The following is a 69,909-nucleotide window of genomic DNA, read 5'->3' on the forward strand; positions in this document are numbered from 1 at the left end:
GCGCTTGGAGGCCACGCTGCCTGTCACTTTGGCGACGCGCAGCTGGGACAGCTCCACCTTCAGGTCGTCCAGCTGTTTCAGCAGCTCCTCCTCCTTCCCGAGAAGGTCTTGGGCCTTGATCTTGGCCGTTGCTGCACAGGCCGCCGCCGCCGCTCGCTCCGAGGGAAAGAGCTGTTGCTACGGTTTTTATTTTATTTTTTGACACAAGGCCCTTCTCTCTCGCCTAGGCTGGAGTGCAGTGGTGCAATGATGGCTTTACTGCAGCCTTGAGCTCCTGGGTTCAAGCAATCTTCCCACCTTAGCCTTCCGAGTACTGTGCACCACCACCATCTAATTTTTTTTTTTTTTTTTTTTTGAGACAGAGTCTCACTCTGTCGCCTAGGTTAGAGTGCAATGGCACGATCTCAGCTCACTGCAACCTCTGCCTCCCAGGTTCAAGCAATTCTCCTGCCTCATCCTTCGGATTGAGCTGGGATTTCAGGCGTGAGCCGCCATGCCCGGCTAATTTTTGTATTTTTAGCAGAGACAAGCTTTCGTCCTGTTGGCCAGGCTGGTCTTGAACTCCTGGCCTCAAGTGATCCACCTGCCTCAGCCTCCCAAAATGCTGGGATTACAGGCGCGAGCCACCACACCTGGTCCAGAAAGTAGCTTCTGAGACTGGCTTCAGTTAGCATTCGCGATTCCTCTGTGTTGCTGAGTGGATCAGGAGTTCGTTGCTTTGGATGGTCCAGTGATATTCCCCTGTGTGGGTGCATTCCCGTTTATCCAAACGTGAGGGGCATTTGGTTGCTTCCAGTTTGAGGTGATCATGAACAGAGCTGCTATATACATTTGTGTACATATTTTTTCTTTTTTTCTTTTTTTTTTTCCGAGACAGTGTTTTGCTCTTGTTGCCCAGGCTAGAGTGTAATGGTGTGATCTTGGATCATTGCAACCTCCCCCTTCCAGGTTCAAGTGATTCTCCTGCCTCAGCCTCCCGAGTAGCTGGAATTACAGGCGTGTGCCACCACACCCAGCAAATTTTTGTATTTTTAGTAGAGATGGGGGTTTCAGCATGGTGGCCAGGCTGGTCTTGAACTCCTGACCTCAGGTGATCCACCCACCTCAGCCTCCCAAAGTGCTGGGATTACAGGCGTGAGACACCACGCCCGGCCAATAGTATTTTTGTTGCTGTTGTTTAGCTGTGGTTTGTGATAGATGCCCTTTATCAGGTTGAGGAAGTTCCTTTCTACTCCTAGTTTGCTTAGAATTTTTATCATGAATGAATGTTGAAATGTATCAAATGCATTTTCTTTATCTATTGATATGATCATATGGTTTTTCTTTAGTCTGTTAATATGGCAAGTTATATTGACTGGTTTTCCGATGTTGAGCCCGTCTTGTATTCCTGGGATAAATGCCACCTGGTGGTGAGGTGGTTTTCTTTCTATACATGGCTGGATTTCATTGTTTCACTTGCTAACATTTTGTTAAGGATTTTAGTGTCTATGTTTTTGAGTATACTGATCTGTAATTTCCTTGTACTGTCTTTACTTTTGGTATCAGGATAATACTGGCCTCATAAAATGAGTTGGGAAGTATTCCATCCTCTTCTATTTTCTGAAACAGATTGTGAAGAATTTGATGTTATTTTTTCTTTAAATGTTTGATAGGATTCACCACTAAAACTATCCGGGCCTAAAGTTTTATTTTATTTATTTATTTTTGTTGTTGTTGTTTGAGACGGAGTCTCACTCTGTCGCCCAGGCTGGAGTGCAGTGGCGTGATCTTGGCTCACTGCAAGCTCTGCCTCCAGGGTTCATGCCATTCTCCTATATCAACCTCCCCAGTAGCTGGGACTACAGGCACCTACCACCACGCCCAGCTAATTTTTTTTGTATTTTTAGTAGAGACGGGGTTTCACCGTGTTAGCTGGGATGGTCTCGATCTCCTGACCTCGTGATCCGCCCGCCTCGGCCTCCCAAATGTTTTATTCTTTAGAAGAGTTTAACTTCAAATTCTGTTTCTTTAATACGTATAGGACCGTTCAGGTTTTCTGTTTCTTCTTGAGTGAGTTTTGGTAGCTTGTGTCTCTTGAGAAATTGGTCCAGTTCCTTTAAGTTGTCAAGTTTATGTGCATACACTTATTTATAGTATTCCCTTATTATCCTTTAAGTTTCTTTAGGGTGAGTAATGATATCCCCTCCTTTGTGCCTGTTGCTGGTAATTTCTTTCTCTTTCTCTCTGCAGGGTGAATCTAGACTAAAGGTTTATCAATTTCATTAATTTTTTTTTCAAAGAACCAGCTTATGGCTTTACTGATTTTTCTATATTGTTTTTCTTTTTTTTATTCCATTGATTTCTATTCTGTTATTTTCTCTTTAGCTTGTATTTAGTTTGCTCTTCTCTTTCTAATTTCTTGGGAGTAGAAGCTTAAAATATTAGACCTTTCAGGCCAGGCGCAGTGGCTCACAGCTATAATCCCAAAAATTTGGGAAGCCGAGGCAGGTGGATCACCTGAGGTCAGGAGTTCCAGACTAGCCTGGACAACATGGAGAAACCCTGTCACTACTAAAATGCAAAAATTAGATGGGTGTGGTGGCAGGTGCCTGTAATTCCAGCTACTCAGGAGGCTGAGACAGGAGAATCACTTGAACCTGGGAGGCAGAGGTTGCAGTAAGCCGAGATTGCACCATTGCACTCCAGCCTGGGTGACAGATGGAGACTCTGTCTCAAAAAAAAGAAAAAAAATTAGACCTTTCTTCTTTTCTGATATAAGAATTTTAATGTTATAAATATTTCTCTAATCACTGCTTTAGCTGCATCCCACGCATTTTGGTAAGTTGTATTTTCATTTCCATTCAGTTCAATGTATTTTCTAATTTCCCTTGAGGCTTCCTCTTTAACCCCTTTAGTAGTGAGTTGCTTAACTCTCAAATATTTAAAGACTTTTCAAATACCAATCATTCTGTTATTGACTTCTAGTTTGATTCTGTTATGGTCAAAGAACATGCTTTGAATGATTTCAATTATTTTATTTATTTATTTCTTTATTTGAGACAAGAGTCTTGCTCTGTTGCCAGGCTGGAGTGCAGTGGTGCAACCTCAGCTCACTGCAACCTTTGCCTCCCGGGTTCAGGCTATTCTCCTGCCTCAGCCTCCCGAGTAGCTGGGATTACAGGCGTGAGCCACCACACCCGGCCTGATTTCAGTTATTTTAAATTTGATAAGATTTGCTTTGTGACCCAGAATATGGCCTATCTTGATGAATATCCCATGTGCTCTTGGAAAGAACATACAGGCCGGGCACTGTGGCTCACGGCCATAATCCCAGCACTTTGGGAGGCTGAGTCAGCAGGACTGCTTGAGGAGATTGAAAGCAGCCCGGGGAACTTGGTAAGACCCCATCTCCTCAAAAAATTGAAAAATTAGCCAGGTGTGGTAGCACACGCCTATAGCCCCAGCTACTCAGGAGGTCCGGCAGGAGGATCATTTGAGCTAAGGAATTAGAAGAGGCAGTGAGCCACTGCACACTCCAGCCTGCGAGACAAAACGAGACCCTTCTTTTTAGAGAAAAAGACGAGAAAAGAACTGTATTCTGCTGTTGTTCATTGGAGTGTTCTATATAAATGTCAATTATGTCAGTGTGGTTGATGGCGGCATTCAGATCTTCTGTATTCTTTTTTTTTTTTTCTGAGACGGAGTCTTGATCAGTCACCCAGCCTGGAGTGCAGTGGTGCAATCTCGGTTCACTGCAAGCTCCACCTCCCGGGTTCACGCCATTCTCTTGCCTCAGCCTCCCAAGTAGCTGGGACTACAGGTGCCCGCCACCACGCCCGGCTAATTTTTTGTGTTTTTAGCAGAGACCGGGTTTCATAGTGTTAGTCAGGATGGTCTCAATCTCCTGACCTCGTGATCTGCCTGCCTCGGCTTCCCAAAGTGCTGGGATTACAGGCATGAGCCACCATGCCCTGCCACCTTTTTTTTTTTAGAGAAAGTTTCACTCTGTCACCCAGGCTGGAGTGCAAAGACACGATCTTGGCTCACTGAAACCTCTGTCTCCCGGGTTCAAGCAATTCTCCTGCCTCAGCCTCCCGAGTAGCTGGGACTACAGGCACCCGCCACCACACCCAGCTAATTTTTGTATTTTTGGTAGAGACGGAGTTTCACCTTGTTGACCAGGCTGGTCTCGAACTCCTGACCTCAAGTGATCCGTCCACCTCGGCCTCCCAAAGTGTTGGGATTAGAGGCGTGAGCCGCCACGCCTGACTAATTTTTGTATTTTTAGTAGAGATGGGTATGAGCCACCGCACCCGGCCTATTTGTTTATTTATCTTGAGGAGTCTCACTTCCTCGCCCAGGCTAGAGTGCAGTGGCATCATCTCGGCTCACTGCAACTTTTGCCTCCCAGGTTCAAACGATTGTTGTGCCTCAGCCTCCCAAGTAGCTGGGATTACAGGCATGTGCCACCACACCCGGCTAATTTTTTGAATTTTAAGTAGAGATGAGGTTTCACCATGTTGGCCAGGCTGGTCTCGAACTCCAGACCTCAAATGATCCGCCCGCCTCGGCCTCCCAAAGTGCTGGAATAACAGGCATGGGCCACTGCACCCAGCCTCCTGGGAATTTTTAAACAGGGACCCTGTGTTTTCATTTGCTCCAGGCCCTATGGATTCTGCAGGGGGTGCTGGAGCTGCCTGCCCAGCTGAACAGGCTGGGGCTGTTGTCAAGACCTAGGAAGGACTGGCCAGCCGTCAGAGCAAGCTGCCTCAGGCAAGATGCTCACCCTCTGTGCCTCAGTTTTCCTTTTAGGATGGGCAGGGGGCTAGGGGCAGGCAAGGAGCTGTCTGGGGCGACTCCTGCTGGCCACTGGGGGCACAACACGCACCTGCGATATCCATGCCGGGCCCAGCTCCCCCCAGCACTCAACACCCCTTAGCTGACTCCCCCACCTCTGCTTCTGCCACCTGGTCCACCCCTATCATCGCCACCTTCACCAGCCTAGTCCCCTGGCTCCCACCCTCGCCCATCTGTCCTCCCAGCAGCAGCCACCAGAGGCCGCCTATGAGCACCTGTCAGGTCCTGTCCCTGCTCTGCCTGCATCCCTCCAGGGCTTCCACCTCCCTCTGAAGGTAAAAGCCCAACCCCTCCCTGCCCTCCCCCCTCCCTCTCTCCCCCTCCCTCCGCTCCAACCACACGGGCCTCCTCGCTGCTCCTCCAACACCCCAGGCATGGTCTTGCCCCAGGGCCTTTGCATAAACTGTGCCTCTGCCTGGCTCACCCTCAGGCCACAGCGTGGCTCCTTCCCTTCCTGTCTCCCAGGATGCTACTCATGCACCACTTTCTCAGCCTTTTCCTGTACAGCCCAGCAGGAACAGCCCACCAGAGCAGCCACCATTGGCTGGGCACGGTGGCTCACGCCTGTAATCCCAGCACTTTGGGAGGCCAAGGTGGGCGGATAGCCAGAGGTCAGGAGTTCAAGACCAGCCTGGCCAACATGGTGAAACCCTGTCTCTACTAAAAATACAAAAATTAGCCGGGTGTGGTGGCGGGCGCCTGTAGTCCCAGCTACTTGGGAGGCTGATGCAGGAGAATGGCTTGAACCCAGGAGGCAAGAGGTTGAGTTGAGCTGAGATCACACCACTGCACTCCAGCCTGGGTGACAGAGCGAGACTCCGTCTCAAAAAAAAAGCCACCATCTCCCCATCCTGTCCCACTTCCCTGCTCCATTTCTCTTCCTGGATGAAGTCTCGCTGGTAAGTGCCACCTTCTCCGCTGTAGTGTAGTATCTAGGGCAGTGTCGGGCACAGCAAGGGTCCTCATGGCCTGACGGACAGGCCTATCTGATGGACAGGCCTATCGGACTCAAACTGAAAGAGGATGTGGGGAAATGGCACCCTTGTGTGCAGCTGGCGGGATGTGACATGGCACAGCTGCTGTGGAAAAGTCGGGCGGCTCCCCAAAAAATTAATATAGAGGCCGGGCGCGGTGGCCCACGCCTGTAATCCCAGCACTTTGAGATGCTGAGGTGGGAGGATCACGAGGTCAAGATGGAGACCAGCCTGGTCAACATGGTGAAACCCTGTCTCTACTAAAAATATAAAAATTAGCCGGGCGTGATGGCGGGCACCTGTAGTCCCAGCTACTCAGGAGGCTGAGGCAGGAGAATTGCTTGAACCCGGGAGGTGGAGGTTGCAGTGAGCCGAGATCGTGCCACTGCATTCCAGCCTGGCGACAGAGTGAGACTCCTCAAGGTGCATCAAAAAAAAAAAAAAAAAAGACCAGAGGACCCAGCAATGCTACCTCTGGATGAACACCCACAAGGACGGACAGGAGGGAATCAAACAGAAGCTTGCACACGCAGGTGCACAGCAGCACGATTGCCAACAGCCACAAGGTGGAAGCCACCCAGACATCCGTCGATGACAGACGGATCAACACAGCGTGGCCCACCCACGCAGTGGAATATTACTGAGCCATGAAAAGGAAGGGAATCGGACACAGGCTTCAGTGTGGATGCACCTTGAGGACATCACGTTCAGTGACAGACGCCGGAGACACAGAAGGGCACACCCCGCGGTTCCACTCCTAGGAGGTCCATAGAGCCGTCAGATTCACGGAGACAGAAAGTAGGATGGGGGGTGCCAGGGGCTGGGGAGGGGGACGGGGACTGAGTGTTTAATGGGACAGAGTTTCAGTTTGGGAAGATAAAAGTTCTGGAGAGGATGGTGGTGATGGCTGCACAACCGTGTGGATACACTTAATGCTGCTGAGCTGTGCACTTAGAAATTTGTTATCTGTATTTTACAATTAAATTTTTTCAAAAGGAAAAAATAACTGAAGGCTGCAGAGGTCCCACACCCGCAGCTTACAGACACGGAGGCCCGGAGGGAGCCCTGGAAGGTGAGGGGCAGGCCAGCCTGGGACCTGGGTGGGCTCCTCCCTGTCTCACTCCCTTGTCCCCAGCCCCCAAACAAGGTGGCGTTTCCCAAGCAGGTTGCTCTGGCCTGGTGCTAGTGAAATGGAACTTGAAGCGAAGGGTCAAAGAAGATGACAGGGGAGGGGCCTCGGGACACGGTGCGGAGGTCGTGCGGAGGCACCCAGGTGGCCCCACTGAGGTCAGGCAATGCACTAGGCAACTCCAGGGCTCCTGGGGGCCAGGCCTCTGCACACTTCCCCCCAGCCCCCTTCGAAGGACAACAGGAAATAAACCAGAAGGGGGCCGCCAGCATTTAGGAACAAAATTTATTCCAATTTAAAACAGAGTTCATTTCAGGAGAAAGATATGAAAAGTCGACTTCCATCGGTGTCTGGATTACGGGTCAGGGCCGGTGGCTGTGGGAGGTGACACTGCGCCGTCCCGTCAGCCCCTCCTCCCATCCCCAGCGCGCACAACACATGCATTTCAAATGGTAAAAGGCTTAAAAACAGCTTGTATAGAATATTCTTTAAATAGATTAAGGTTGAAATTGTCTGAAATCAGGACTGTGTAATATACAAGTATCACCGGGTCCCGTCCGCCAGGCCGGCCACAGGATCCGCTGCCACCACTGGGGGACACTGGCACGGGGATGTCCCTCTGTGGGAGCCGGAGGACCCAGGGCGTGGGTCTTGCAGTGGCCGGGGGCTGCTGCCGCCTGGGCGTGACATGGTCGGAGAAGGTGGTCGGCACTCACGAGAAAGCGTTGGCAGGTGAGATTCACCAAGGTAAAAACACACACCCCACATGTGGCCCCACACGTGGCCAGGGTGGGGGTTGGCTGTCCCTGCCCCTGGGTGCCACTGGCACGAGAACCACTGCCTGGGACTCTCCTGGGGCAGGCACCCCTGCCCTGGGCCTGCAACACCCACCTCCACTTTTTTGGAGGCAGGAGATCAGGCACTCAGACCCAGAGGATCCAGGCCAAGACGTTTTGGCGGCCCCAGCCCAGCTCTGGGATGCTTGGCACAGCCCTCTCCCTGGGAAGGGCTAATACTTAGCCCAGCAGCGCCCCGGCCTGCGCACTGAGCGACTCCACCCTCAGACCATGGCCAGGTCACCTTGTGCGATCTGGGCCCTCAAGAGATGCCACAAGCACAGGCCCCCCAGAGGGCTCTGCTGCCAGAAAGGGTTGCAGCGGCCCCGCCAGGGTGGCCCCATCTGCTCCCCGAGGGCACTGCCGGGCCCCAGCACTCACCATGGGGGGCTTCTGGCGACAACCCTCTTAGGTAGACACTGGCACACAAAAAAAAGACGCTTCTGGGCGAGACAGAAGAAAAGTCGCGTGGGGAAGCGGGGTGGGGGGGGTCCCGCTGGCCCCGTCTCCCCATGGAGCTGATCACCAGACATGTAGCTGCCCTGACCTGGTCTCCCCCGCCCCCTCCACGGGGCTCCCCGCTCTTCTCCCCCCAGAAGCCAGCAGACAGCCCTTCGGACGAGGAGGCCACGGCAGGCAGGAACTGCTGGTCGGGGTGGTCCTATTTTGGGGCTTTCTTTTGTCATCTGTTGAGGCCAGAAGCAGCCGTGCAGGGTCCCGGCGTGGCGGCGGGCGAAGGCAGCACAGGCGATCCATCCCTAGGACAGTTGTGCGAAGCCCAGAACCACAGGGCGCCGTAGTGTTCAGTCAACAGCAGACGAAAAAGCCACCTCCTCAAACACAGTCCCCTCGTTCCCCACCTTCCGAGTCTCTCAGGGAGAACCAGTCTCAGTGCCTAAAGGGGCCCCGGGAGGCGGCCCCCGGGGCTGTGGCTCAGTGCGGCGTGGCCTGGCGGGCTCCCCCTCGGGCCGTGGCCAGCCAGGCCTGGAAGCTGCCCAGGCCGGTGCCTGCCGCCACCTTCCACGCGCCCCTGGCCAAAGTGCGAGTGCTGGCTTCCCGCTCCCCGGGGGCGGCGCTCGGGGGCGGACACAAGTGCTTGGGACAAGGCCACACACAGAGCTGCCGGCCACATCCCTCTCTCTGCCTCTCGGGTACACACCTGAGAATATTCTGTAAAAGTCCCCACCCACCCTGTTTCCAAATTGGTGACATCACAAAGCGGAACAAAACAGAAAGAAACGCCCCCATCCGAGTGGCCTTTCTCCCAGTGTCACCGGGGGGACCGTCCCTCCAGCCGCCCAGCCCACGTGGGCCCCGGTGGGGTGCACTCCAGCCAGGGCAGGGTGGCCGTGCAGCCCTCTGGAGTCCCCAGGCAGCCCCAAGCGGCCAGTGTTGGCCCCGGAGGCACAGCCCAGAGGAGCCCCCATGGCTCCAGCCCGGGGACCCTTCCCAGCCTCTGCAGCGGGACGGGGAACCCGGCCATGAGAGAGGGCCCAGGGCGTTTCTTCAACCTGCAAGTCAGGCGTTCTTTTAACTCAAAAAAAAAAAAAAAAAAAAAAAAAAAAGGTTAGGCACTTCCCAGGGTGGGCAACTGAGGGAGCCCCCCACCCCCTCTTCAGGAGTCCAGTGGGCAAAGCACAGCATTGATTCGTGAAGAGGCGAGGCGCACTGGGCGTCAATAACTTAAAAAAAGGGAAAAACGTCCGTCTCCGAGTCTCCACGCCTTTCGTGATGAAGAAAAGAAGTGGGCGGGAGAAAGAAAAAGCACGTGGGGTTGGAAGGACAGCCATGGGGGGCTGTGGGGTGGGGGTGCGTGACTGGCTGTGGGCGGGCCCCCATGCTGGCTGGCGGGGGCTCTGTGAGGCCCAGAGTCACTGGGGGCACGGGGCGCATGTGTGTTTTATGTTTTGTTGCTTTTTTTCTTTCTTTTTTTTTTTTTTTTTTAGAAAAAAGCGAGCCATAAGTCAAGGCCAGAAAAAGGCTGCCTTTGCAGTTGACAAAAGGTGAGAAGGTGCGCGAAGTGTACAGAGGGAGAGATGTACATCCCCTGATAACTGTGAAATAAAAACCATTTGTTAAAAATATGAAAAAAAAAAAAAAAAAAAAAAAAAAACTCCCGCGGGCAGAGGCCCCGGCCCGGGCTCGGCAGCGCCACCCGCCCAGCAGCCGCAGGCTCCGTGGAAGGAAGGTCCTGCCCCGTGTCTCCGTCCCGTCTCCCTGGGCCTGGGCGCTCAGACCAGGTTGTACTCCTTGAGGTTGAGCTGCAGGATGGTGTCCTTCACGGCCGCGAACACGAAGCGGATGTTCTCCGTGTCGGTGGCACATGTGAAGTGTGAGTAGATGATCTTGTCGCTGTCGGGGTTCAGGTCCACGAACATCTTCAGGATGAACTCCCGCGCCGCCTGGGCGTCCCGCTGGGGCCCTGGGAGAGGGCGGAGGGTGAGGCTGTGCCCCAGCCCGGCCCAGGGCAAGGGACGCGTGGGCCCCTTTGTCACTCCCAGGGGATGAGTAAGGCCCACGGCCCACCCAGCTCGACCCGCAGCCCAGAGCCCGCTGCATGCCTGATGGGCCGCAGCTCCCCTCCCTCCCCGGGTGAGCTGCGGTGCCAATCCCACTGCAGCCCCAGGGCACTGCTGTCACAGCCCAGGCCTCCAACCTGGGGCTCTGCACCCCCCGCTGCTCCCTCTGCTCAGCCCTCTGCCGGCCTCTATCCACTCAGCTCCACAGCCACAGCCTTCCAGGGCAGGCCTCTGGCATGGCTGCCCTGAGAAGGCCCAGGGTGAGAGGAGAGGCCCCCAGGGCTGGGCACAGAACCCACAGAACAGGAACAGCGGCTCCCACCCACCCACGGTGCCCCTGCTGCAGGCAGCGCCTCAGAGACGTCCCGGGGCTCCAGCAGGAGCGCTGCTTCCCACCCGCCACCCCTGCCCCTCCACCACCCTGGACAATGCGGGTGCCCCGCCCAGTAACTCCTACCTGCCCCGGTGGAAAGGCCCCTGGGGGTGTTCAGGGGGCTGCTCTGGGGACTGGCGGGACAGGGGTCCATGCCCCAGTCCCTTGGCCTCCCCCCACCAGGGCTCCGTGAGCCCACAGGACAGGCTTCGGGGCAGGGGCCATGTGGAGCTGGAGCAGGTGCAGCGACCCCCGCCACTCCCCTGCCCAGGGACAGCAGGGCCCTGCGCCTGCAGCCAGCGGCCGAGGTCACACCGTGTGCCAGACCCCTCCCTCCCGCTGCGCATCCAGAGGCAGGGCGCCCTGAGGGGCCCTCCCGAAGATGACACCCGACACTCGCGGGAGGAGCACAGATCCAGGGTGGAAACGAGGGCGCCAGAGCTGCCTGGGGCCTCACTGTGCCTGGCAGGGACAGCTCTGAGTGGTGACAGCGCTAACCGCAGCCACTGACCACACAGAAGAGGGCACACAACACCCTCCCCTGGCTGTCATCCCCAGGCCCAGAGAGGGCTGGGCTCAGCTGCCCTGACACAGCCCCGTGGGGCAGGGGCCACGTAGGGAGGGAGGGGTCCAAGGGTGGGGGCACTAGGGCACAGAGGAGGATGCAGGGACTACCACCAAGGTCCCCACGGGGCGGTGCTGGCAGTGTGCACGAACCCTTCCTGTGAGACCCCTCCCATATGGGATCACCTATACAGGACACACCCATACAACAACTCCCTCCCGTATGAGACCCACCGATACAAGACTCCCCCTCCCATGGTGCCCTCCTTATACGAGACCCCACCCACCTGAGAGCCCCCTGCCCGAGACCCCACCCACCCGAGATCCCCCACCCCATGAGACCCCTCCCACCCGTGATCCCCCTGCCCGAGACCCCTCCTGTATAAGGAGTCCCTGCATTAGCAGATCTCCCACGGGTATGAGACACCCGCGTCGGAGAACTCGTTCCCGTACAAGTCCCCCTCATACGAAACCTCCCTTCCCTGAGACCCCACTCCCGTACATGGCACCTCCCATCAGACGCCCTCCCTTAGAGCTCCCGGCCTGTATGAGCCCCTCTCCCATAGCAGCCCCGCTCCCGTAAGGTCCTGCCCACGAGCCCCCTGTGCCACAGCCCGGCGCACCGTCGAACTCGGGGAAGTAGTCCACCAGGTGCGAGTACAGGATCTTGTCCTCCAGCAGGTCCTTCTTGTTGAGGAAGAGGATGACGGAGGAGTTCTGGAACCAGGGGTAGGTGATGATGGTCCGGAACAGGGCTTTGCTCTCCTCCATCCGGTTCTGGCGGGAGCGAAGGCAGCAGGGATCAGAGGGGCCCTCCCCGCTGCACACAGCCCAAGGGGCAGCTGAGGGGACCCAGGTGAGGGGACCCAGGCTCAACAGGTGGGGAAGGCCCGGCCCCCCATGCTGCCCCTGCTCAGGGCAGGGCCCACCTCATTGTCCGACTCCACCAGGACTTGGTCGTATTCGCTGAGGGCAACGAGAAACATGATGGATGTCACATTCTCAAAGCAGTGGATCCACTTCCTCCGCTCCGACCGCTGGCCCCCCACATCCACCATCCTGAAAGGACACAGCACCAGGACTCAGCCAAATGGGGCCCCAAGGCCCAGTCTGCAATCCCAGGACAGCTCCCACCCAGGCCCCTCCTGCCACACCAGACAGCAGCGGGAGCAGGAAGAGCCCCCACTGTTAGAACCGGCAAGGAGGCTCTCAGAGCGGCTGCACCGCCTCCGGGAGTGACCACTGCACACCTTTCCCTCACTGGCAAAGAGCCTGAGGCCACTGGGCCCAGGGAAGCGGGCGCTAGTGTGGGGGTGTGAGAACCCAGAGGATTCTGGGTGCCAGCTGCTGCGGGAACCTGCGATGGGTGCCCAGGGACCCTATGTCCAGCATCTGGATGTCACCCTGGGCACAGAAGCCTTTCCCCTCGCTGGGGCCAGGGACACAGATGTTCACCAAGCGTCACTCGCAGGAGTAAACACTGATGCCACAGTTGCTCCCTGCAGGGACCCTCCAGTGACGGCTGCAGAGGGCAGAGTTGCCGGTGTCCTGCTAGGGCAGAAGAGCAGGCACAGCGCCCCGCCCCGCGTGGTGAGCAGCTCAACCTCACACTCTCAGGCCACACACAAGCAGAAGAAAATCAGCTCAGACGATGTCTGCAGGCGTGCGTTCCTTACGGGACGTTTGCCTCTTTCTACTTGTGACTTTTGTAAGTTTTCTATAATGAGGAAAGGCACTTTGGTCTTCTTGAAAGAATACAAAGGCAGAAGCGGAGAGTGCCCCTCAGGACTCGGCCCCAGGCCCCAGGCCCCAGGGAAGGCCGGGGTCCCTGCAACTCTGCCGAGGAGAGCGGGGCTGCCTTGGGCATGTGAGTGGTGAAATCCACCTGGTCTGGTCTGCAGAGGAGTCCAGCAGGCACAGGTGGATGACAGATGTGCCAGGTGACTCTAAGGGACAAGAGGGCCCGCACCAGCAGCTGCAGCCAGGCGGGAGGGCAATGGGTGTGCCAACACCAGGCCACAGCCCATCTGGAGCGCGAGGCCTCTCCTGCAAGCCTGTGGCGGCCGGCAGGGCTGGGATCCGGGTCCCCCTGTGTCTTGTCTCCACCTGAAGGAGTAGGAGCCTCTCCTCACGCACTGGGACGATCCCACCAGCCTTCAAGGCCTCCAGACAGGGGTCAGGCCTCCAGCTGCATCCCAGAGCACCTGGCCGGCCCTCTGCCAGCTCGTGGTGGACAGAGGTGGCTGGCAGAGAAACAACAGCGGCAGAGGAGTAGGCTCAGGACGGGGTTCTGCACCCAGCACAGAGGGCACAGCCGGGCCGGGTGCGGTGGCTCACGCCTGCAATCCCAGCACTGGGAGGCCGAGGCGGGCGGATCACGAGGTCAGGAGATCGAGACCATCCTGGCCAACACGGTGAAACCCCGTCTCTACTAAAAAATACAAAAAATTAGCCGTGCGTGGTGGCGGGCGCCTGTAGTCCCAACTACTCGGGAGGCTGAGGCAGGAGAATGGTGTGAACCCGGGAGGCGGAGCTTGCAGTGAGCCAAGATCGCGCCACTAAACTCCAGCCTGGGCGACAGAGCGAGACTCCGTCTCAAAAAAAAAAAAAAAAAGAGGGCACATCTGGAGCTGGGAAGGGCCTGGAAGATGGTGGAGAGGAGGTGACACACTCAGTCCAGCTCACGGAGGGGACAGGACATTTCTGACAGAGGACACAGAGGCCTGCGCCATTAAGAGGCCAGCGTGGGGCTGCAAGGGGACCCTGAGACACGAGGTGGGAGGGGACATTCATGCCACACCGTGGCCTATGCCCGGCTGGCCTCAGCTTTATCCTGGGGTCATGGGCCCCGCGTGAATAAAAAAGAAGAAAAACTTGAATTCTCGTAACAGTATACACCATCGCCCAGGTCCAGAGAGGACAGCACAGCTGCTGAGGGCCCAGCTCCTGCTCGGGTCCCGGGAACCACCCCAGAGCTTGGCGTTTCGTGTCTTGTGGCCACGCTGCTCCATCCCTGCCTCCATCTTCACGCTGCATCCTCCCTGCCTGCACTGGGAGGCCGAGCCGGGAGGACAGGTGGGGAGAACAGGCAGACAGCGGGGGTGGCACCCCCAGCCCTGGGGTGGGTCTCAGGGCAGGGCTCTCGAGGAAAACCCCACAGACTTCCTGGAACCCTCACAATGGCCTCGGCAGTGCACCAGCTGGGTGGGGACACCCTGGCAGGGAGGCGTCATTCCCTCATGAGGGCCAGTGCCAGGGCGAGCTTGTGCTGCAGGAGAAGGCACCCGCAACCGGGGCCACCGCGAGGCCCTCCAGGACAGGGCCGGCCAGTGCCCCACACGCACAAACACCAGAACCCGGGGACGGCTCTGATCTGGAAACAGCGTCTGTGCGGATGTCACTGGTTAGGATAACGTCACACAGAGGTAGGGTGGCCCTGGCCAAGGACAGGTTATAAGAGAACAGAGGCAAAGGCGCAGGCAGGGAGGACGCCGCATGAGGATGGGGGCAGGGATGGGGCAACGCGGCCACAAGCCAGGCAATGCCAAGGATGCGGCCACCGCTAGGAGCCGAGTGAGGCCTGGGCAGATCCCCTCGGCCTCAGAAGGACCCGGCCCCGCCCACACCTGCATCTCAGCCTTCTGGCCTCCAGCACTGGGCAGGAATAAGGCCTGTGGTGGGAGTCTCACGCCCGACACCAGCAGCCCAGGACAGGCACGCATAAAGCCGGGACCTCGGCACTGGAGATGTTCTACAGGGCCAGGAGCCAGGCAGGCAAGGTCCATGTTCCCAGGGACAGCAGAGTCCAGCCAGCTGCGCAGCCTACCAGGCACAGGACACACTGAGGGTCCCCAGGGAGAACTCTGCTCTGCTGGCCGGACCCCAGCCACAGTGGACCTGGAGCCCCGGAGGCCCAGCGGGATCCGCAGGGGCAGCCCGTGAAGAACAGAATCCACCCCACACCCTCCAGCTCCTCCACCCCAGCCTGGAGCACTCCTCCCCACTCAGTCCCTGTGACCCCTCCTCCCCTCACAGCCTCGGTCCCCATGAGCCCCCGCCCCTGGCAGCCTCAGTCCCTATGACTCCTCCCGCACTGTGCGGCACCCCCTGCTCCAGCCGGCACCCCAGACCCCAGCCCCATGCTCGCTCCATCCAGGCCCCCGGCCCGTCCTGGAGGCCCCGTCAAATGTCCTCCCTGCCAGGTCTCTTCGGCTGCCGGTCTGGATGGATGTGACCATGCCCCCCACACCCCCACAGCTCCCTCCCTGTGTGGCCCTGGCTCACACATACTTAGAGATAAATCTTATCTCCCGACCTGGTCAAACACACTCTGAGGATGAAGACCAATGGGCTTTCTTTTGTTTAATAAGACAAAACAGGGTCTCCCTCTGTCGCCCAGGCTGGAGTCCAGTGGTGCCATCATGGCTCACTTCAGCCTTAACCTCCTGCCTGGGCTTGAGCGATCCTCCTGCCTCAGCCTCCTGAGTAGCTAGGACCACAGGTGCACACCACCATGCCCGGCTAATTTTTAAAATTTTTTTTAGAGATGAGGTCTGGCTATGTTGCCCAGGATGGTCTCAAACTCCTGAACTCAGGCAATCCTCCCGCCTTGGCCTCCCAAAGCACTGGGTGCGCAGGCGTGAGCCGGCACACCGGGCAAGTGAGCCTCTCGGTGCCCCCTCCCGCCTGCTGTGGCCCGGGCGGTACCTGAAGATGATGTTCTCCAGGTCGAAAGGGTACTCGATGATGCCGGTGGTGGGCACGCGGACCCGCAGCACGTCCTGCTGGGTGGGCAGGTAGCCCGAGGTGGCGATGCGGTCAACATCGGTCAGGTAGCTGCAACACAGCGGGGGGTGCTCAGGCCGGCTGCCGGGGGCAGGGGGCAGGACAGGGACACAGCACCCAAACCAGAGGGAGGACGGGAAGCCACCGGGAGGGGGTGGACCGTGCACCGCGCCACCTACAGCAGTGCCTGAAGCAGCCCAGAGGGCTCAGGCCAACGGAGACCCTGGGGTCGGGATACGAGCCTCCCAACCTCTATCCTCTCTGGGGTCTCAGGGGACAGAAATGACCCAGCACAAGAAAGCCCCAGGACGAGGACTGCAGCTGGTTTGGGGGGTTTGCAGTAGAGCTGCCCAGATACGGCCACCAAGGAGGGAGACGGAGACCCAGGGCAGGGGACTTCCCGAGAGAGGCCTGGCTGGCCCCGGGGATGAGGCTTCACAAATAGGCGCATCATTAGGAGAGTCGCAGCTGCAGAGGAAGCTGCAGAGGCCCCAGCAGACCCCCGTGCCCGTCTCCCTGCTGCTCCCTGTGTGCGGGTGCGGCCCCCACCACGGGCAATGAGCCAGTGTCTACACAGCGCAGCTACTGAAGTCCACGCTTGATTCCGGCTTCCTTGGTTCCCCTCATGCCTTTTCCTGCCCAGCCCACAACCCCTCTCTGGGACCCCACCCGGCATTTAGCCGCAGCATCTCCTGAGGCCCTCTGGGCTGTGACGGTTTCCCATTTCTGACGCCCTGGGCAGTGCTGAGTGGGGCACCCCTCGAGTGGTCTGCCTGGGGTGGGGGCTGTAAGGGGCTGGGGAGGCTGAGTGCCTGCTCAGACCTTTCTGGCACTGCGCGGAGGCCCTGGCGTTTCGTTCCAAGTGCTTGGTTATCTGGGCCCTCCCACAGCCTCCCAGAGGCAGGGAACACACGGAGGACGGGCTGTCCCTGTCCCCTTAGGGTCTCTCCCGGTGCTGGGGGAGGGCTGGGGCCTCTGCCTGCCAAGCATGGAGGGCAGCAGTGCACAGCCTACCGCGCGGGGGCCTCCGCCTGCAGCCATGGCCCGGCCACCTGTCAGCGCACAAGTCACCCCCTATCCCAGGCCCAGAGACTGGGAGAACCCTGACATCGGTCAAGGTCACAGCCAGTCACTAGTGGGAGACGTGGCTCTGGGGACGATGCCACAGGCAGGAGCGAGATGGCCCAGGGTGTGTCCACCTCCCATCCCACGGCCCTCCTAGGAGACCGTGGGTTTCCCCCACAGGCCGGGCTCCAGCACCAAGGGTGGCGAGGAGCTCAGTCCTGACCCGGGGAGGGCAGCGGCAGGGCCAGGCGTACAAGGAGGCCAGTGTCACACCAGAGTCCACTGGCTCCTGCCAAGGCGTGGCCCGTCCAGGGATCTGCTCTGGTCCCTCCGTCCAGCCAGGTGGCCGGGGCCCACCGCGTCCCTGCCCCCGGTGAGCGGGCAGGGGGCACCACAGGCGCCGGCCCGCAGCTGCCATTCCCAGGCCGCCGGCAGTGCGGCGCACTCACTACTTGGCGGAGTCGGAGAGCTGGTATTCGCGCCTGCGGTCATAGCACTCCTGGATGCCCGGGTCCTCCCACAGGGTCTTGATGGCGCTGACGTACTGATGCTCGAAGGTGGTCACCTTCTCCACGTCCACCTCCCGGATCAGGAGCGCATTGGCCTGCGAGGGCGGGCAGGGGAGAGGCCGAGAGCTTGCCAGGGCCACACAGCCACCAGGAAGCTCGTGACAGCCCCTCTTCCGGGCCTCGGCTGCCCCGGGCAGCATTTCACAGGCTGCGCAGTCAGGACCACTGACAGTTTCGTGTGAACACGTGTCAGAAAAACGTGAGGCCGCCTCGCGGTGCGGTTCCTCCGAACAAGGCCCCACAAGCAAAGCCTCCCAGCGGTGCGGTCTGCAGGGTGCTGGGGAGGCCGGGCTTCGATTCACTTCTCAGAGGTGGGGAGGGGACGGTGTGGGGAACAAGCATGCGTAGGACACACATGCTTCAAACCCAGGACCCACAGGAGGGCAGTGCAGCGCTGAGCACAACCGAGCACGACGACAGAAGGCAGCGGGGCCGGGAGGGGGCCAACAACCCCAGCACTCGCTGCCTCGAATTCTCCAGACACACCGGGAAGCAGGAAGCCCAGTCACAGGGCGTTGCAACCAGCAGCATCGCCCGCAGTCTGCAGCTCCAGACTCGGTTTCTGCCCCGCCGGCTTCTCTCTTTCGTCCGAAAAATGCTTATCAAACGCTATCAAGAGCAGACACCACACCCGGTGCTAAGGACAGCGTGCGGCCCCCGAGCTGCCGCACTCAATGGTTTACACAGTGCCCCAACACGAGCCGCCTCCCGCTCACGGAACCCTGGACGGCAGGTGGCATCAGGCCCCAGCTTGCTGCCCTGTCACAAAGGAAGGCCGACCGCACAGACACGCGCTTGCACACACACACACACGCTTGCACACACATGCGCTTGTACACACACATGCACACCCTTCGGGGCAGACACTGTTGGGGGGCCGTCCTTTCCCCTCCTGATGCTCTATGTCCCCGTCCCCGTCCCCGGGGCGCACAGGCCGACATGACCAGCCACAGTTCGGCTGAGGGACTGGGGAGGGGACATACTGTGTGGGACCCAGATGGGAAAGAAGGGAGTCTTGCCCTGGGCTCTGGGAGCCACGGGGCCCTCCCAGAGTGGGGACTCAGCCCTTGCTTGTCCCCTCTGAGCAATGCTCCCTGGCCCCGACTCCAACTTCAGCCCTCCCCTTGCCCTGCCCCCAGCCTCTCAATCTGGGCTGGGATAAGCACACCTAGGGGGACTTGGAAAAAGAGACACAAACCCCAAAAATCCCACTCCCTGGAAACTTCCAGATTAGGGAGCAGCAATCTGCTTCTGCAGAGAACCAGAGAGCACACCCAGCTTTCCCGACCACACGGACTGTCTCCAGCACTCGGCTCTGCTGCTGCTGCTGAAGCACCATGGGCAACATGGCAGAAATTGGTATGTGCCAATAAAACTTTGTCGACAAAATCAGTGCAGTTTGCAGACGCCTGTTTCAGAAGCTGATGGAGATCTAAGCCCAAATATGAATGTGGACTCTCAGAGAGGGCCACAGCTGGAAGAGATCACAGTGGTAGACAGGGCAAGTGGCAAACCAAGATCTAAGGGCAAGAGCCCACCCCTGAAAACAGGGCTACAAAAGTGGCATCAATGGCCCCTCGGCTGGAAGGCCCCAGGGAGGCCACTGGCAGGAGCCACGGCTGCACGGCTGCTGGGCCTGCCCCATAGGGCGGCCACTGGGGGAAATTCTCTGGACACTTCTCAGAGGGCAACGCCAGAGTCACCCTGGGACCCAGCAATTCTGCTCCCAGGCGTAGCATGCAACTGAGGGAAGGGAACACATCATCCACATAAACACACGTCCACAGACGGTCACGGCAGCTCCGTTCCCAACAGCCCACACATGAAGGCGCTCAAATGTTCGCCAGGAGATAAATGGGCAAATATACGGTCCCTCCATGCACTGGAACATGACTCAGCCATGAACAGGGACGAGGCTCTGACACAGGCCACTGTGTGGATGCACCTTGAGGACGTCACGCTCAGTGAGAGACGCAGGACACAAAAGGCCACACGGCGTGCAATCCCATTTCTATGAAAAGTTCAGGACAGGCCGATCCACAGAGGCAGGAGGGGGATGTGTGGGTGCCGGGGCTGGAGGAGGGGGCGGGAGTGATGGCCGATGGGGAAGGGGCTTCCTTTGAGAAGATGAAGTGTTCTGGAACCCGACAGCGGTGACGACTATGCAAACATATCGAAAACCACCAAATTATACACTTTAAGCAAGTGCAGCACATAGAATGTGAATTATAACTCAATAAAGCTGTGATTTAAAAACAGGGCATCAAACGACCTCTACTTTATTAAAAAAAAAAGAAGAAAAAAACCAGGGCGGAGGCCAGGCATGGTGGCTCACACCTGTAATCCCAGCACTTTGGGAGGCCAAAGCGGGAGGACTGCTTGAGCCCAGGAGTTCAAGACCAGCCTGGGCAACATGGTGAAATTCCATCTCTACAAAAAATGCAAAAATTAGCTAGGCGTGGTGATGCACCTGTAGTCCCAGCTACCCGGGACGCTGAAGTAGGATCACCTGAGCCCAGGAGGTCCAGGCTGCACTGAGCCTTGACCATTCTACTGCACTCCAGCCTGGGCGACAGAGCAAGACCCTGTTTTCAAAACAAAAAAAAACAGTGTGAGAAGGTGAGAAGTACGGCCCCATGGGTGAGTGTGAGGGCCGACACGAGGTGCCTGGTAGGCTGCTCAGCCTGGGGAAGGGGCCAGAACCAGACGCTCACGCTGCTTACTCCCGAGGCGACCTGGGCGAGCGGCTCACCTCACAGGGCCTCAGCTTCCCCACCCGCAGGATGCAGGCGCCCACAGCTACTTGGGAGGGAGGCTGTGGGGCTTGGCCACGCAATGCCCATCATAACTCTCCAGCTGGCCCCCAGGAAGGCAGCGGTTGCTGTTTCCATGTCCATGACAGGAACGGATGGATGACCGGGGTAGCCTGGGCCGGCCAGGACCCCCGGCACGGCCCCACCCTGGCAGCACGGCCACTGCGCTCACCGCCAAGCCCACAGCTGCCCAGGTGCTCCCCTCCCCAGGTGCCCGTGGGCTCACCTTGTTCTGCTCGTACTTGTAGAGGATCTTGAGCGTCTCCATGGCCCGGATCATGGCCTGCATGGCGGTGAAGATGTTCTGGTAGACGAGCTTGGTGAAGCCACGCTTGTCCTCCTCCGAGTAGCCGGCGCCGTGGATGATGCGCATCTGCTTGATGAAAGTGCTCTTCCCGCTCTCGCCCGTGCCTGGGGGACGGGGCACATGAGGGCGGGCGGCAGCCGGGGTCCGACCCTCGTGCTGCTGCCCCCTCTTACCCAGACCCCGCCGTGCTGCAGCGCCCAGCACAGGAAACCAAGGCACGTGAGGCTGACCGTCTCTCCACCAGACGCCACAGCCTCCTGACTCCTCGGAAAGAGTTTACAAAGCACCCTTCCCATCCTCCACCAAGCCAAGGTCTTATTGGGACCACCCCTTTTCCAGAAGTTCTGCAAGGACACACTTTCCTGGGGGCCAATTGTTGGTATTTACGTCAAAGACCACACGGTCTCAGGCAAAATCAAGTCGCATGGCACCAGCCCCGCAGCTGGGACTGTGCAGCTCTACCACAGTCACACCAGTTCATGACCAACGCCCGCCAGAGGGACAGCGCACAGATGCGGCGGTGGTGCCCCGACAGATGGGCTCACCCCAACGGCATCTCTGCACAGACCACCCCAAGGGCTGGGCGTCCCCTTCCCCAGAGCTTTGCTCGGCGGCCACGGCCACACTGCCCCCTGCGCGCCAAGCACCCACGAGGCTCTCCCCTCTCCCTCTTGGTGCTGTGGCGGGGTCAGCCAGGACCATTATGCCTGCCGCAGGTGGCCCTGAGCACATCCCTGAACCCCTTTGCATCTTCATGCCTGCCACGACCTTGCTAATACCCATGATGCTTCGAGAGATGAGTACGCTACCACCCCGTCTCAGAGATGGGCACAATGAGGGTCTCAGGGCCCCAGAGGATCAAAAGGATCAGCAAGTCAGCCTGGAAAAACTATCGGGAAGGGGGCCCACGTGGCCAGCTGTCTCTCCACCCCAGCCTCCAGATAAGACCCCCACGCATTCTGGGTGACATGGGGGTCCTCACTCCAGCCCCTCTCCTGCCTCTGCCTCTCACTACCTGGTCACCTCCTGGGCAGAGACTCCATCTCCCCACTTTTCTTCACCCTCACATGCTGGGATGCCAATGCTGGGTTTTCCAGTGTGTCCACAAATCTCTGATGCTCATCTCTTCCAATATTGAAGCCTAATTCCCCTCCCCTTGAGCATGGGCTGGACTTAGTGACCTGCTTCTAGCAAACAGAATGTGATGGAAGTGACAGTGTGCCATCTCCAAGGCTAGTTCACAAAAGGCACAGGGCTTCCTTCTTGCCCTCAGTCTCCGGTCACGGGCTCTGGGGTAGGCAGCCGCCATGCTGTGAGGACTCTCAAGCAGCTTCACTGAGAGGCCCACGTGGTGAGGAACTGAGGCCTCCCACCAACAGCCACTAGAGGGAGCCAGCTTGTGAGTGGCTCCTCCAGCCCCAGTCCAGCCTTGAAATGATGTGGCCCTGCTCGGCTGGTATCCTGACTACAACTTCTGAGAGACCCCAAGCCAGGATCACTCAACAAAGTGCTCCCACATTCCCAACCCTCAGAAACTATCTGAAATAAGTTTTGTTAATTTAAGTTGCAAAGTTTGGGGTGACCCCATTACACAGCAATAGTTAACTTCTAATTTCTAAAAGAGACTGCCTCAACTCCCTACTCAAGTAATAACCCTGCTCAGGCCCCCAATGGCCCGGAGACTCAAGTGTCACTGCCCCCTCCCAGCGTGCCCCCAGCCCACTTCTCCAGGCTCGCCTTCACCACCCTGTGTCTCTGAATCTTCCGGCACCTCCCCACTTCCGCACACATCCTATGCTGTGCCCTCTGCCCACAGTGCTGTTCCAATCACAGCTACCGAAAGGCTGTCTGGGCTGGGACCCAGCTCACTTCCTCTCACAGCCTCTGCTCCAGAAAGCCCCCGAGCCCCAACACAACTCTCCCTCCGGTACTTTCTGGAACCTTCCTTGCTACCCACGGTAGATATCTTTGCGCAGGTGCCTGTCGCAGGCCCCCTCGCCTGGCAGCTCCCGGAGACAGGCTGCGTGTGTCCCACAGTGGCCGCAGTGCTGCCTTCGGGAGGCCCTCGACGAAGCCCAGGAACGGCCCACAGCACCTGAGCTCCCTGTGGGGCGACTCGCAAAACACCCGACACATCCTGAGTGGGGAGCCCCGGTGGCAGCTGCCTCTCCTCAGTACTTTTCTCAACCACCCTGAGTCCTTTTCAGAAGAAAGAAAATTGATTTTGATTGTCTCAGGTAGTAATCCGCCTCCCAGCCCTCACCTCATCCACAAAAGGTCAAACCCAGCCAAGTTCCGGAACAGGAGGAGTGAGGGTGAGTGTGCAGGTAAAAACACCTTCGCCCCAGAGGGACCCCCACACGCCCTTCCCTCACTGCGCCCTGGAGAGAAGGGCGGTGGCATGGAGGGGATGCAATCTGAGGCCAGGGATCCTCGGCCTCAGCTCTACTGACGGGTGCTGAACCCTGGGCCCTGAGGGGTGTTCAGCAGCAACCCTGGCCCCCACCCACTCCATCTCAGGAGCAACCCCCCAAATTGTGACAACCACAGATGTCCCCAGACACTGCCAGTGTTCCGTGGGTCAAGACTGCCCCTAGATGAGACTCTATGTCTAACAAAATGCTATTACAAAAGATGGCTGCTCCATGGGTTTGTTTGGAAGGGTGTTGCACGTGGAAACAGCAAACACTCACACACACTGAAAGCCACACCTGACACGAGACCAGCACGCACTGCAAGCCCGCACCCCGGCACAGGCCCCATGCAGTAGGCAGGAGGCGAGGAGGGCCCTGCACTCTGGTCAGAAGGCGCCGCCCTTTGGTAACTTTGCACCCAAGACACAAGGTCCCTCAGGCCACAAACACCTCAACTATGAAACAGAAAAGCAAGCCTCAGCTCTCAGCGAGGATGCCAGGAAGACCAAGACGGCCGAGAAGGAGTCTGAAATGCCACAGGTCACTGCCCAGAGGAGAACTGGCTTGATACTACTGTTTGGGGTTGTGTTTTGTTTTTTCAGATGGAGTCTTGCTCTGTTGCCCAGGCTGGAGTACAGTGGCACAATCTTGGCTCACTGCAAGCTCCGCCTCCCGGGCTCAAGCGTTTCTCCTGCCTCGGCCTCCCAAGTAGCTAGGACTACAGGCATGCGCCACCACGCCCGGCTAATTTTGTATTTTTAGTAGAGATGGTGTTTCTCCATGTTGGTTAGGCTGGTGTCAAAATTCCTGACCTCAGGTGATCCACCTGCCTCGGCCTCCCAAAGTGCTGGGATTGCAGGCGTGAGCCACTGCGCCCGGCCTGTTTTGCGTTTTGTAAGGAAGGCAAAAATGACAACCACAGCCCTGGCTCGCCAAGGACCCCCACGGAGCTCTGCAGAGGCAATATGGGTACACTGATGCGGGAGGGAGGTTCACACCTATGCACCTATGCATGCACACATACATATGCATTAATGTGCATCTATGCACACAATGCACACGTGCACACCCACACATACATGTATGCATGTACATCAGCACACACGTGCACGCTGCATGCACACATGCAGGTACACGTACATACACATGAAGCCCCTACACAGCTGGGTGGCTGCATGTTAACCCATGTGCACCACTCCCGCTGGGTAGAAGCCACCTGTGTCTCCCATGTAACCCACCAAAGCCAGGAGAGGTTGCAGAGGGAGGCAGGAGCCCAGCAGGAGCTCTGGGCCACCAGAAGCCAAGCCAGGCCCAGGTGGCCCCAGGCCTCTGGTGGCCCTGAGGTGCTGGCCACTGTTAAGCCCAGCCGTGCAGGGGCCAAGGGCGAGGCTCTGGACAGCACTCAAGCCAGGCAATCTGACTAGGTTTGGGTTTTCAAGATGCTTTGGCCCCAGCCTGCTTTTCAAGTTACCCTGTCTCCTCACGCCAACTCAGTTGCTGCCGCCTCCCGTCACACAGCGCCTTGGAGCCGGGACGCGGGGGTCCACACACAGCAGACCCAATGTCTGGATGCCTGGGTCCTGCCTGAGACGTCACACCCCACGGCTGGGGCTCAACATCCAGGGTCCTGGTCAGCAGAGGCTCGCTCCCACCCGACCGGCCGCCATGTGGCCCCAAAGCAACAGCCCCAACTCGGGCCTCAGCCCACATGGCTCCACCCTGACCCAGCCTGCCCCGCCTGCAGCCACACTCCACCTGAAAGACATCTGAGCTGGAACGCTCTTTTGGCTCCAAAATCTTCAACAGCTGCCCACTGGAAAGAAATGCCAGCCCACTCCTCCCGAGACAATGTGTGAGTCCCTCCGAGATGCCGCCTCACTCTGGACTCATCCACAGCCCCCTGCCGGCCCTCATCTCCCAGTCTCAGGCCCCTGCAGGGCACCTGCCAGGGCAGAGCCTTCTGTCCACTCCTCACCACACACCAAGCACCACGGCAGCTTTACTCGTAAAAGCCAAAAAGCCAAAGCTCCAGAGACCCTTCAGCAGGTGCACAGGTGCAAAGACCCCAAGCACAGACCGCTGCTCGGCGCTGGGCAGGAACGGACCACTGACCACACCGCCACCCTAAGGGCAACGCACCAAGTGGTCCCACCCATAGCAATGAATGTCTGTGATCACCCCCAAATCCCTATGTTAAAATTCTCACCCCTAGGACAGCGGTGTTGGGAGGCGGGATCAGCTCCTTCCGCCGCGGAGTTCTGGGGAGCTCTTTCATGACGGCACTGATGGTTCCAGGAGGGATCCCGTCCCCATGAGGACACAGCAAGAAGGCACCGTCGTCTATGAACCAGGAAGCACAACCACCCCCTACACCAAATCCACAGCGCCGCCGTCTATGTACCAGGAAGCGCAACCCCCCTTCCCCCCACCCCCCCAAATCCACAGAACCTTGATCTTGGACATCCAGCCTCCAGAACCATGAGACAAACTCGGATAGTTTATAAGCCACTGAGCCTGCAGTATTGTCACAGCAGCCCGAGCTGACTGAGACGGTGACAAAACGTTAGGAAAAGAGGACACTGCGGGAAGCTGGGGATCCAGCCAGGGGTCCAGCCATGAAAGGGCAGCTGGGAGGGTCCTGCAGGACAGATGCTGCCTGGTCCCTGCCTGTGGCAGGGCAGCACGCACTCCACAGGTGACGAGTCAAACCCAACTTCACATGCACCCCTCCCACCCTCCCTCCCCGCCACGAGGCCGCACCCACCGCCGGGTCCCGCTGTGAGACCCCCAGTTTCCTGCCTCACACTAGGTCTGAAGCTGGTGAGCTCAGCCTCCCAGGAGACCGTCGTGGGCACTGGCAGCTGTGTGCGACACTTGCTTCAGCACCAGAGTTAAATATAAACTACCCCTTCAATCAGGTCCTTCCCCTTCCCAAACGCCTGGGGAACTCCCATTGCAGAAATCCAAAGGCCCGGTGTTCAGGAAGCGCCCAGCACCCCCACAGCATGGGCCCTTCGAGGGTGGCTCTGCCATTCCCTCCTCAGTGAGGTGTGGCAGTCACTGTCTGCAGCCTGCCGTGTCAGCTTCCCGAGCGCAGGGGCTGTGGCTGCCCTGCCCACCTGCATCCCTAGCCCCTACGCAGAAGGTGCTGTGTACATGTTTCCTGAGTGAACCCAGTGAACCTGGCCCTGGTCCACGGTGCTGGATCCCTCATGTCCCCATTGGGTCTCCCGCACTCCAGTGCCCATCAGGATGGACCTGACTGCATGTCACCAGCCACGGCTCCTGGGAGAATGGGGCCCACATCTCCCACACCTGAGGGAGCCTAGGTCTCTGGGAGGCCCCCACACAATCACAAGCAAGGTGCTTTGCCTCTGCAAGCATGGTTCCTGGTGGGCCTGCCCCAGGCCGCCCCACAGTGGACCCCAGACGCTAGGGAGCCTGCAGGAGGCACACCCTCAGGTGCACTCAGCACGCCACCACTAGGAGGGGCCAGAGTCCGCCCACTGCTCCCACCGAGCCAGCTTCCAGAGAAAACCACCCTCCCGACTGGACCCGCTGGCCAAGATCTGGAGAGGCCAACCAGGAGGAAGCAAGTCTGTGCCCCGGCTTCCTTGTCCCCCGCAGGAAAGGAAAACAGAGGAAAAGGACGCTCCAAGCCCCACGAGAGGGCGCAGCCCTGAGAGCACGAGCTGAGGGCTCATCTGATGCTCAAGATTCAAAGCCAGGTGCGGTGGCTCACGCCTGTAATCCCAGCACTTTGAGGCCAAGGCAGGTGGATCATTTGAGGTCAGGAGTTCAAGACCAGCCTGGCCAACATGGTGAAATGTCGTCTCTACCAAAAAATTTACAAAAATGGCCAGGCACAGTGGCTCACGCCTGTAATCCCGGCACTTTGGGAGGCCAAGGTGGGCGCATCACAAGGTCAGGAGATAGAGACCATCCTGGCTAACACGGTGAAACCCCGTCTCCACTAAAACTACAAAAAATTAGCTGGGCGTGGTGGCGGGCGCCTGTAGTCCCAGCTACTCGGGAGGCTGAGGCAGGAGAATCACTTGAACCCGAGAGGCAGAGGTTGCAGTGAGCTGAGACTGCACCACTGCACTCCAGCCTGGACGACAGAGTGAGACTCTGTCTCACAAATAAATAAATAAATAAAAAATAAAAATAAAAAACATATAAAGATTCAAGTAAGTAATCCACGACCTCAGTGGCAGGGCTGAGACCTGGGAGCCAACACCTGGGAATCAGACTTCCAGGGTTCTAGGCTGCTTCCCGTCTACGATGCCTGAGCCAAGCCCCACAGTGCCCAAGACTGTGAGATGTGGGCTGAGAAGCCAGGAAGCCCCCACCAGGCTGCGGGGAGGCGGGGCCAGTGCACACACTGGGAGCAAGGCCAGAGCCACAGAGCCCCACCTGGGAGATTCACATGACCACTCGTCAGCACCCATGAGAAGGCGGGTTGGTGGCAGCCCACGCGTGTGCATGCGTGTGCCTGTGATCTTGGCTCTTGGAAATAGCCGGGAAATCTAACCCTGACCATGAGCTGTGCCGACGGGTTTAGGATCAGAGCCAGGCACCAACCTGACGCAGGGGCCCGAGGAGGGGCAGCCCTCCTGCAGCGGAGGACGGACGCCCCTCATCCAGCTTCACAAGGGGCCTCATGCCTGCCCCACTTCAGCCTCAGAACCCCAGGAGGTAGACAGCACCTCAGCACCTGATTGACTGGAGGGGAAACTGAGGCACAGAGAGGACAAGCTGCCTCCCTGAAGTCACACAACCCCTAACGGCAGGGCCTGAACAGACTTGGGTCTCCTGGCTCCTCAGCTTATCCCCGGCAAGCAGCCCAGGACGTGCTCTTCTATTCCAGCACGCACCCTCAGGCAGGGAGGTGAGAAGACAAAGGGGTGCCCTGAGAGAGGAAGTGCACCCGGCTGGCCCCGCTGCTGAGGCTCAAGAAAGAGCCACTCCGAAACTCACTACCCCAGGTGGGGCATGACAGCCAGGGGCAGCGATGGCAGGACAGCCTCTGGACTGGAACCCAACCCCATCTCCACAGCAGCAGAGTCCCCAGGTGCCTCAAAGGTGCAGACACTAACTGCCCCTTGCTGGTCAGGGGCCATGCCACCTTGTTCTATTCCCACTGAGGCTTCCGTGCAGACTGGCTCCCAAGTGGGAGTGACCCTCCCCACTGGAAGTGGATGGTGTCACTCACCCACGTTTTCTACGTTTTTTTTGTTTTGTTTTGTTTTGTTTGTTTGTTTGTTTTGAGACAGAATCTCTCCCTTGGTCGCCCAGGCTGGAGTGCAGTGGTGCAATCTCAGCTCACTGCAACCTCTGCCTCCTGGACTCAAGTGATCCACCTTAGCCACCCAGGTAGCTGGGACTACAGGTGCACACCACCAAGTCTGGCTAATTTTTTTTAGTAGAGACAGGGGTCTCGTCATGTTGCCCAGGCTGGTCTCGAACTCCTGGACTTGAGTGATCTGCCTGACTCGGCCTCTCAAAGTGCTTGGATTACAGGTGTGAGCCACCGCACCTGGCCATACAAAATTTCTGAGCTCCCGTCTCCTCACTTGCTGGGTCTTACCACAGCCATTACTGAAGCCCCCGACAGCCTGGGAGACTGGTCCCCAGCCTTGCCCAGCCCATCTAACCCAGCTGTGGGCACTGGCCTGGACATCTCCACCTGGGGGACAGGGACAGAGCCCCGCCCCCGCCCAGCTCACTGACCGTTGCCAAACAGTCTGGGATGAGATCGCTGATGGGGGAAGGGCAGGAGTCCGCAGGCCAAGGCCCCCTCTCCAGACATCTCACCAGGCCACAAGCAAGGGCCTGACTGGTCAACCCTCGCCCCGTCCAGTGGGACTGAGGCCGAGCAAACCCGCGCGGCTGGAGAAAGGGCTGCTTCATTCATCCCACAGGTGGGCCCAGCCCCACCACAGCCCTGGGGGCTTCATTCATCCCACAGCGTGGACCTGGCCCCACAGTCCCTGGGGATTAGGACAGGCAACAGAACAGCCACATCTCTACAGGCCGCACAAGTCCCGCTCAGTGGCGGGGCCCAGCACCCATCAGTGTGGACACGGTTAACAATGGCAACAGACACAGCGCCCTCCAGTTTGACCACACCCTTCAGCCCCCACACCCACTCCGTCCCTGCAGGGCCCCTGAAACATCAGGGTGACCACACAGGTTTGACAGAAGAGAAAACGGAGCCTGGGCCGCCGCCAGACAGTGCGGTACCCAGAGCACCAACTCTGAGGTCAGACGGGGACAGAAACCTGGGCCAGCACCGTCCCTCCTGGAGCCTCCCAGGCCTTGGGGTCCCCATGTGGAAGCCATCCAGGGAGCACCAGCGCCCAGGGTTACTCGGCAGCTTTTCGGTGCAAAGCAGCCAGCAGGACGGGCGGCCACAGGGGACAAGAGGGCTCCCTCCCTGCTGTCTGCTGCACTGGCCTCATCTCATTTAATCCTTCAACAATCCTACAGGGGGAGGGACATCTTTCCCACGTGACCGATGGGGAAACTGAGGCCAGGAGAGGGAAATGACTCACCCCTGGCTGCCTCCAGAGTGTGCCCCCACTGCCCCGTGCTGGCCGGCCCAGGGCAGCCCAGGCCACAGGCGGGACTTAGGAAGGAGCTTCTGAGAGCCAGCTGCGCACTGTCCCCGGGGACCCCTTCTGCCCGGCGCACAGGCCCACAGGCAGGTGACAACCAAGCCTGCCCCAGCAGAGACCCCTGGCGTGCACCAGGCCAGCCTGCAGGGCATTGGGGAGTGCCAGGCCACTCCTCTCCACTTCCCTGCATAATCTGCCTTCAGTCAGCCAATGACAGTCACTCGCCAAGCATCTCCGAGGCCTGCACAGCTCAATGACATGGGCAGGGAAGCAGGGGACCAAGGACACGCAGCTGACGATGGCCACGAGAAGGGAAGGGGGCTGCTAAGACACACGGGTCAGGGGTCCTGCTCCCAGGGACACTGGGCGATGTCTGGAGACATCTGTGGTTGTCACAACTGGGGGGTGCTCCTGGCCTGGTGTGGGTGGAGGCCAGGGACGCTGCTCAGTACCCTGCAGTGCCCAGGACAGCCCCACCCCAGAGGGTGATCCAGTGTAAAACACCCATGGAGCTGAGGCTGGGGAATCCTAATCAAAATGTCTGTGGGCAGATCCCAGATCCCAGATCCCAGGGCGGGATCCCCCACGGAGCAGTTTCTCACAGAGCACCCAATGTGTGCCACACACGCTAGGTTCTGTGGACGTGACAAGATATCACCACGCCGGCAGCGGGAGCAGCAGCCAGCATTCAGTGGGTGCCCACGTGCCGTGGGACAGGGATCACCACCGAGTCCTCACCCCACTGCCCCCTGAGGAAACTGAGGCACAGACCTGAAGTCCCACAGTTGCAACAGGCAGAGGTGGGCTCTGAACCTGAGTCTCCTCAGGCCATGTACCTGATCCGGACACCACACTGCTCCCAGGCCGTGCAGGTGGCCCGAGGCCCCACCCACCAGTGCTGTCCTGAGAGCGCCTGTCAGCAGGCTGCCGGAGACCAGGCTGGACCAGGAACCCCCACAGCAGAGACCATCGGAGGCTTCTGACCCAGAGGCAGGGAGTGGGGATGGAGGGTGGGAGACTGGACCACAGACATCTTGACAGTGGGGAGGGATGTGGCCAGGCCCAGATGACAGCGAGAGTCTGGATCCAGGACAACCAACTCTGGACAGTCCAGAAGACCTGCCAGGTGCCCTACAGAGGACAGACACGGTGGGAGGCCCCCCGGTGGGGAATGCTCCACGCAGGGCCTGGCGGCAGGAGCTACATGCACCTGCAACCACCCGCACGCCAGCAAACCGGCACTTAGGATCCCAGTTCTGCGAAACGACTTAATTTCTGCCAGATAATGACCCTGCACGTGGGCCTTCGCAGAGCCCCTGGCCACTCCTAATCGCATCCACCGCTCTCAGTCACCCAGGTGGGCAAGCCACACAAGGCTTCCCATCCTCCACTCACAAGCTGGGGTGCCCAGCGGGGAAAACACAGCCCTGCTGGGGACCCAGAAGGGGCGCCAGGTCCCAGCTCTGTCTACAGGGTAGGGCCGAGCAGGCCCCGCGAGCGCCCCTCTAAGATCCGTCCGACTCCACCACACACCTCCCCAACCTCCTGATGCCACGGCGTCCTCCCCATGCTGCCCAGGGTCCCGGTCCCAGACAGAGACAGGCTCCAGCACAAGACTCAGAAAGTGAAACCTCTCGTGGTTAAATCTCACCACAGCACCGGCAGCCGGGCAGGAGGCTCGGCAGGAAGCTCCACGGAGCTCACAGCTGTGGAACGGAGCTTCCCGGACCATGCCCGGGAAAAGCAGACCCTTTCAGCCACCATCATCATAACTGATTACATGTAAACGCAAAGGACGTGAGAGCAGGCCCGGACCGAGTCCCCACGTCTCCCCAGCCTGGGCTCGGGCTTGGGAAGTCAAGGTTGGACGAGGCTATCCAAGGGCGCTTCCTGCTCCCAGGGTCTTCTGGGACACGGCACAGCCACCCTGCCAGGCGCCAGAGGCCACGCTCCACGCCTCCCAACACTGGGCCAACAGAGGCCCGGCCCTTCCCGTGGGGCCACCGCACCCCATGCTGGATCCCGGGCCTTGTCACTGCCCCGTGGGGGCCGGCGCAGGCCGGACAGGAAGCCTCCGGAACTAACCATCCTGCTTTATTTAGAAAGCCTGGAGCCACTCCGGCTCAGCCTCGCTAGCAGCCTCAGGCCCCGGGAACAGGCATTCCCATGGAAGTCCCCAGGTTTCCAAGCACAAACCTGCCACAAGGAACTATACGGGGGTCCCCTCCACAGTTTACCAGTGGGATGAAAACCTAACAGCCGAGGGCTGCCTGTGAGAGGCAGAAGCCCAGCAGGCCTGGGGAATGGGAACCCAGATCCAAGAGCTCCTGGCAGGGCCTGCAGGAGCTCTCCAGGCCACAGGGCGGACCCCAGGATGGCGGCGGCGCGGCACGGAGGCTGGAGCAGTGTGTGCACTAAGCGCGCAGTACATGCTCGCCACTCCTGTTCCCATCCACGGCTGTCACCACCATCGACAGAAGTGTTCATAAGGACACACCTGGAATACCATGGGTATAAAACAATATATGCATTCACACCCATGCATACACTGAGTAGTGAATTCACACACACACGGCTTTGACCGTGCATAGAAAAATACTCTAAGCACTCATGGAAACTTCTGACAAAATAATTTGCGCTGATTATCCCTCAGCTTTGCCACGAGCATTTTACGTTGTATGCTACCACACAGTAAAGGGTCTCAAATGGGGGCAACGTGCCCCCCAAGGGACAATGGGCACTGTCTGGAGACATCTGTGGTTAGCACGACTTGGGGGTGCTCCTGGCATGGAGTGGGTGGAGGCCTCAGACACTGCTCAGCACCCTGCAGTGCCCAGGGCAGCCCCACCCCAGAAACCGACCCGGCCCAATGTGCACAGGGCCCCGGGGAGACCTGTTGCATGTAACGGAGAGGCCCATTTGAAGCGTGAATGGCACATTTTAGCCGCCGCGGGAGAGGCGGCACGGCAGCCGGAACCCCATCCAGCTCTAGGGCTCCATAAGGTCCCTCTCCACCCCGAAAACAGGGCATGGGACGTCCTTGCCAGGCCGACCGACCTCACAGGCCGTGTGCAGCCCCAGGGAGGCAGTAGATGAGAGCGAGCGGATACAGCATTCTTCCAGAACATGCTTCACCTTGTTGCAAACCCAGGGGTCGGGGCAGGGCCCTGGAGCCCTGCTGCCCCAGAGCCTGGAAGGAGCCAGCACCACCCACACAAACGATACCCTCCTGGGCCCCAGATGCCACAGGGGTGCGGTGGCAGGCCCCTGCCTCCCTCCCCAACATCCACTCCACAATGCTGTACAGGAGCCATGGGGAGAAGGAGGGATGGAGCCCCCACTGCTAAGGGGCAGGGGAGTTAAGAATTCTAGGGAGAGGCAGACCCAGCTTGGCTGGGCCTCCTGCGGAGTGCCAGGACCTCCGCCCAGAGGTCTCTGAACATTCCGTGGGCCGCAGGCGCCATAGCCACCTGCTGCAGCCCAACAGCCCCTTCCTCCCGGGGAGCCTCGGCCCCACCCTCTAGCTGCTCCCTGAAAAACAGGGGCAATCGCAAGCTCGGGGCTGGCCTACTGGGAAAGTGGAATGAGTTCCCACAAGCAGGCAGGGAGCCTGACAGAAGTCCCCTCCCCTGCACCCTGGGGCCCCAGCCCCCGGACCTCAGGTGGTCAAAGTCCTCCCAGCAAGGGGCCCTCCAGCTGGGATGCAAGGTTGCTTGGACAGGAAGTTTTCTGAGGGTACGTCTCATCAGATTCCCTTGGGGGTGAAGCCCTCCCAAACCCCTGGCAGCCCCAGCCCTCTGCGTGGCACTGACACCAGTCCTCCTTGGGTCGCACGTGAGCTCACGTCTTCCTCACTGTCCTATCTGCCCCGCCTGGCCCTGAGCCTGACAGCAACCTCCCATCTTACAGGCTGATAGGGGTCAACTTCCAGGCTCACAGAGTGGGAGGGGTGGGACTGCAGACACAGGTACTCCTGCAGCAGACACCCCCGGGCCACAGGCGGGCACTGGACAGAGGATGCCAGAAGGGCTGCATCACTTCCAGACTTGCTCCAAGCAGCCAAGGCGGCAGACACAGGAGCCCTGACCTTCGTCCTTGAACCCCGTGTCAATCTCAAGTCCAAAGTGCAGGCACAGAAGCCTGGGTGCACGCAGGAAAGGCGGCGGGGGTTCTGGAGGTCACAGAGCCACAGGGCAAGGCCATCTGGTAAGATCTTTATGACACCAGTAATTCCTAACTCCCCTCCATCCAAACAAAGTCCACGACCCACTACAAAAGCCAGCCAGTGCCACTCTGTGCAAAGTGCCACCACACGGGCCCCACTGCACACTTCCTCCAAACGTGAGGGCCACGGCTCTGCCTACCCGCGTCCCCTGGAAAGATGGCCCATTTTAGAACCCTTCGATAAATCAAAACACAAGTTTGGGGAAAAAAATCAGGAAGGCATTTCATCCAAGGCACCTCTCTAACCCGGGACACGGAGAGCCAATGTGTTCCCCACACAACATGCGACCTGCCTCCTCCCCAGGAGCCACCGCCACCAGCACGCCCCCTCCTCCGTCACCGCTGCCTCTGCCCGCATTGCCGACCTTCCCCACCGCCCCGCCCCCGGCCCAGGAGCTAACCTAAGGAGCTCGGGAGGGCAGGGGCGGGGCAGGGTAAGAGCTTCTGTTTTGTAAACGACTGAAGGGGCCCTTATTTGGGGTGACAACACTTTACAGCTGCCCCGACTGGCTCCCTGCAGCAGGTGTGCCTTGGGGAGAAGGAGGTTCACCAGCAAACCTTCTCCAGGACGGTGGGGAGGAGCCGGCAGGTGGGGGGCTGCTCCCAACGAGGACTCAGCGTGGCTCCCACCAGGACTCTAAGGAAGGGGGCGGGGGAGGCTGCCGAGATAGCTGCTTGGGACAATAAGCAAAGGCTCCCTCAGGTGTCAATCGCCCCACCCTCAGCTGAGCAGAACCCTGAGGAGAGGAAAGACTGTCTTTTTCCCACAGGGTGCATTCCAGCCAAGAGGAGTACGAGGTTTCCCGGAACAGGAAGGCAGGAGAATGGCCCTGAAGGGAATAAGGGGATAGGGGACACGGAGAAGTCTTCGAGGGGATGGGGGGGTGTACGGGGCCTGCATGGAGGGTACAGGGCTCTGCTTGGAGGGAAGGGTCAACGCGGGGCCCTGAGAAGTGAGGGGTGAGTGTGCCCTGTGGGTTACAGCCCAAAGGTCTGGCCCTGAAGGGGTAGCGAGGGGTGGGTACTCCGGTGGGGTAAGGTCCCTGTGCAGGGAGGGACTGGTCCCTTGAGAAGGGACAGAGGGCAAATCCTGAAGAGTCCTGGAGGCCCAATGTGGACGGCAGAAACTGGGAGCTGACCTAGGAGGGATCGGGGGCCTGATCCAGACAGGACAGACACGGGCTGACACCGGAGGGTCCCTGGTGCCAACGTGAACAGCACAGGCAGGGGCTGACCCCGGAGGATTCCAGGTGCCGACCTAGACAGCAAAGGCAGGGCTGACCCCAGAGGGTGCCAAGCCGACCCAGACGACACAGGCAGGGCTGATCCCGGAGGGTCCCGGCCCGACCCGGACAGGCAGGGCAGGCACAGGCAGGGCAGGGCAGGGCCCGCAGCCGGCAGGCCCGGGGGCCGCACTCACCGAGCAGCAGCAGCTTGAGCTCGCGCCGGGCGTCGCGCTTGTCCCGCCGCAGCTGCTTCTCGATCTCGGCGTTGATCCGCTTGGACTCCTTCACCTCATCGCTCAGGCAACACGCCATCATGGACTCCAGAGTCATCGTCCCGGCCCCGGCCGCCGCGGCCGCCTGCCCGCCGCCGCCCCCCGGCCCGGCCCTGGCCGGAGCCGCCTCGGCCGCCGCCCGCCGCGGCCCTCCGGCCTCGGCCCCTGGCGCTCGGCCCCGGGCCGGCCCGCCCCGCCTCGGCCGCCGCCTGGCGAGCCGCCGGGTCCCCGCTCGGGCCGCGCCAGCCGCGGACTCCCGCGCGGCCGCACTTAGCCCGCGCCGCCGCGGCAGCCACCGCCAACCGCAGCCGCCGCAACCGAGCGACAGCGCCGGACAACCTAGCAGGCTGGGAGCGCAGCCCGCGACGGGCAGACGGTGCGGCCAATGGGAGGGGCCGGCAGCCAAGCGCGCCCACCGTGGGGGCGGGACTAGCGGCCTGGGCGGGGCGTCGGCGGGCGCGAAAGGGGCGGGGCGGGGCGAGGGCTAGGGGCCCGCGGGTTTGGTTGCGCCGACGTGGGAAGGGGGACGCGCAGCCGGGAGCCGGGGCGGGGCCGCCCGGGATTGTGGGAATGTGGCGGACTCGGCCGGCCAGGCTCGGCTCCGCTCGGCTCCGTTCGGCCCCGCTCGGTCTCGCTCGGCTCGGCCCGCTCGGCCCAGGCGGGGTGGCGGAGACGCGCACGCGGCCGCTGCGCTCTCTGGGTCTCCAGGTGCCTGGGCAGCTGTCGCTGCCCGCGGGAAGCGGCCTGACATTGCCTGACAGGAACCTTCACTCATCCATTAAAAAACGTTAATGGAGGCCGGGCGCGGTGGCTCACGCCTGTAATCCCAGCACTTTGGAAGGCCGAGGAGGGCGGATCACCTGAGGTCTGGAGTTCGAGACCAGCCTGACCAACATGGAGAAACCCTGTCTCTACTAAAAATACAAAATTAGCCCGGCGTGGTGGTGCACGCCCTTAATCCCAGCTACTCGGGAGGCTGAGGCAGGAGAATCACTTGAACCCGGGAGGCGGAGGTTGCAGTGAGCCAAGAACAAGCCATTGCACTCCAGCCTGGGCAACAAGAACGAAACAATGTCTCCAAAAAAAAAAAAAAAAAAAAAAAAGGGGCCGGGCGCGGTGGCTCACGCCTGTAATCCCAGCACTTTTGGAGGCCGAGGCGACGAATCACGAGGTCAGGAGATCGAGACCTGAACGCCTGTAGTCCCAGCTACTCGGGAGGCTGAGGCAGGAGAATGGCATGAACCCGGGAGGTGGAGCTTGCAGTGAGCCCAGATCGCGCCACTGCACTCCAGCCTGGGCGACAGAGCGAGACTCTGTCTCAAAAAAAAAAAAACGTTAATGGGACACCTACTGTGTATTAGGCATTAACGGGACACATTCTATATACCAGGCACAGACCAGAGATTAATGGAGTGCCTACTGTGCATCAGGTGTAAATCAGGCCTTACTGCAGTGCCTGCACTATTCCAGGCCAGGCATACGCATTAATGGAATGCCTACAGGATACCAGCCACTGCTATAAGCCGGTCAAGCTAACCCTACCCAAGTGATACCTTTTTTTTTTTTCTTTTTTTGAGATGGAGTCTTGCTCTGTCGCCCAGGCTGGAGTGCAGGGGCGTGATCTAGGTTCATTGCACCCTCTGCCTCCCAGGCTGTAGTGATTCTCCTGCCTCAGCCTCCTGAGTAGCTGGAATTACAGGCGCGCCACCATGCCTGGTTAATTTTGTATTTTTAGTAGAGACTGGGTTTCACCCTGTTGGCCAGGCTGGTCTCAAACTCCTGGCCTCTAGTGATCTGCCCTCCTCGGCCTCCCAAAGCGCTGGGATTATAGACATGAGCCACCTCACCCAGCCATATCTTTATCCTTACTTTGCAGATGAAATGGAAGTGGCCACCAGAATTTATAAAAACATGTGTGTTCCCACCACCTTGCTGACTACTGAAAACCCTTTTCCCTCTCTGGCCTCCTTGGCCAACCCCTGCGCATCCTCTCTGTTTCAGTTCAAACATCAGCTCCTCAGGGAGACTTCTCCTGACTCCTCAGACCAAGCCAGGTACCTTCTCTTGAGCCACAACTTGAAATTGTATATTCTGGTCAGACGCAGTGGCTCCTGCCGGTAATCCCAGTACTTTGGGAGGCCAGGCAGGTGGACTGCTTGAGCTCAGGAGTTCGAGACCAGCCTGGATAACATGGCGAAACCCCGTCTCTACTAAAGATACAAAAAATTAGCCGGGTGTGGTGGCACATGCCTGTAATCCCAGCTACTTGGGAGGCTGAGACAGGAGAATCTCTTGAACCCAGGAGGTGGAGGTTGCAGTGAGCCGATATCGCACCACTGCACTCTAGCCTGGGTGACAAGAGTGAAACTCCACCTCCAAAAAGAAAGAAAGAAATTATATATTCTTCTGGGGGTCTCTCTGGAGACTCAGTTTCCCAAATTGGCCATCAGCTCCATGAGGTCAGAGCCTGTCTGGTTCACCTAGAACAAAGATTAGCAAACCACAACCCTCGGCCCTATGGCCCATAAGCTCAGAATGGCTTTTACATTTTTTTTTTTTCTTTTTTGAGATGGAGTCTCGCTCTGTTGCCCAGGCTGGAGTGCAGTGGCACGATCTCAGCTCACTACAAGCTCCGCCTCCCGGGTTCATGCCATTCTACTGCCTCAGCCTCCCGAGTAGCTGGGACTGTGGGCACCCGCCACCACTCCTGGCTAATTTTTTTGTTGTATTTTTTTCTAGAGACGGGGTTTCACCATGTTGGCCAGGATGGTCTTGATCCTCTGACCTTGTGATCCGCCTGCCTTGGCCTCCTAAAGTGCTGGGATTACAGGCGTGAGCCACCAGGCCCAGCCTGGCTTTTACATTTTTAAACGGTTTTTAAAAATCAAAAGACAGTAATATTTCAGTACACATAAAAATTATATGGAACTCAAATTTCAGTGTCCATGTATAGGGTTTTGTTGGAAGCCAGTCATATCCATTGATTTCCATATGAGTGTGGCTACTCTTACCCCACAGGGCAGCATTACAAGAACTCTTAAAAGATTTCCTATGTGGTCCCTTACAGAAAGAGACCTAGAATGAGGCTCTAACACACACTAGGTGCTCAATCAATGTGTTTGAAATGATGGGAAAGGAATAAAAAAACCTGGTCTGGGAAGAGTGGCTCATGCCTGTAATCCCAATACTTTGGGAGGCCAAGGCAGGAGGACTGCTTGAGGCCAGGAGTTTCAGACCAGCCTTGGCAGCATAGCAAGACTCCCACACACACACCCTACGAAAGTAAAAATAAAATTTGCTGGGCGCGGTGGCTCACGCCTGTCATCCCAGCACTTTGGGAGGCCAAGGCAGGCAGATGACCTGAGGTCAGGAGTTCAAGACCAGCCTGGCCAACATGGTGAAACCCCGTCTCTACTAAAAATACAAAAATTAGCCAGGCATGGTGGCTTGCACCTGTAATCTCAGCTACTTGGGAGGTGGAGGCAGGAGAATCGCTTGAACCCAGGAGGTGGAGGTTGCAGTGAGCTGAGATCACACCAGGAGGTGGAGGTTGCAGTGAGCTGACATCACACCACTGCACTCCAGCCTGGGTGACACAGTGAGACTCCACCTCAAAAAATAAAATAAAATAATGAAATAAAATGAGCCGGGCATGGTAGCGTGTGCCTGTAGTCCCAGCTATTCAGGAGGCCAAGGTGGGAGGAGGATCACTTCAGCCTAAGAGGTCAAGGCTGCAGTGAGCCATGATTGCACCACTGCACTCCAGCCTGGGTAACAGAATAAGACCCTGTCTCAAAAACTGAAATTAAGGCAGGTGCAGTTGCTCATGCCTATAATCCCAGCACTTTGGGAGGCCAAGACAGGAGGATCACTTGAGCCCAGGAGTTCAAGACCAGCCTGGACAACATAGTGAGACCCTGTCTCTACAAAAAAAAAAAAAAGACAAAGGGAAGATATTAAAAATGAATACTAGAGCCTAGATTGTTCTTGGAACTGGAAATTCATTTTAAAGAGGAGGAAACTGAGGCACCATTGCACACGACTTTGCTGACTGCGGCGCCTCTCCCAGCCCCTGACGCTGCCTGACCTCCCCACCACCTCCTCCCTCTACCTGGCCCTTCCCAGGTTCCAAATGTCAGGAGCCTATCCCTCAGCTTCAGAGGTACGCCTTGATATACCCTTCTCCCTTGTCTTGAGATAAGAGGGCAAAGGGAGGGTCAAAGTCTCCGTTTATCAGTTCCTTGGGTGTGCGGGAAGATTAGCTCACTTTTTTTTTTTTGAGATAGAGTCTTGCTCTGTCGCCCAGGCTGGAGTGCAATCAATGGCATGATCTTGGCTCACTGCAACCTCCACCTCCCGGGCTCAAGCAATTCTCCCACCTCAGCCTCCCCAGTAACTGGGACTACGGGCACCCCCACATCATGCTCGGCTAATTTTTGTATTTTTGTAGAGATAGGGTTTCACCATGTTGGACAGGATGGTCTTGAACTCCTGACCTCAGGTGATCTACCCACCTCGGCCTCCCAGAGTGCTGGGCATACAGGTGTGAGCCACTGCCCAGCCAAAAGATTAGCTCCTTGAAAAGCTCATCTTCTGGGCTTCCGATCCCGTCTCAGCTGCACGAAGCCAGGGGGCTCCCGGAGATCCCCCCTCAATAGATCAAAGCTTCAATTGCATGTGAAACTTACAACCAGAGGGCAAATTGTGACCAAAAACATTGTCACTCACTTGGCCAGGCAGAGTGGCTCATGCTTGTAATACCAACACTTTGGGAGGCCAAGGCGGGAGGACCGCTTGAGCCCAAGAGTTAGAGACCAGCCTGGACAATATAATGAGATCCTGTCTCTGTTAAAACAACATACGGCCGGGCGCGGTGGCTCACACCTGTAATCCCAGCCCTTTGGGAGGCCGAGGCGGGCGGATCACGAGGTCAGGAGCTCTAGACCATCCCAGCTAACACGGTGAAACACCATCTCTACTAAAAATACAAAATTTTTAGTATTTTTACTAAATTTTTTACTCCATTTTTATTAAATGGAGACAGGGTTTCTCCATGCTGGTCAGGCTGGCCTCAAACTCCCGACCTCAGGTGATCCACCCGACTCGGCCTCCCAAAGTGCTGGGATTACGGGCTTGAGCCACCGCGCCCGGCCTTTTTTTTTTTTTTTTGAGACAGGATCTTGATCTGTCGCCCAGGCTACAGTGCAGTGGCACAATTTCAGCACACTGCAGCCTTGAATTCCTGGGCTCAAATGATCCTCCCACCTTAGCCTCCCGAGTAGCTGGGACTACAGGTGCCCACCAATATGCTCAGCTAAATTTTTTTTTTTTGAGACAGAGTCTCGCTCTGTCACCCAGGCTGGAGTGCAGTGGCGCAATCTCGGCTCACTGCAAGCCCCGCCTCCTGGGTTCACGACATTCTCTTGCCTCAGCCTCTCCGAGTAGCTGGGACTACAGGCGCCCGCCACCACGCCCGGCTAATTTTTTTTTGTATTTTTAGTAGAGACGGGGTTTCACCGTGGTCTCGATCTCCTGACCTCGTGATCCGCCCGCCTCGGCCTCCCAAAGTGCTGGGATTACAAGCATGAGCCACCGCGCCCGGCCAAATTTGTTTAATTTTTTGTAGAGATGGGATCTCACTAGCTTGCCCAGGCTGATCTCAAACTCCTGGGCTCAAGCAATCCTCCCTCCTCAACCAGTCTCTGCCATAATGCCCTGTTCTTTTCTTTCAGCACACCCAGCCTTGAGCATTTATTAAACAAACTCCGTGGGCCGGGCGCGGTGGCTCATGCCTGTAATCCCAGCACTTTGGGAGGCCGAGTCGGGCCGGCCGATCACAAGGTCAGGAGATTGAGACCATCCTGGCTAACACGGTGAAGCCCCGTCTCCACTAAAAAATTCAAAAAAATTAGCCAGGCGTGGTGGGGGGCACCTGTAGTCCCAGCTACTTCGGAGGCTGAGGCAGGAGAATGGCGTGAATCCAGGAGGCATAGCTTGCAGTGAGCAGAGATTGCCCCACTGCACTCCAGCCTGGGCGACAGAGCGAGACTCCATCTCCAAAAATAATAATAATAAAATAAACTCCGTGGAAACCCCCTCCTGGCTGCAGGGCTGCCCTGGGCATTGCTGGCAGGAGATCCAGTGAGGAGCACGAACAACAGTTGGGGCCAGGCTCAGGGGCTCACGCCTGTGATCCCAGCACTTCAAAAGGCTGAGGTAGGAGGATAGCTAGAGGCCGGGAGTTGGAGAGTAGCCTGGCCATCACCCCAAAACCCCATCTCTACAAAAAATTTAAAAATTAGCTGGGTGTATTGATGCACGCCTATAATCCCAGCATTTTGGGAGTCTGAGGTGGGAGGATTGCTGGGGCCAGGAGTTTGAGGCTGCAGTGAGCTGTGCTTGTGCCACTGCACTCCAGCCTGGGTGACAGAGTGAGACCCTGGCAGAAAGAAAAAGAAAAGAAAAGGCCAGGTGTGGTGGCTCTTGCCTGTCATCCTGGAACTTTGGGAGGCCGAGGCGGGCGGATCACCTGAGGTCAGGAGTTTGAGGCCAGCCTGGCCAACATGGTGAAACTCTGTCTCTACCAACAACTACAAAAATTAGCTGGGCATGGTGGTGGGCACCTGTAATCCCAGCTACTCAGGAGGCTGAGGCAGGAGAATCACTTGAACCCGGGAGGTACAGGTTGCAGTGAGCCAAGATTGTGCCACTGCACTCCAGCCTGGGCAACAGAGTGAGGCTCCTTCTCAAAAAAATAAAGAAAATAAGGAAAAGGAAAGGAAAGGAGAAGAGGAGAGGGGAGGGGGAAAAGAAAGAAAGAAAAGAAACAGGCCAGGCATGGTGGCTCACGCCTGTAATCCCAGCACTTTGGGAGGCTGAGGCAGGCAGATCACCTGAGGTCAAGAGTTCGAGACGAGCCTCAACACGGAGAAACCCTGTCTCTACTAAAAATACAAAATTAGGCCGGGCGCGGTGGCTCAAGCCTGTAATCCCAGTAATCCCAGCACTTTGGGAGGCCGAGGCGGGCGGATCACGAGGTCAGGAGATCGAGACCATCCTGGCTAACACGGTGAAACCTCGTCTCTACTAAAAATACAAAAAATTAGCCAGGCATGTTGGGGGGCATCTGTAGTCCCAGCTACTCGGGAGGCTGAGGCAGGAGAATGGCGTGAACCCGGGAGGCGGAGCTTGCAGTGAGCCGAGATCGCGCCACTGCACTCCAGCCTGGGGGACAGAGCGAGACTCCGTCTCAAAAAAAAATAAAAATAAAAAATTAGCTGGGCGTGGTGGTGCACGCCTGTAATCCCAGCTACTCGGGAGGCTGAGGCAGGAGAATCACTTGAACCTGGGAGGCGGAGGTTGCAGTGAGCTGAGATTGCGCCACTGCGCTCCAGCCTGGGCAACAAGAGCGAAACTCCGTCAAAAAAAAAAAGAAAGAAAGAAAGAAAGAAAGAAAGAAAGAAAGAAAGAAAGAAAGAAAGAAAGAAAGAAAGAAAGAAAGAAAGAAAGAAAGAAAAGAAACAACAGAACAACATCATGGGGGTCTTCCATTCTCAGTGCCTACTGTGTGCCGGGAACTGGGCCAGGACCCAGAAAGCCTCCTGTGAGTCAGATGGCGAAACTGAGGCCCATCAGGAGATGGGGAGTTGGCCCTGGGCCCCAACCCGGAGCTGAATACTGACTCCAGCATCCCCACCCAGGGGCCCAGAGTGACAAAGTCCACACTCACAGCAGTGCCTTCATGGCATTGGAGGCCCCTCCCTCCCTCCTCAGCTCCCCACGACCTCCTCCCTTCCTTGTGGCCTTGGCCTCCTGGACCTTGAGGAACTGGATTTTATGAGGGCCTGGGGTGAGAACAAGGCCATTTCCTGGCACAGAGCTGCGAGCGAGGACAAAGGTGACGGGGACCCAGGCTGAGGACAGGCAGGGTGCAGGGGCACCTGTTGCCAGAACTGCAGCTCCGGAGTCAGGGGGCAGGACCCGCTGCACGGAAATACCAGCCCTCTCCAGGCCTCAGGGTGGAAAATGGGCAGTCATTGCCTGCCATAAAGAAAATCGGTCGGCGCGGTGGCTCACGCCTGTCATCCCAGCACTTTGGGAGGCTGAGGCGGGCAGATCACCTGAGGTCAGGAGTTGAAGACCAGCCTGGCCAACATAGTGACACCCCGTCTCTACCAAAAATACAAAAATTAGCCGGCGTGTTGGGGGGCATCTGTAATCCCAGCTACTCAGGAGTCTGAGGCAGGAGAATGGCATGAACCCGGGAGGCGGAGGTTGTAGTGAGCCAAGATCACGCCACTGCACTTCAGCCTGGGCCACAGAGCAAGACTCTGTCTCAAAAATTAAAAAAAGGAAAAGAAAATTATCAGGCCAGGCGCGGCGGCTCACATCTATAATCTCAACACCTTGGGAGGCCGAGGCGGGTGGATCGCCTGAGACCAGCCTGGCCAACGAGGTGAAACCTCGTCTCTGCTAAAAATACAAAAATTAGCCGGGCGTGGTGGCGGGTGCCTGTAATCCCAGCTACTCGGGAGGCTGAGGCAGGGGAATCGCTTGAACCCAGGAGACGGAGGTTGCAGCGAGCAGAGATCGTGCCATTGCACTCTAGCCCGGGGAGACAGAGCAAGACTCTGTCTCAGAAATAAAAAATAAAAAAAAAATGGTCAAGCTGGGCACGGTGGCACATGCCTCTCTTCCCAGCTACTTGGGAGGCCAAGGCATGAGGATCACTTAAGCTCAGGAGTTCAAGAGCAGCCTGGGCAACACAGCAAGACCCTATCTCTACAAAAAAAAATAAATGGTGTGCATGCCTGTGGTCTCAGTTTCTTGGGAGGCTGAGGTGGGAGGATTGATCGAGCCCAGGAGTTTGAGGCTGCGGTGAGCTATGATCGCACCACTGCACTCCAGCCTGGCACACAAAACGAGAACCCCTGATCTAAAACCAAATTTAAAAAAAGGGGAGCAACTGGAATTCTCCTCCATGACTGGTGGGAATGTGAAATAGTGCAGCTACTTTGGAAAAAAGTCCAGCAGATTCTTTAAAAAAAAAAATTTTTTTTTTGAGACAGAGTCTCGCTCTGTCGCCCAGGCTGGAGTGCAGTGGCGTGATCTCGGCTCACTGCAAGTTCCGCCTCCCAGGTTCACGCCATTCTGCCTCAGCCTCCCGAGTAGCTGGGACTACAGGCGCACGCTGCCACACCCGGCTAAGTTTTTTGTATTTTTTAATAGAGACGGGCTTTCACCGTGTAAGCCAGGACGGTCTCAATCTCCTGACCTCATGATCCTTTAAACAAGATCAGCTGGGTGCGGTGGCTCACATCTGTAATCCCAGCACTTTGTGAGGCTAAGGTGGGTGGATCACCTGAGGTCGGGAGTTCGAGACCAGCCTGACCAACATGGAGAAACCCTGTCTCTACTAAAAAATACAAAAATTAGCTGGGCGTGGTGGCGCATGTTTGTAATCCCAGCTACTCGGGAGGCTGAGGTAGGAGGATCGCTTGAACCTGGGAGGTGGAAGTTGCGGTGAGCCAAGATTGCGCCATTGCACTCCAGCCTGGGCAACAAGAGTGAAACCCCGTCTAAAAAAAAAAAACAAAATTTAAATAGGATCTAGGGCTGGGCGCCGTGGTTCATACTTGTAAACCCAGAACTTTGGGAGGCCGAGGTGGGTAGATCACTTGAGCTCAGGAGTTCAAGACCAGCCTGGCCAACATGATGAAACCCCATCTCTACTAAAAATACAAAAGTGGCAGGGCAGGGTGGCTCACACCTGTAATCCCACCACTTTGAGGGGCTGAGGTGGGCAAATCGCGAGGTCAAGAGATCGAGACCATCCTGGCTAACACGGTGAAACCCCATCTCTACTAAAAATACAAAAATTAGCCAGGCATGGTGGCATGTGCCTGTAGTCCCAGCTACTTGGGAGGCTGAGGCAGGAGAATCATTTGAACCAGGGAGGCAGAGGCTGCAGTGAGCCAAGATCATGCTACTGCACTGCAGCCTGGGCAACAGAGTGAGACTCCATCTGAAAAAAATAATATTAAGTAAATAGATAAATAAAAATAAACAGTATCTATTTATATTTATTTTAAATAAATAAACAGGATCTAGCCATTTCATTCCTAGGTATTTTGCCAACAGAAATGAAGACATGTCAATACAGACGCCTACCCTCCATACTAACAACAGCCATGGTTTATGCTGCTGGAAGCTGGGAGTCCAGCTCTCTGGTTCTCATCTAGCACACCCTCCCCAGGCTGTGTGACTTTCAGGGGGAGACTTGCCCTCTCTGAATCTCCATCTCTTCATCGGTGAAATAAGTGTAGTGATAAAAATTTCCGTATACCAATGGGCACATGGAAAGTTGCTTGGCCAGGCCTGGTGCCCCACACCTGTAATCCCAGCACTTTGGGAGGCTGAGACTAGAGAATCGCTTGAGCCCAGGAGTCCAAGAATAGCTTGGGCAACATATCGAGACCCCATCTCTACTAAAAACACAACATTAAAAAGTAACCAGGTGTGGTGGCATGCACCTGTAGTCCCAGCTACTCAGGAGGCTGAGGTGAGAGGATTGCTTGAGCCTGGGAGGTTGAAGCTGTAGTAAGCTATGATTGCACAACTGCACTCTAGCCTTGGCAACAGAGCAAGGCCTTGTCTCAAAAAAATAAACAGGCTGTGCCCCGTGGCTCACACCTGTAATCCCAGCACTCTGGGAGGCTGAGGCGGGCAGATCACCTGAGGTCAGGAGTTCCAGACTAGCCTGGCCAACATGGTAAAACCCCAACTCTACTAAAAATACAAAAATTAGCCAAGTGTGGTGGCACGTGCCTGTAATCCCAGCTACTCAGGAGGCTGAGGCAGGAGAATCCCTTGAACCCAAGAGGCAGAGGCTGTGGTGAGCCAAGATCTTGCCACTGAACTCCAGCCTGGGTGACAGAATGAGACTCCGTCTCAAAAAAAAAAAAAAAAACTTCCTTTCTACTACCACCTGCCCTTGAAATCTTTCCTGGGTGAAGCCAAGAACCCTCCCAGGCTAAGCCCCAATTTTGGGGCTCACCTGCCCTGCATCAAGGGGACCACTGCAGACAGGACTTGGCTCGTCAAGCTGAGGGACGATAGGGCTGGGCCCAGGTGGAGGCTGTGCACATATGGAAAAGTTTTGGGGCAGATAACAACACAGACCCTGCAACCACAATCCCTGGGTTCAAATCCCCACTCTCCCTCCTTGCTCTCCCTCCCAACTCCATGACCTTGAGCTGTGACCTTGAACCAGGGACTCATCCTCCCTCAGCCTCCATTTCTTTTTGGCAAAACAGGGATATAAGAGTTACCTGTGGCCGGGCTCCCGCCTGTAATCCCAGCACTTTGGGAGGCAGAGGCAGGTGGATCACCTGAGGTCAGGAATTTGAGACCAGCCTGGCCAACATGGTGAAACCCCGTCTCTACCAAAAATACAAAAGTTAGCCAGGCGTGGTGGCGCATGCCTGTAATCCCAGCTACTCAGGAGTCTGAGGCATGATAATTACTTGAACCCGGGGCAGGGGGCGGAGGTTGCAGTGAACCGATTATCATGCCATTGCACTCCAGCCTGGGCAACAAGAGGGAAACTCTGTCTCAAAAAAAAAAAATTGGGAAGCTGAGGTGGGCAGATCACCTGAGGTCAGGATCACTCTGTCTCTAATAAAAATACAAAAATTAGCCAGGTGTGGTGATGCAAGCCTGTAGTCCCAGCTACTGGGGAGCTGAGGCAGGAGGCAGGAGAATCACTTGAACCTGGGAGGCAGAGGTTGCAGTGAGCCGAGATCACACTACTGAGCTCCAGCCTGGGCCACAGAGCAAGACTCCATCTCAAATATATATATGTGTATATATATTAAATCTGGCAGGGTGCCATAGTGCACACCTTAATCCCAGCTACTCAGGAGGCTGAGGAGGGAGGATCACTTGAGCCCAGGAGGCCGAGACTGCAGTGAGCTATGATCGCACCACTGCACTCCAGCCCAGGCGAGAGAGCAAGACCCTGTCTCTAAAATATATATATATAAATAAATAAATGCACTAAATCCGAACAAATGAATGAATGTTTTGGTTAAGCTCCTTGATTATCCCAATTCTGGCTTCGGGCAAATAACTGAGCCAAGACTTTCTCTTTTAAAAAAACAAACATTAGAAACCATTTCCTCCGTGAGCAGGTTGAGTTTCTTATTCCCAAGTAAGGGCAAAACAGATTGCACCCGGGGCTGCAGGCTCTGGCCACGCACACGGCCTCCTACAAAGCTTCTGCCCACAGGCTCATCTGATCTTATGATTCGGGAAGGGACACGGGGTCACAGCTTAGACTCTGCCCCGCCTTTGCTGAATTAGACTGTGCAGAGAGTCAGCCCCAGGAAGCTGCATTTGAAACAAGCCCATTCTGAGCCCAGGGAGGTCTGAACATCCACAGACATCCCACGCACAGCCAGGGACAGCTCGTACCCGGTTTCTGCAGACATGGATTTAGTGGAGAAGCCTCTTCATGTTAAATTCACACTGAATTATTGTTATTTTATTTATGTATTTATTTTTCTGATGGAGTCTTATTCTGTTGCCCTGTGTGGAGTACAGTGGCACAACCTCAACTCACTACAACCTTCCTCTCCTGGGTTCAAGCGATTCTTGTGCCTCAGCCTCTTGAGTAGCTGGGACTGCAGGTGCACGCCACCACGTCCAGCTAATTTTTGTATTTCTTAGTAGAGCTGGGGTTTCACCATGTTGGCCAGGCTGGTCTCGAACTCCTGACCTCAAGTGATCCTCCCACCTCAGCCTACCAAAGTGCTGGGATTACAGGCATGAGCCACCACACCCGGCCTTCATAACTGAATCCAAACCTGAGTCGGGGCCTGTCCCTCCTCGGCTCACAGCCCTCCATGGCTCCCACCTTCTTGCGGGAAAAGCCCAGGTCTGTCCCATGGCCCACAAGGGCCTGCACCAGCCCCTCCCCGTCCTCCCCTCCTCCCTCTCTCCCTTTCCTCACTCTGCTCCAGTCACACAGGTCTCCTTAGCGTTCCTCTAACTAGTCAGGCACAGTCCTACCCCAGGGCCTTTGCACAGCCTGTGCCTTCTGCCTAGAACTCTCTACCCACATTGTGAGCTCTGTCCCTGCACAATCTAGCTTTGTCTATCCCTGTTACTCCTTCTAAACCCCTCCTTCTGGGCCTGGCGAGGTGTCTCATGCCTGTAGTCTCAAAACCTTGGGAGGCCAAGGCAGGCACATCACTCGAGCCCAAGAGTTCAAGACCAGCCTGGGCTTGTCAGTGAGAACCTGTCTCCACAAAAAAATAAGATAAAAGTTGCGAGGCGTGATCGCACACACCTGTAGTCCCAGCTACTTGGGAGGCTGCAGTAATCCCAGCACTTTGGGAGGTAGAGGCAGGCAGATAACCTGAGATCAGGAGTTCGAGATCAGCCTGGCCAACATGGCAAACTCCCGTCTCTACTAAAAATACAAAAATTAGCTGGGTGTGGTGATGCATGCCTGCAATTCCAGCTACTAGGGAGGCTGAGTCACAAGAATTGCTTGAACCCAGGAGGCGGAGGTTGCAGTGAGCTGAGATCCTGCCACTGCACTCCAGCCTGGGCGACAGAGCGAAACTCCATCTAAAAAAAAAAAAAAACAAAAAAAAACAAAAAAAGTGAGAGAATCCATGAATCTATTTGGAAAATAGATAAATAAAGTGAGAAGGAGGCATTTATATTTACTTATTTATTTTTGAGTCAGAGTCTCACTCTGTCACCCAGGCTGGAGTGCAGTGGTGCAATAATGGCTCACTTCACCTTCAACCTCCTGGGCTCAAGCTATCCTCCCACCTCAGCCTCCCAAAGTGCTGAGATTACAGGTGTGAGCCACCGTGCTGGGCTACCACAAATTTTTTTTTAATTTATTTTTTTGAGATGGAGTTTTGTTCTTGTCACCCATGCTGGAATGCAATGGCACAATATCAGCTCACTGCAACCTCCGCCTTCCAGGTTCAAGTGATTCTCCTGCCTCAGCCTGCTGAGTAGCTGGGATTACAGGCTCCCACCACCACACCCGGCTAATTTTTGCATTTTTAATAGAGACAGGGTTTCACCATGTTGGCCAGGCTGGTCTTGAACTCCTGGCCTCAGGTCATCTGCCCACCTAGGCCTCCCAAAGTGCTGGGATTACAGGTGTGAGCCTTCGTACCCGACTCATTTATTTGTTTCTACAGTGGAAGGGCCTGGGGATGTTTCTGGAGTGCGTGATTCCCAGTCGTTATTTTAATTATAATTTTTTTCAGTCTGTGGCTGGAGAAATCAATTCAGTGGATCATGACCCATATTTATATCTCAAATGAAGTAGAATAGGAAACATCACAGTGCGTGGTGTTTGCAGAGCGAAGAGTTATCTTGTGCAACTTTTGTTGGGGTTATGCAGGTACTTAAACCTCTGTCCTGAGCACATGTGTGTATATGTGTGTTTGGGAGGCCGAGGCGGGCGGATCACCTGAGGCCAGGAGTTTGAGACCAGACTGGCCCATATGGCGAAACCCCATCTCTACTAAAAAATACAAAAATTAGCCAGGCATGGTGGCGGGCACTTGGAGTCCCAGCTACTCAGGAGGCTGAGGCAGGAGAATCGCTTTTACCTGGGTGGAGATGTTATGGTCAAGAAGTTTACAGCCCCCTCACCTTACATAACTGCTTCTTTCTTTTTTTTTTTTTTAAGATGGAGTCTCACTCAGTCACCCAGGCTAGAGTGCAGTGGCGCGATCTCGGCTCACTGCAAACTCTGCCTCCCGAGTTCATGCCATTCTCTTGCCTCAGCTTCCCGAGTAGCTGGGACTACAGGTGCCCGCCACCATACCCAGCTAAATTTTTTTTGTATTTTTAGTAGAGACAGGGTTTCACTGTGTTAGCCAGGATGGTCTTGATCTCCTGACCTCGTGATCCGCCCATCTCGGCCTCCCAAAGTGCTTGGATTACAGGCATGAGCCACTGCGCCCGGCCATAACTGCTTATTTCATAATTTAAATATATTTATGTGTAGGCCGGGCACGGTGGCTCACACCTGTAATCCCAACACTTTGGGAGGCCGAGGCAGGTGGATCATGAGGTCAGGAGTTCAAGACCAGCCTGGCCAATGTGGCAAAACCTCGTCTCTACTAAAAATACAAAAATTAGCAGGGTACGGTGGCAGGCGCCTGCAATCCCAGCTACCCAGGAGGCTGAGGCAGGAGAATAACTTGAACCCAGGAGGCGGAGGTTGCAGTGAGCTGAGATCGTGCCATTGCATTCTAGCCTGGGCAACAACAGCAAGACTCCATCTCAAAAAAACTAAATAAAAATAAATAAATAAATAAATAAATATTTATATGTGTGATGAGTTGATTCACTAGAAAGGAATTTTTGGCCAGGTGTGGTGGCTCATGCCTGTAATCCCATCACTTTGGGAGGCCGAGGCGGGCGGATCACTAGGTCAGGAGGCCGAGACCATCCTGGCTAACATGGTGAAATCCTGTCTCTACTAAAAATACAAAAAAATTAGCTGGGTGTGGTGGCAGGCACCTGTAGTCCCAGCTACTCGGGAGGCTAAAGCAGGAGAATGGCGTGAACCCGGGAGGCGGAGCTTGCAGTGAGCTGAGATCGCACCACTGCACTCCAGCCTGGTTGACAGAGTGAGACTGTCTCAAAAAAAAAAAAAAAAAAAGAAAGGAATTCTCAGATGGGGGTGATTTTGCACCCCTTGATCAAGAGATTGACAGCAGTGTCTGGGGACATTTCTGGTTGTCAGGACTTGGAGAGGAGGTGCTCCTGGTGTGGAGCAGGTGGAGGCCAGGGACTCTGCTCAGCACTCCGCAGTGCCCAAGACGGCCTCATCCCAGAGAACGATCCAGCCTTGAATGTCCACAGTGTCTAGAATGGGGAACGCTTAGTTAATTATTTGGGGGAAAAATTGAGTCTGCTCCCTGCTCACACCAGAGAGCAGAATAAGCTCCCGATGGGGCAGATGGTACAAACCAGGGGAGCCCTTGGGATTCACCTCCTCTCTCCCTCCCCACTCAGGGTGTGGATTTCAATGTGTGTAGCCACCTGGGACCTCAGCAGGGCAGAGGATCATGGGATGCAGAGCCTCCTGGGGGTCTGCGGAATACCCTAACCCAGGGATTCTCACCTGGAGGATGATTCTGCTCCCAGGGGGCACTGGGTGGTCTGGGGACATCTGTGGTTGTCACGACTGGGGCGTGCGCCTGGCATGGAGTGGGTGGAGGCCAGGGACGCTGCTCAGCACCCTGCAGTGCCCAGGACAGCCCCGCCCCAGAGAACCATCCCTCCCGTAATGTCCACGGTGAGCAGGTGGAGAAAGCATGGATGAGACTCTCTGATTTACTGAGCTGTCCCAGCACACAGCCTGGCACACAGCAGGTGCTCGCAAAGCATTTGTAAGCCGAGGGGCTGCTGTCTCCAAACCCCTAGAGGCCTCGCTCACCCTCCTGGGGAGAGGGCAGGTGCAGGCGACCTGAGCCAAGGTGCGCGAGATCCTGATGACACACTGCCCCCGTGTGGGCATCCGTGGAACAGCGGCCGGCGGCACCTGCGCCGCGTGGGTCAGGGGCGGGGAGCGTTTGCACTCGGGGAGGTCTCCGCGCAGCGCGGCCCGCTAGGACTTTCTGCCACGACGCCTACATTCTAGCTCCGTGGCGTCCCACGTGGTGGCCACTGGTGGCTGCTGAGTCCCTGAACCGTGGCCAGGGCAACTGAGGAAATGCATCTTTCATCTCATTTTTATCTTTATATATACATGTATATACATACATATATATATACGTATATATATATATACACGTATATATATATACATATATATACATGTATATATATATACATATATATACGTGTATATATATATACATATATATACATACATATATATACGTGTATATATATACATATATACATACATATATACGTGTATATATATACATATAAACACGTATATATATACATATATACATATATACGTGTATATATATACATATATACATATATGTGTGTATATATATATACACACACATATATATGTATATATATATATATATATATATATATATATATATATACAGACAGCTTGTCACTGCTACCTAGGCTGGAGTGCAGGGCCACGATCATAACTCACAGCAGCCTCGACCTCCTGGGTTCAATCAATCCTCCCGCCTCGACCTCCCAAAGCGCCGGGGTTAATCACAGCCTGGCCCGTTTCCATCTATCTCAGTGTAAACGTAAGTAACCATGCATGGTTGGTGGCTATCGAGCTTTGGAATGAGGTCTCTCCCCTGGACGCTGTGGACATTTGGAGCCAGATAGTTCTGTGGGATGAAGCCACCCTGGGCACTGCAGGGTGCTGAGCAGCATCCCTGGCCTCCACCCACTCCATGCCAAGAGTACCCACCATTGTGACAACCACAAATGGCCCCAGACATCACCCAGTGCCCCCTGGGAGCAGAATCACCCTGGCTGAGACCCCCTGGGTTATGGGATTCCACGGACCCCCCAAGAGACTCTGTGTCCCATGATCATCTGCCCTACTGGGTCTAGGAGGCTGCACACATTGAAATGGACACCCTGAGTGGGGAGGGAGACAGGAGGTGAGTCCCAGGAGCTGGGGCCTCCCGGTTTATGCTGTCTGCCCCATTGGGAGTTTATCCTGGTCTCTGGTGTGAGCAGAAATTGGACTCAATTTTTGTGGCTCATGCTTGTAACCCCAGGTCTTTGGGAGGCCGAGGTGGGTGGATCATTTGAGGTCATGAGTTCAAAACCAGCCTGGCCAAGCTGGTGAAACCCCATCTCTACTAAAAATGCAAAAATTAGCTGGGTGTGGTCGTGGGCAGCTGGAATGACAGCTACTCGGGAGGCTGAAGCAGGAGAATTGCTTGAGCCTGGGAGGTGGACGTTGCAGTGAGCCAAGATCATGCCATTGCACTCCAGCCTGGGCAACAGAGCAAGACTCTGTCTCAAAAAAACAAACAACAAAAAAACCCACAAAATTTGGCCAGGTACAGTGGCTCACAAATGTGATCCAAACCATTTGGGAGGCCGACGCAGGTGGATCGATTGAGCCCAGGATTTCAAAACCAGTCTGGGTAACATAGGGAGACCCCTTCTCTACAAAAAAATTTAAAATTAGCCAGGCGTGGTGGTGTGCACCTGTAGTCCCGGCTACTCAGGAAGCTGAGCTGGGAGGATCATTTGAGCCTGGGAGGTGGAGGCTGCAGTGAGCTATGATCACGCCACTGCACTCCAGCCTGGGCGACAGAGCCAGACCCTGTCTCTGAAATAAAAAAAAAAAAAGTAGTAATAACTGTGCCTACCTTGAAGGCCTGGATTAGTGCTGGGGCTCTGAGAAAATTTGGTAAACCTCAGCCATTTATGATAAATGGGATGATTATTTTGCTGGGAGGAGAGGTTAGAGGTATCTGAGCACCAGGGAGCAAGAATAGTGGCTCCGGGTCCTACAGGACCACGGTATATGCCCACAGCCCACTAGATAGATGGGAAAGCAGATAGATGGGACCAGAGAGGGACAGCCACTTGTCCAGAGACACACAGCCCACCCGTCGCAAAGCTGAGGCTGGCACTTACCCCTTGGGTGTCTACAGGGAAGCAGTGGGGCCTCTGGAAAGCAGGCCAGGTTGGCATCCACACTTCCCTGCTCCCCACAGTCCCCTGGTATACCCAGAAAGACATCTGCAGGAGTCAGCCTACTAATCACCTAATTAGTGCACAGCCCCTGGGAAATGCTGGGAACACCTTTTAAAGGCCCTTAAACACCCCAACAGCGACTCACAGTCCTGCCAACACCAGGCTCCCAAGGGCGGCAGCTGGGAGCGCTGGGGACAGTGAAAAGCACAAAAACAAAACACATTTGGCCCAGCGCGGTGGCTCATGCCTATAATCACACCACTTTGGGCAGCCAACGGGGGGGGTGGGTGGCTTGAGTCCAGGAGTTCAAGACCAGCCTGGGCAACGTAACAAGACCCCCATCTCAAAACCACAACAGGCCAGCGCGGTGGCTCATGCCTGTAATCCCAGCACTTTGGGAGACAGGCAGGCAGATCACGAGGTCAGGAGTTTGAGACCAGCCTGGCCTACATGGTGAAACACCATCTCTAGAAAAATACAAAAATTAGGCCAGGCGCAGTGGCTCATGCCTGTAATCCCAGGACTTTGTGCGGCCGAGGCGGGTGGATCACGAGGTCAGGAGATCGAGACCATGCTGGCCAACATGCTGAAACCCTGTCTTTACTAAAAATACAAAAATTGGCCAGGCGCGGTGGCTCACGCCTGTAATCCCAGCACTTTGGGAGGCCGAGGCGGGCGGATCACGAGGTCAGGAGATTGAGACCATCCTGGCTAACACGGTGAAACCCCGTCTCTACTAAAAATACAAAAAAAAAATTAACCAGGCGTGGTGGCGGGCGCTGTAGTCCCAGCTACTCGGGAGACTGAGGCAGGAGAATGGCGTGAACCCGGGGGGGCGGAGCTTGCAGTGAGCGGAGATCACGCCACTGCACTCCAGCCTGGGAGACAGCGAGACTCCGTCTCAAAAGATAAATAAATAAATAAATGAATAATAAAAAAATAAAAATAAGAATACAAAAATTAGCCAGGTGTGGTGGCATGCGCCTGTAGTCCCAGCTACTTGGATGCTGAGGAAGGAGAATCACTTGAACCCGGGAGGTGGAGTTGATCATGCCACTGCACTCCAGCCTGGGCAACATAATGAGACTCCATCTACCCCCTCCAAAAAAAAAAAAAGATTGAAATGGAAAAGTCATGTGACCCAAGATTGGCCAATCAGAGTATTCCAGCCAGAACACAGGGATTAAATCAGGGATGTCATGTCACCTAAGCATGGCCAATGAGAATGAGTCCTGAGACATGCTGTAATTAAGCACAAGGAATTGGCTGGAGTTGCTGAGCTGGGAGGATGAAAGCCTACAGCTGCTGGGGAACTGTGTTTGTTTGCTGCCATGGGAGATAGCTGTCCCAGCTATGCACAGTGACACAGGATCCTGATAATGTTGGAACCCCTGGATCGAGCCATGCCTGAAGTCAGCCCTAATGTCATGAATGTTCAGTTCCATGGATTTAAGCCATTCCGTTTTTCTGTTGTTATTGTTATTCTGTTGTCACGTCCACTCAAAGAATACTACGTGAGATGAGAGATTGCTGCACTGAGCAAGTTGGTGGGGACGTGAGCCAGGATGGTAACTCTATAGTTGGTGGGAATTGATTGGATCCTGGGTATATTGGTAAAGTTAGAGCCAATGGGATTGCTGAGGGCTTATAACCACATATGTTTGTATAGTGATTTTATTAAGGTCTGGCTCCCCTGCTAAGCTGTAAGTTTGGAGCTATGTGGGCCACTGTATCCCTAATATCTAGACAAAGACCCGGCGTGCAAGTGTTCAATAAAGGCATGTTGTGTGACAGAGCTCTAGGGGGTGGAGAGGAAGGCAGACAAAATCCATGATCGCCCCTTTGTGGGCCACAGTTTCCTCATCTGGATTATGGAGATAATAAATAATTACTGTCAGCCAGGCACTGTGGCTCACGCCTGTAATCCCAGTACTTTGGGAGGCCAAGGCAGGTGGATCACCTGAGGTCAAGAGTTTGAGAGCAGCCTGGCCAACATGGCAAAACCCTGTCTCTACTAAGAATAAAAAATTAAGGCGGGGCACAGTGGCTCACGCCTGTAATCCCAGCACTTTGGGAGGCTGAGGTGGGCGGATCACAAGGTCAGGAAATCGAGACCCTTCTGGTCAACATGGTGAAACCCCGTATCTACTAACATACAAAAAATTAGCCGAGCGTGGCGGCACACACCTGTAATCCCAGCTACTCGAGAGGCTGAGGCAGGGGAATCATTTCAACCCGGGAGGTGGAGGTTGCAGTGAGCCGAGATCGCACCACTGCACTCCAGTCTGGCAACAGAGCAAGACTCCATCTCCAAAAAAAAAAAAAAAAAAAAAACAAAAATTAGCCACGCATGTTGGTGCACATCTTTAATCCCAGCCATTTGGGAGGCTGAGGCAGAATTGCTTGAACTCGGGAGGCAGAGGTTGCAGTGAGCCGAGATCTAGATCACGCCACTGCACTCCAGCCTAGGGGACAGAGCAAGACTCCATCTCCAGATAAATAAATACTAACTCATTATTTCATTTCACTAAGACCTGATGTTTGCACTGAGTAGAAATTCTTTGCCAGACCCCAAGCTGTGCCCTGGGACACAGCAGTGCAGAAGGCAGTCCTGCTCCTTACTCTCATGGATCTTTCAGGCTGACGGATAATAAAGATGACAACTGGCCCGCCTGGTGGCTCACGCATCTAGTCCCAGCACTTTGAGGGGCTGAGGTGGGAGGGTCACTTGAGGCCAGGAATTCGAGGCTGCAGTAAGCTATGATGGCACCACTGTTCTCCAGCCTGCCCAAGACACTGACTAAAAAAATAAAATTAGGCCAGGCACGATGGTTCATGCCTGTAATCCCAGCACTCTGGAAGGCCAAGGTGGGAGGACTGCTTGACCCCAAGAGTTCAAGACCAGCCTGGGCAACATAGTGAGACCCCGACTCTTGGCAAAAAAAAAAAAAATCAGCCCAGCCAGGTGCAGTGGCTCACACCTGTAATTCCAGCATTTTGGGAAGCCGAGGCAGCCAGATCACCTGAGGTTAGGAGTTGGAGACCAGCCTGGCCAACAAGGTGAAATCCCATCTCTACTAAAAATACAAAAATTGGGCCAGGTGCGGTGTCTCATGCCTGTAATCCCAGCACTTTGGGAGGCTGAGGCGGGCGGATCATCTGAGGTCAGGAGTTGGAGACCAGCGTGACCAACATGGAGAAACCCCGTCTCTACTAAAACTACAAAATTAGCCGGGCGTGGTGGCGCATGCCTGTAATCTCAGCTACTTAGGAGGCTGAGGCAGGGGAATCACTTGAACCTGGGAGTCAGAAGTTGCAGTGAGCAGAGATCATGCCACTGCACTTCAGCCTGGGTGACAGAGTGAGACTCCGTGTCAAAAATAAATAAATATCAAAATGTTAAATAAAAATAAATAAATAATTAAATAAAATTAGATAAAGTAACAATAAAATAGAGTGATATAATAACAATATTTTTTGTTTTTTTCCGTATGACTGGTTAGAGAAGGCCTCTCAGAGGAAATAATTGTCCAGACCAGGCCTGGTGGCCCACACCTGTAATCCCAGCACTTTGGGAGGCCGAGGCGGGTGGATCACGAGGTCAGGAGATCGAGACCATCTTGGCTAACATGGTGAAACCCCGTCCCTACTAAAAATACAAAAAATTAGCCAGGTGTGGTGGCGGGCGCCTGTAGTCCCAGCTACTCGGGAGGCTGCGGCAGGAGAATGGCGTGAACCCGGGAGGCGGAGTTTGCAGTGAGCCGAGATCCGTGCCACTGCACTCCTGCCTAGATGATAGAGCAACACTCTGTCTCCAAAAAAAAAAAAAAGTCATGTGACCCAAGGCTGGCCAATCAGAGCATTCTACTCGGGCTCTAAAATTTGTCTCAAGGATGTCATGTGACCCAGGGCTGGCCAATCAGAACATTGTACTCAGGCCATAAGGTGTAGATTAAGGATGGCAGGTGCCACCTGGGTGCTGTGTGTTAAGTACTTCCAGGGTCTTATCTCATTTAATTCTGCAACAACCTGGTGTGTCGTCTTAACCCATTCATTTATTCATTAACCCATTCATTTATTCATTCACTCATTCAGTAACTACTTATTGGGCATTTATACTGAGCCAGGTCCTGTTCTAGGTGTTGAGGTTACAAAAGTGATCAGGACTCACAAAACCCCCTGCCTCCCGGGGCCTACATTCAACAAAGTAAACACACAAACCGCATTACACGTCAGACAGTGATGTGTCCCATGGAGCAGGGAAAATGCTGACCTCATTACCTGCACGCGGAATATGGGTTGAGGCCTCTATGAGCTGGGCCTAGGAGGCACTCTGAGTGAGTTATGCAAGACTTTTATTTAACATTTTGATATTTTGTTCACTGTGGATTTTTTTTTCATTAATTTTGATTTGTTAAAATATTGTTGGCTGGGCGTGGTCGTTCATGCCTGTAATCTCAGCACTTTGGGAAGGGGAGGTGAGTGGATCACAGAGGTTGCAGTGAGCCGAGATTGCGTCATTGCACTCCAGCCTGGGCCACAGAGCCAGACTCCGTCTAAAAAAAAAAAAAAAAAAGTGGGCCGGGCGTGGTTGCTCATGCCTGTAATCCCTGCACTTTGGGAGGCCGAGGCGGGCGGATCATGAGGTCAGGAGATTGAGACCATCCTGGCTAACACGGTGAAACCCTGTCTCTACTAAAAATGCAAAAAAAATTAGCCAGGCGTGGCGGCGTGTGTCTGTAGTCCCAGCTGCTGGGGAGGCTGAGGCAGGAGAATGGCGTGAACCCGGGAGTCGGAGCTTGAAGTGAGCCTAGATCTCGCCACTGCACTCCAGCCTGGGCGACAGAGCAAGACTCCGTCTCAAAAATAAAAAATAAAAAATAAACCACGTAGATTGCATCAAAACAGTGTTTATCCTGATGACTTAGGTATTTGGCATCCCCTTAACTTTATTTTTCTTTCTTTTTTTTTTTCTTTTGAGACGGAGTCTCGCTCTGTCGCCCAGGCTGGAGTGCAGTGGCGCGATCTTGGCTCACTTCAAGCTCCGCCTCCCAGGTTCACGCCATTCTCCTGCCTCAGCCTCCCGAGTAGCTGGGACAACAGGCGCCCGCGACCACGCCCGGCTTGTGTGTGTGTGTGTGTGTGTGTGTGTGTGTGTGTGTGTGTGTGTTTTCAGGATGGTCTCGATCTCCTAGCCTTGTGATCCACCCGTCTCGGCCTCCCAAAGTGCTGGGATTACAGGCATGAGCCACTGCACCCAGCCTTCTTTCTTTTTTTTGAGACCGGGTCTCTGTCACCCACGCTGGAGTGCAATGGTGTGATTTTGGCTTACTGCAGCCTCAGCCTCCCGGGCTAAAGTGATCCTCCCACCTCAGCCTCCTGAGTGGCTGGGACAACAGGCACAGGCCACCACACCTGGCCAATTTTTGTTTGTTTGTTTTTTGTAGAGTTGGAGTTTCACCATGTTACCCAGGCTGGTCTTGAACTTCTGGGGTCAAGCAGTCTGCCCTCCTCGGCCTCCCAAAGTGCTGAGATTAGAGGCGTGAGCCATCTCACCCTGCCTCTCTTAAGTTTTATGCCTTAAGAAAGGATCTCATACTCAAGTACATTCACCCTGCTCCTAGTCCTGCCTCAATAAAATAGGGAAGCTGAAGGCAGCTTCATTGAGAAACTGACATTTCAATCAAGATTGGGGCCAGGAGCGCTGGCTCATGCCTGTAATCCCAGCACTTTGGGAGGCCGAGACGGGTGGATCACCTGAGGTCAGGAGTTCAAGACCAGCCTGGCCAACATGGAGAAACACCATCTCTACTAAAAATACAAACAATTAGCCGGGCGTGGTGGCTGATGCCTGTAATCCCAGCTATTCGGGAGGCTGAGGCAGGAGAATCACTTGAACCTGGGAGGCAGAGGTTGCAGTGAGCCGAGATCACGCCGCTGCACTCCGGCTTGGGCAACAAGAGCTAAACTCTGTCTCCAAAAATATAAATAAATAAGTTTTAAGCTATCAGCTCCAAAAGGTGGAGGGGGGGGATTTCTCTCCTTGGTCACTGCTCAGAACCTCCACTTACAAGCATGCCTGATACAGAGTAACTGCTCTCTAAGTACCTGAAGCTGCATTTGGGAGTGGGGGTGGGGTGACCCTAAGGTCTTGAGCAGTCAACTCACATGGCCCCAGGTCACCTGGCCAGGTAGCAGCAGTCCGGGAGCTCAACCCCAGGGCTGGACAGCTGAGCCCTACCTCCACCCGGGCCCAGCAGAGGGAGGTCCCTGCTTCTGCACGGCGGCCACCTGTTTCCTCCCTGGCCTGTGATTAATGGCCATGCAGCCCCATCCATCACGCACCAGCGCCAGGCTCTGCCCTGGAGGCCGCGGGGCCCAGTGCTCATTTGTAACCAGGCCTTGAGGCTGGTCTCAGACGGTTGGATCCATGAGACAGATCCCCGCCCCGCCTTGGCCCCAAGAATCCCAGGGAGAGGAAGCACCGTGAGCTGGACACGTGGGGTCAGAGACGGGGCTGGGGGGGTATGTGTGCGGGTTTGGGGGGCTCAGTGGCAGCCACCCAGAGAGTGTGATGTGCTTAAACCCCAATTCTCGCCAATTAATTACACATTCCCTCCTGCGGCAAACCGTCTGCCCTTCCTCACCCTCCCGTCATCTGCATTCTGTTCTTGTTATGCTCCCCAAAAAAGCTCTTTGCCGTGGACCCAGCCCAAGCTGCCCGTCTCTCGCCTGATCCTCCCATCACACTACCAGGGAGAACCTTCTACCACCAGCTGCCTTGTTTCTTCCATGCTCTAAGCCAGGGGTGCTCATTCTCGTGTCATTGTGCCCCCCACGGGACACTGGGCGATGTCTGGGGACATCTGTGGGGGGAACATCTCGGGGGTGCCCCTGGTATGGAGTGAGTAGAGGCCAGGGACACCGCTCAGCACCCTGCAGTGCCCAGGACGCCCCTCGTCCCCCAAGAGAATGAATGATCTGGGCCAGAATGTCCAAAAAGCAGACTTTGCTATTTGACTGAGGCAGGGCCAGGACCAGGATGAGTGTACTTGAGAGTGAGGTCCTTTTTTTTTTTTTTTTGAGATGGAGTTTCATTCTTGTCGCCCAGGCTGGAGTGCAATGGCACGATCTCGGCTCACCGCAACCTCTGCCTCCCAGGTTCAAGTGATTCTCCTGCCTCAGCCTCCTGAGTAGCTGGTATTACAGGCACCTGCCACAACGCCCACTAATTTTGTAGTTTTAGTAGAGACAGGGTTTATCCATGTTGGTCAGGCTGGTCGCGAACTCCTGACCTCAGGTGATCCGCCCGCCTCGGCCTCCCAAAGTGCTGGGATTACTGGTGTGAGCCACCACACCCAGCTAAGAGTGAGGTCTTTACTTCAGGCATCAAACTTAAGAGGGGCCGGGCATGGTGGCTCACATCTGTAATCTCAGCACTTTGGGAGGCCCAGGAGGGCAGACTGCTGGAGCCCAGAAGTTCAAGACCAGTCTGGGTAACATGGTGAAACCCCATCTCTATGAAAAACAAAAATTAGCCAGACGTGGTGGCACACGACTTTGTCCCAGATACTCGGGAAGCCGAGGTGGGCAGATTGCTTGAACCTGGGAGGCAGAGGCTTCAGTGAGCCGAAGTCACACCACTGTGCTCCAGGGTGGGTGACAGTCAGAACCCTGTCTCAAAAAAATAAAAATAAAAAAGCTAAGGGGATGCCAAATACCTAAGTCATCAGGATAAAACACTATTTTGATGCAATGTACTTTTATTTTTTGAGATGGAGTCTCGCTCTGTCGCCCAGGGTGCAATGCAATGGCGCTAACTAAAAAATCTTGCTCTAAAACCTCCTGTGGCTCCCTAGTGCCCTCCAGGTAAAATCCCAGCTCCTCAGCCCAGCAGCATGTGCTGCCATCCTGTCCCTGCCAGAAGCCATACTGCAGAGTGCTCAAAGGCCCAAGGTCAAGGTCAAAGGCCTGGGATTACATCTCGGTTCTGCCCCCTACCCACTTGGCCAAATCACTTCACCTCTCTGTGACTCACTTTCCCCATTTTTTTGTTTTCTTTTTTTTATTTTTTGTTTTTGGAGACAGAGTCTCACTCTGTCACCCAGGCTGGAGTGCAGTGGAACGATCTCAGCTCACTGAAACCTCCGCCTTCCGAGTTCAAGCAATTCTCCTGCCTCAGCCTCCAGAGTAGCTGGGAATACAGGCGTGTGCCACACCATGCCCGGTTAATTTTTGTATTTTTAGTAGAGACGGGGTTTCGCCATGTTGGCCAGGCTAGTCTCAAACTCCTGATCCTCAAGTGATCTGCTCGCCTCGGCCTCCTAAAGTGCTGGGATGACAGGCCTGAGCCACCTTGCCGGCCTGTTTTCCCCCATCTCTAAAATGGGCGTGACAACCGTACCCAAAGGTTAAAGTGCTTAAGGCAGCCCCTGGTGCGGAGCAAAAACATACAGACCTGTGTGGCTTGGTTGATTATTTATAGTGTGGGCCACCCTTCTGGGCTGCCTTCTATGCAGAAAAAAAACCTGTTTTCTAAAAACGATGATTTCACAATGACTGTCTCCTTCACAGGCCTAGGTCCCTCTGGGTGGCCCAGCCCTGACCTCACCGTGCGCAAGGCATCTGTCTCCAGTTCTGTTTCCCCCGACAGTGTGGGGGCTTCGAAAATGGGGCTGTTTGGTCACTGGGCGGGCGCACTGATACCGGAAGGCGCCTGCCTAAATAAACACTGGCAGGTGGCCTCCCAGGAGAGGGGGTGTCTGGTCCCCACAGCGGTGGGGGTGGGGTGGCAGGGGTGCTAGCGGCAGGACTGGCTTCACCGGCAATCTAGGAACGCAGTCTCTCAGGGCCCTGCACGAAAAACAAGGGTGTTGCAGTTGGTAGAAGGCTTGGCTGTTACCAGGTAGTATTAATCTTTCTTTCTTTCTTTCTTTTTCTTTCTTTCTCTTTCTTTCTTTCTTTCTTGCTCTTTCTTTCCTTTCTTTCTTTCTTTCCTTTCTTTTCTTTCTTCTTCCTTCCTTCCTTCTTACCTTCCTTCCTTTTCTTTCTTTTTTTTATTTGAGACAGAGTTTCGCTCTTGTCGCCCAGGCTGGAGTGCAATGGCACAATCTTGGCTCACCGCAACCTCCACTTCCCAGGTTCAAGCAATTCTCCTGCCTCAGCCTCCCAAGTGGCTGGGATTACAGGCGTGAGCCACCACGCCAGGCTAATTTTGTATTTTTAGTAGAGACGGAGTTTCTCCATGTTGGTCAGGCTGGTCTCAAGCTCCTGACCTCAGGTGATCCCCCTGCCTCGGCCTCCCAAAGTGCTGGGATTACAGGGGTGAACCACCGCGCCCAGCCACCAAGTAGTAGTAATCTTAAAAATCCAAAATCCTAATCCTTCTTTCTATCCTAATTTTTTTTTGTTTTTTTTTGAGACAGAGTCTCACTCTGTCACCCAGGCTGGAATACAGTGGCGCAATCTTGGCTCACTGCAACCTCCACCTCCCAGCTTCCAGCGATTCTCCTGCCTCAGCCTCCAAGTAGCTGGGATTAGAGGCGCACACCGAAACGCCCTGGTAATTTTTGTATTTGTAGTAGTGACGGGGTTTCACCATGTTGGCCAGGCTGGTCTCGAACTCCTGAGCTTGTGATCCACCGGCCTTGGCTTCCCAAAGTGCTGGGACTACAGGCATGAGCCACTGCTCCCGGCTTACAAAAACTTTTAAAATTAGCTGGGCATGGTGGTGCACTCCTGTAGTCCCGGCTACTCAGGAGGCTGAGGTGGGAGGATCACTTGAGCCCAGGAGTGGGAGGCTGCAGTGAGCTATGATTGCACCACTGCACTCCAGCCTATGCAACAGAGGACTGTCTCTAAAAAAATTTTTTTAGGCCGGGCATGGTGGCTTGCGCCTGTAATCCCAGGACTTTGGGAGGCCGAGGCAGGTGGATCATGAGGTCAGGAGATCGAGACCATCTTGGCTAACACAGTGAAACCCCGTCTCTACTAAAAATACAAAAAATTAGCCAGGCGTGGTGGTGGGTGCCTGTAGCCCCAGCTACTCGGGAGGCTGAGGCAGGAGAATGGCGTAAACCCGGGAGGCAGCTTGCAGTGATCCGAGATGGCACCACCGCACTCCAGCCTGGGCCACACAGTGAGCCTCCATCTCAAAAAAAATTTTTTTTAATAAAAATATTAAAACACTGCTTTAAAGATTATTAATCTTGATCACTGAGGGCTATCACCCTTACCTGCCAAGGTAAGGAGCCCGGGGTTCCAAGTCTATTTTACAGATGGGAACACCCAAGGCCCAAATCAATTGCATTCATCCAAGGGAGCAGGCTGCCTAGTGGATGACGATGATGAAGAGACTGCATGCTTAGCACCTGCCAAAGGGGGACCTTAAAGTCACAGCCTTATTTCAATAGCCTCTTTGGGACCTGTTCTCTGCGTGGCAGAGAGAGGGATCCTTTAATAACCGCCACCAGGTCCCGTCCCTCCTCTTCCCACGGCTCTCCAGGATTCCCACCTCACTCAGAGCAAAAGCCCAAATCCAAGGCCAGGCGCAGTGGCTCACACCTGTAATCCCTGCACTCTGGGAGGTGGAGGCGGGAGGATCACCTGACGTCAGGATTTCGAGACCAGTCTGGCCAATATGGTGAAACCCATCTCTACTAAATATACAAAAATTAGCCAGGCGTGGTGATGCACACCTGTAATCCCAGCTACTCAGGAGGCTGAGGCTGGAGAATCGCTTGAACCCGGGTGGCAGAGGCTGCAGTCAGCCAAGATCACATCACTGCACTCCAGCCTGGGCAACAGAGTGAGACTCCATCTCAAAAACAAACAGCCGATCGCAGTGGCTCATGCCTGTAATCCCAGCACTTTGGGAGGCCGAGGCGGGGTGGATCACTTGAGGTCAGGAGTTCAAGATCAGCCTGACCAACATGGAGAAACCCCGTCTCTACTAAAAATACAAAATTAGCCAGGCATGGTGGCACGTGCCTGTAATCCAGCTACTCGGGAGGCGGAGGCAGGAATCACTTGAACCCAGGATGAGATGGCGCCATTGTACTCCAGCCTGGGCAACAAGAGTGAAACTCCATCTCCAAAAACAAACCAACCACTAGGTCCCGTCCCTCCTCCTCCCACAGCCTTCCAGGGCTCCCGCCTCACTCAGAGCAAAATCCGAAGTCCTCCCCACAGCCCACAAGTCCTTGCTGGACTGGCCTGCTTCACCAGCTAGAGTTAGCAGGGCCCAGTGCAAAAGAAAACTCAAAGGCCCCTTGTTCAAAAATGATTAGGAATCTCAAAAGGCAGCAGTAAATATTAACCCAAGCACAAGCCCTGCTGTGGGGTGGGGGGGACCCTGGACAAATGCACGAAGCCCCAGACCCTGCCTCCCTCGGCCTTCCTGACCTCCCCCTGGGCACTCTGCTGCCAGGCACAGTCCCGCCCCAGGGCCTTTGCACCTGCTGGTCCTGCTTCTGACTACTTCTATACCCCATCCCCCTGTTCTCCCTCCTTCTTCAGGTCGTTTTAGGGGTGGAGGAAGCCGTCTCTGATCCTCCCTGCCACCTCTTTAACTTTGCACCTTCCTACTCCGCCATCCTCCAGGCTGGTTTTTCTGCAGAACTGTCCCCACCATCTGACCTGCCAGGAATTCAGCTTGTGAATTTGTCTCTGTCTGTCTCCAGGAACCACCACCAGGACAGGGACCCACCACCCCCCACCCCCGCCCCACCCCAGGGCCCTGGAGCAGCGGGGCCCGGCACACAGTAGGCGTTCTATAAATGTGTCACAAGAATGGCTTCCCTGAGGAAGGCGGCATTACTGCTGTCTTTCTGCAGAAAAGGAAACTGAGGTTCAGCAAGAACCACCGCCCAGCCAGAGCCAAGGTCACAGAGCTCGTCCGTGGCACGCGTCCAGGTCGTGCCACAGCAGGGCCGGCGGCTTCGACGCGGGCAGCCGGGTCCCTTTTCTTTGACAGATGGGGAAACCGAGGCCCGGCCGGCCGCCGGGTCGGAGGGGGTGGCGGGGGCCGCGGCCCGGGGCGGGGGCGGGCCGGGCCCAAGGTCACCGCGGCGGGCGGGCCCCGGGGAGGCGGGCCGGGGTGGGGATCCGCAGGCCTCCCCGGGCGCGCGCGTCCCCCCCCTCGGCGGCGCGCACGGGGCACGGGCGGCGGCGGCAGGTGGAGCCGGAGCCTCCGCAGCAGCCGAGCCGCGGCCACTGCCGGCGTCGCCGCCATTAGACAATAGCGGTGGGGCCGGGGAGCGGGGAGGCGGGCGGCGGGGAGGGGCGGGGAGGGGCGCCGGGCGCGCAGGAAGCGGGGCCCGGGGCGCGCCGGGGCCGGGCGCGCGGGGAGGGGGCGCAGGAAGCGGGCGAGGCCGGGCGCGGGAGGCGGCGGCGGCCCCGGGAGCTGCCGATCGGCGCCGGGACAAAGGCGCGGCCGCCCGGCGCCCCCAGCAGCCCGAGCCGGGGCGCACAGCCTGGGCGCAGCCCGCGCCCCCCGCCGCGATTGACATGATGTTTCCACAAAGCAGGCATTCGGTAAGCGGGGCCTGTCCGGCCGGCGCCCCCACCCCGGATCCCGGCCCTACGCCCCCGACCCCCGGCTCCCGGCCCCGCGCCCCCCACCCCCAGGCCCGGTGCCTCCGGCCCAGCGCCCCCCCCAACTCCCCGGCCCTGTCTTCCCTCTCCAGCTCCGAGCCGGGCGCGACCCCCCTCCCCTCCTGCCGCCGGCCCCCGGACACCCCCCCCAGTTCCCGATCCACCCCAGCTTCCGGGCCCCGAGCCCCCCCGCCCCAGCTCCCGGCTTGGCCCCCCCCCCAACCCGCCGGGACAGTCAGGGCCTCGGACGGCCTTGGCCTCGGGCCTGGGGCGCTCCGGAAGCCCCGCCAGGCACCTCTAGCCCGGGGATCCTTTGGGGGCCTGTGGTGGGGGGGCGATCCGAGGCGCACCCCTCCCGGAAGAGCGTGTCCCCGAGGAAGGGCGCGGGGAATCTGGGGTGGGCTCCCCCCGGAAGATTTCGGGCACCGAGAGAGAGACCCCTCCCCCAAGGGGACTTTGCAGGGAGGAATCGCTGCCCCCCAACTTGGGGAGGGGGCGCCCTAGGGCGCGTTTCCACCCCCCTCGGATGTACACTCCCTCCCGGCGCTTTGGAGAGGCGGTAGAGGGCGCACCCTGTCCCCCGTCTAGGGCGGGCCTTAAAACGCACCCCCACTGCCTGGGGGTGGCGGGGGACGGGGCGGCTCCGGGCGCACCCACCCCCTCGGCTTCCCCCGGGAGAGGCGGGGGGCAGGAAGCGCGGGTGGGGGCCGCGCCAGGGGCCGTAAACATGGGCCCAGGAAGTGGGGCAGGAGGGGGGGCGCCGCAGCTGCGCGGCCGCTCCCTCCTGGCCGGCCCTTGAAGGGGGTCCAGCCCACGCCTGGGCCTGACCCGGGCGGCCCCCTCCCTACAGGGCTCCTCGCACCTACCCCAGCAACTCAAATTCACCACCTCAGACTCCTGCGACCGCATCAAAGACGAATTTCAGCTCCTGCAAGCTCAGTATCACAGGTGAGCTGGGGGACTGGGGATCCCTGCGTCCCGAGAATGTGAGTCCCCCCATTTCTTCTGCGCAGATGGCAAGGCTGAGGCCTGGAGATTGGGAAAATAATATATGCTAGACTGTGACCTAATCACTTGACAAATGCTGAATTCATTTCTTTTAAACAGCCCCATTTTGTAGAGAAGAAAACCGAGGCACAAAAATAAATAATTTGCCCAAAGGCTCAGCTGTGTGGCTTCAGAGCCCCTCCGTCCTCCCCAATACCCCCAAGTCCCCCAGTGGATAAAAGACCTTCCAACAATTGGAGTTAGGGCACGGACTCGCCGTCCCTCAACCCCCAAAACAGAAACATTTTGCAGCCTGGTTATCTCTCTCTTTGCCCAGTTTTGGAGAAAGGGTTCCCAGCATCCGTCAGATTCTCCAAGGTGCTTCTTCTTTCAGAAATCTCCTGGCATTTCTGAAGAGCTTGCCACGCTGCGGTATCTAAGGGGAAGGAACTATTTAGCCCTCTTACACTTAAAGAAACTTAAGCCCAGGCCAGGCGTGGTGGCTCATGCCTGTCATCCCAGCACTTTGAGAGGCGGAGGAGGGTGGATCACTTGAGGTCAGGAGTTCGAGACCAGCCTGGCCAACATGGTGAAACCCTGTCTCTACTAAAAATACATAATTAGCCGGGTGTGGTGGCAGGCGCCTGTAATCCCAGCTACTCAGGTGGCTGAGGCAGGAAACTTGCTTGAACCCGTGAGGCAGAGGTTGCAGTGAGCAGAGATGGAGCCACTGTTCTCCAGCCTGGGTAACAGGGAGACTCTGTCTCAAAAAAAAAAAAAAAAAAAGAAAAGAAACTTAAGCCCAGAGATGTTATTTCCTCGGGGGTGTCCGTAGCATTGAGGAAGTGGTAAGGCTGAGGTTTGCACCAGGTCTCTCTCCTGGTTTAAGGATATAGATTCTCACCTGCCCTGCTCTGGAGGCGCACGCGGCGCCTGGGAATCTGGAGGAAGTCAGGCTATGCTCAAACCCCTGTTTGGCCTTGGGGCCCTCTCTAAACTGAAGTGTGCCCACCCCAGGAGAGTTCCTGGAAGGATCCTGGATTTCCTCCAAGTAGAAAGGGGAAGCTCGATGTTGTTGTTGCTGTTGCGAATATCCAACCTTTTTGGGTACTCCCTGTGTGCTAAAGACCGTTCGTGCCTCCTCGTGCTTCATCCTTCCTGTTGTTCGACTGTCGTACCCATTCTCAAGATGGGCAAACTGAGACACTGACAGTCGAAGGAGCTGGAGTTGGCTTTCCATGCAGGCCCCAGAAGCTTTTGTGCGGGTTCCTCGATGTGAAGGGTTGGAGACCGGCTGGTGAGCCCTGGGGCTGACCTGATTCCACAGGGAAGGGATTAGATGGCGGTCACAGTGCTGTGTGACCTCTGCTAAGCCGGAAGCCCTCTCTGAGCTTTGGGGTCTCCATCCACTGGGCCTGGGCTTCCTGCTATCCAACGAGGGACCCTACCATATCAGAGGCACACACCGGATGTTTGAGGCATAACAGCCCTTGGGTGGCCAGATCATCCTATTTTTCAAGAAAGGCCAGAAATCCAGGGTTTGGAGTGAAACTTATTTTTTATTTTATTTTATTTTATTTTATTTTTTTGAGACAGAGTCTTGCTCTGTCTCCAGGCTGGAGTGCAGTGGCGCGATCTCGGCTCACTGCAACCTCCATCTCTGGGATTCAAGCGATTCTTCTGTTTCAGCCTCCCAAGTAGCTGAGATTACAGGCGTGCACCACCACACCCGGCTAATTTTTGTATTTTCAGTAGAGACGGGCTTTCGTTATGTTGGCCAGGCTGGTCTCAAACTCCTGACCTCAAGTGATCCACCCACCTTGGCCTCCCAAAATGCTGGGATTACAGGCGTGAGCCACTGCACCCAGCCCTGTTTTTTTTTTTTTTTTTTTTTTTTAAATGGTAGCAACAAATGCACATTTTAAAAGAAAACTAGAGAAAAATTGGTGGCGGCCAAAGCATCCCTAACCCAGCACACTCTTCTCCGGTGGAGCAAAATGCCAGGCTCCTGGCGTATCCTAAGGTCCATGTGCATTTATGAGATGCTTACTGTATGCCAGGTACTGTTCTAGAACTTTTCTTGTCTGAATTCATTGACTCTTCTGC

General features: G+C 56.2%; 3 protein-coding genes across 3 annotated transcripts in view; 1 reads left to right on the plus strand and 2 right to left on the minus strand.

Annotated features, from left to right (window-relative positions):
- LOC115830835 (60S ribosomal protein L35-like) overlaps positions 1–4,880 on the minus strand; it is a 5,437-nt gene extending 557 nt beyond the window's left edge. Inside the window, exons 1-2 of the mRNA XM_030795631.1 lie at positions 4,868–4,880; positions 1–131 (exon numbers count right to left, since the gene is read on the minus strand). The exon at positions 1–131 is cut by the window's left edge and continues 30 nt beyond it. Coding sequence (XP_030651491.1) covers positions 1–131; positions 4,868–4,880 — 144 coding nt within the window. The remainder of the gene's footprint in view (positions 132–4,867) is intronic.
- A 2,328-nt stretch (positions 4,881–7,208) lies between these two features.
- Positions 7,209–35,861, minus strand: GNA11 (G protein subunit alpha 11). Its single transcript, XM_030796021.1, has 7 exons — positions 35,449–35,861; positions 20,690–20,874; positions 17,531–17,685; positions 15,939–16,067; positions 12,161–12,290; positions 11,855–12,008; positions 7,209–10,197 (listed from the first exon to the last, which is right to left on the minus strand). The coding sequence occupies exons 1-7, from the start codon at positions 35,582–35,584 to the stop codon at positions 10,007–10,009; spliced, it is 1,080 nt and encodes a 359-aa protein (XP_030651881.1). The 5' UTR covers positions 35,585–35,861; the 3' UTR covers positions 7,209–10,006.
- A 30,549-nt stretch (positions 35,862–66,410) lies between these two features.
- The window catches only part of TLE5 (TLE family member 5, transcriptional modulator), a 9,601-nt gene continuing 6,102 nt past the window's right edge, over positions 66,411–69,909 (plus strand). Inside the window, exons 1-2 of the mRNA XM_030795556.1 lie at positions 66,411–66,756; positions 67,667–67,764. Coding sequence (XP_030651416.1) covers positions 66,730–66,756; positions 67,667–67,764 — 125 coding nt within the window. The 5' untranslated portion in view covers positions 66,411–66,729. The remainder of the gene's footprint in view (positions 66,757–67,666; positions 67,765–69,909) is intronic.

This window comes from Nomascus leucogenys, chromosome 17 (assembly GCF_006542625.1).
Source record: "Nomascus leucogenys isolate Asia chromosome 17, Asia_NLE_v1, whole genome shotgun sequence".
Classification (NCBI taxonomy): Eukaryota; Metazoa; Chordata; class Mammalia; order Primates; family Hylobatidae; genus Nomascus; species Nomascus leucogenys.

Bases quoted from the DNA above. Each gene is read 5' to 3' on its own strand.
- GNA11 (XM_030796021.1), bottom strand. From the start codon at position 35,584: ATGACTCTGGAGTCCATGATGGCGTGTTGCCTGAGCGATGAGGTGAAG. The intron at 17,686-20,689 runs GTGAGCCCACGG...CCGCCCTCGCAG, and splicing joins ACAAGTACGAGCAGAACAAG to GCCAATGCGCTCCTGATCCG. The intron at 16,068-17,530 runs GTGAGTGCGCCG...GCTGTGTTGCAG, and splicing joins CTCTCCGACTCCGCCAAGTA to CTACCTGACCGATGTTGACC.